Below are 57,839 nucleotides of genomic sequence, written 5' to 3'. Positions count from 1 at the left end.
GCCGGGCGGCTATACTATTTCTTAAAAAAAAAACCGAGTCCAGCCATGCGGCTATACTATTTCTTAAAAAACAATTAGGAAAAGCCGAGTATAGCCGGGCGGATATACTCTTTCTTTTAAAATATAAGAAACCCCGAGTATGACCGAGCGGCTATACTATTTTTTTAAAAAAAATTAAAAACCAAGTATAGCCGCGCGGCTATATTATTTCATTTTTTAAAAATCTAAAAACTGAGTCTCGCCGAACGGCTATACTATTTTTTTAAAAATAAAATAAGGAAAAACCACGTACCGCCGCGCGGCTATACTATTTCTTTTTAAAAAAAATAGAGAACACCAAGTATAACCGCACGGCTATACTGTTTCTTTTTTTAAAAAGGATTGTTCGCAGCAATGGTCCCTCAACTATATCCCAAGTTACACTTTGGTCACTCAACTCAAATATTAGTTGCAGAGGTCACTCAATTAGATGTTTTGTTGCACCGTTAGTCCTACTGTCAAGTCTGTTACTTTTTCTATTTAAAATGATGACGTGACAAGCATCTCTTAGATTATTGATGGGCAAATGTGACTTTTCAGTTAAGATTATTTGTAGCAATAATCTCTCAACTATACTCGGAGTTACATTTTGGTCACTCAATTAGGTGTTGTGTTGCACCATTAGTCCATACCGTTAAAGAGACTTGATGGTAGGACTAACGGTGCAACAAAACACCTAATTGAGTTACCTTTGCAACTAATATTTGAGTTGAGTGACCAAAGTGTAACTTGGGATATAGTTGAGGGACCATTGCTGTGAATAACCCTTTTTAAAAAATGGAGTATAGCCTCGCGGCCCTAGGAACACCAAGTATAGCCGCACGGCCCTAGAAAAAAACTGAGTATAGCCGGTCGGCTATACTATTTTTAAGGAATTAGGAGAAAACCGAGTATAGCTATACTATTTCTTTTTAAAGAAATTTAAAAGACCGAGTATAGCCGGTCTTTTTAAATAAAATAGGAAAAAAAACCGATTATGGCTATACCATTTCTTTTAAATTAAAAAAAGAACCGTGCGGCAATCTATTTCTTTAAAAACCGGTCACCACTCAAAACTCGTTTAACAAAACAGGTCATGGCGGTCAATTAGTCAACTCACTAAAATACCTTTATAACTTGCTAACTCGCTAAAATACCTATGTAACCCGTTTAATAAAACGGGTCATGACAGGTCAACTCACCAACTCGTTAAAATACGTATTAAACCAGCCAACCCGTTAAAATACATGTGTTACCCGCTAACCAGTTTCTTTGTTTATTCTTCATTTTTCTAATTTTTCTAAATTTTTTTAATGTTTTTTACTTACTACCACTTAGCGTGTCAATCCGATACACGACTCGAAACCCGCATAGGAAATTAGCAGGTCAACTCGGCATGACACATTTATTAAACAGGTCGGATTTGAGTTGAGCATTCTTGACACATATGATCATGACACGACACAAACCCGTCACACATTGTCAAAGTGTTATAGGGCTTCGAACCTGAGACTATTAGTTTACAAATCAAGAGCCTTTGGGCTAGACCTGTTGGCGCCATGCCTAAACTTTGAACTTCCTTTTTTTTTTTTTTTTCCTTTGGCAAAGACTTATTTTGGGTCAATATAGTTTGTCTGTTTTACCATTTTGGTCCATGTAGTTTTAATTTTGTCAATTTTTGTATGTATAGTTTTCAATTATGTCAAATTACTCATAATTCAGTTAAGTTTTCACTACATGGGCCTTACAAACTATATTTGGTTCGATCGCACTAAGGCCCCGTTTGATTCACGGAACGGATTTGATGGGAAATCATTTCCCATGTCATTTCCCAAAGGATGGGAAATGATGATTCATTTCCCATGTTTGGTAATGCCGGGAAAGTAACCTGGAAATATTACTTTATTTCCTTTCCCATGTTTGTTTTGAGTATGAATGAAAAACTAATTTTGTTTAGTTTCCCAATTTTATCCCTATTAAAAATAATGTTATGAAGTAAGAAATAAAAAAGGAATACCAATAGTTGTTGGATAATATTGTAATTATGAATTATTAGTAAGGACAAATTAGTCAGAAAAAAGGTGCATTTAATGATAGCCTTACTTTCCCATGAGAAGGGAAAGTAAAACCCAAGGAGAGAGATGACTTCACTTTCCCCCCTACTTTCCCATGTGCCAGTGAACGATTTCCCATGCCTGATTTACCAAACATGGGAAAGCAATTGATTTCTCATCCCCAAATTTCTTTTCCTATGGACCAAACGGGGCTTAAGGGTACGTAAGCAATCCAACATCCAACTAGATGCAACCACAACCAAATTTAAAACACATGTTACAATCAACCAAATTCAACCCAAATAAAATTATTGGATTGTTCTCAGCAAATTCGCCCCAAACACTACAAACTTTTTTTACCCAAATCACCTCAAATCTCCATCAACAAAATCACAAACAAATCCAATGAACTACGAGTTGGCTTGAATCCCTTTAAAGGATATGCAGGCAACTTTGAACTCATTTCAAGCCCAGTCACAAAATCAACCAAACACACTTTTACCCCATTATGTTTCTTTGTAATTTTAATCCAAAGGTTTTTCTCACGTAACGAGGGATTATAATTAAGAGATGTTTCTTTGATGAGTTGAACTTAAAAATTACAAAACCCCATTCTTTGAATATTAGTGAAATTGTATTGCAAATTTTCATATCATTTACATTTTCTCAACAAAGGGATATGTCCTGATGTGAGAAGGTTCTCATCTAATAAGTAGCAATTTCCTCAGCTACATTACCATAAACAATTTTGGGCTTTTTTTGCCAGAATTTTAGGCATTTCAATGACCTTGTTTTTGCTTAAGAATATTGACTTTAAGGTCCCCATTAATATCAATTTCTGGTTACTTGGTATGAGATGACTTGCTAGAAAAGGACAATTCTCCGCCTGGTCTTAGGAAAGATGAAGATGAAGATGAACACCACCCCTTCTCCCTCAAGAAAAACGCATCATTTCTCTTTTCTGTGGAGATTACATATTTGTAATACAAGCAATATTGAAGGAGGAGGAAATCAAACCTATGACGTAATTCTCTTAACCACTTGTGCTACAACACCATTGCAACACAATAATAAAAATTTCTTTGCAGAAGACAGGTGAAAAAGATTAAGATACATACTGGTATATGCCTTCCCAAACTCATTGCCTAAAATTTTAAATTATTTTTTGCAAATTTTAAAATTTTAAATTAACAATGTTTAACTTTACATCCAAAGTCATAGGTTTGATTCTCCCTTATTCAAAATCGCTTGTATATGAAAAAAAAAAAAAAAAGAGAGAGAGAGAGAGAATAGGAACAATTTTTTTTTTTTAAACTCTTTTCTAGTTTGAAGAATTCGTCCCGCCGTAAAAATTCAATTCTTACTCTCCTTATTCCCAACGATTACTCAAAAGAACAAAAGATTTCAAAACTCTTTTTAAGTCATGAAGAAGATCCGAGCTTTTAGAAATCATTTAACAAATATGGCCCAGAAACCCATTAGATTACAACAGCGGAACAGCAAACTCGTGCCTATCTCAATATCTACAAACTAAAGATTAGGAATCTGTAGTTTATCCACAAACCCATTAGCTTACATTACCACTCCTGCCTGATGAAAAAAAAAAAATAATAATAATAAGAGAGGGAAAAGGATGATTATTTGGAGTGCTAAGTATTCATATCCCCCAAATTCTTACACACAAAATATATATATAAAAAATCTCCCAAATGTAACTAGACCATTATGTTGTTTCTCAAGATGTGATTCTTTCTACCATATATAACCAGATGCAATGCCAGCATCACAATCTGCAAGCAACTACGCGCCATCACACATGATTCATACACACGTGTTGATTCTCAACACGCAACAGAAAGATTCAAGTCCATTGTCTTTATCAATTTCTAAGTACGACATTATGCCTAATACCATTGAAAAGCTATACACTATAGTTGGCAAGTACTGTGGTAATTCTGCACCAGCAAAGGTCAACAATTTGTGCTCAATCTAACCCCATTCACATACTAGATTGTGAGCAGCAAGTTTGAAAAATTAAGGTTTCAAGGAACCAAGTATGTATCTGAAACAAACAGGAGGAATGTACATATTATACCTTTGGTCTCAAGCGAAAGTGGCTTCTCTACACAAATCGGATCGATACTACTCTGGGAAAATTTCAGCAAACACTGGTAATATCCTTCTTGTAGTGGGACCATAAAGAACATCAGTGATGTAGGAACTTATATCTTCCCTTGATGGAGGTGTTCCAGTTGAAGAATACGGCAACACAACCTCAATGCCATCATCTTGAGGTGACCAGTCCAGGAAGCTGATGGTAGTAGTGGGAGTCTTCATGGTGGCTTTGGGTGCAGTCGACGAAGCTGCTTGTGTTGTGGCTGATGCTGCTTCTGTAACAGAAATGGCCATGACCGGATGGACAAAATGAGACTTTGGGCTGGGTGTGCATAATCCTGTGCCAGTGTATGACTTGCACATCAGTGCCTGCACAAATCAAAACGGAAGAAAATATGGCATTTTCAGTACGTTGACTATGTTACTTAATAGTAAACAACTAAAACACACTGTGTGACTGTTAACCTCAGATTTGTTCTTGACAGGGAAACGAGTTGGGCGTGGCTTTTCTTTTCCTGGTGCAATCTGAAAAGAAAAAATGAAACAAACAGAAATTTGTCAAGACAAAACTGCAGCAAATCATAATTTGGTCAAGTACTTGTCATCAGGAAACAATTTGCTTTCAATGAATAAATTACATATTCATTTCAACCAACACTACTGCACAACTCATCTCGAAACATGATTGAGATATGACAAACATACAGGCAGAAGATCCAATCCATTAAAACACACACTTGTGCACAAAACCACCAAAGGCACCAAAATACAAACCTAACACTAACTCAATCTACAAAAACCCAACTTGTTGAGCACCAGTCAACAAGTTTTATAGGAAAATTGAAATAAAGTAGAAATTACTTCAGCAGCAACACATTTCATTTTTTCGGCCAAAGATGCCAGCTTCCTTTCAATATAAAAAAGCCCATTCAATTTGTCCCAATCTTAAAAGGTGGTCTACAGAAAGCAAGATAACTTTACAAAATGATTATAGTTGTGTTGCAACATCCATATAAGCCCAAGGAAACCAGTTGAACACTAGAATAGGCTATCACTGAATTGATTAGGCAGGCAGCAACAAGAAGGCAAAATTTATATTACTGTCTCATTTAGTTACAACATTTTGCTTAAAAGGGAAAGAAAAAGAGTCAACGGAATTTTAGTTTTAAAATGCACCTCCAAATAATCTAGGTTCAACGAAACCACCTAAGTTTGACAAGTACAAGTCTCTTACTTGAACCTTTATCGTTATTCAAACCAATCTCAACTTTAACCATCCAATTTGGAAGGTAAAATAAGTTCTTTCTCGTACATTCCTTTCAATGTCAAAACAAACTATTAATGGATGGACTATCATTTTGACTAACTATAGAATTATCTGAAATCTCAATGAATAGTAAATGTTGCAAGTATTATTTGCTTGTATGTTTATGATCTTCGAAGAAGCGAGCAAGTAGCAACAATTTCATCTTTTGTGCTACTGTATAATCGAGAAAAATATCCTGTTCTCTAAAAATTGGAGTTTTCTGGCAGTTGATAAGTAAAATCAGCAAGAACACTAGCAAAATCAATACACAAAACAAAGATGTGTGACATAGATACACTGCTGGCATACAAGACTTTTCAAATCTCAGACTCAACTGAAATTCAAGTGCAAGAGTAGTAAACTGACATACATAAAGTTTGGATCTTGCAGATCAGAAAACGCTCACACCAAGTGTACCTAATCTTTTAGATTCCAAAAACAGATTTCTTTTTCTCCAAACAGAAGGATCTTAAAACAAAGGAAAGAAGAAAATTGAGTAACAATTTCACACCAATCTTTTAAAGAAACAATGGCATTCACAATTATTATGATTCCAAAACAATACCAGCCATTAAATTAACACATAAATATTAAGAAAATACGAAGACCAGAGACAGAGAGAGAGAAAGAGAGATCTTAAACATTACTACAGCTAAGTTTCAAGTGTGCAACTATATCTTACTTGAACCTTTGTCTTCATTCACCAATCTAAAAGTTCCATCCAATTTGGAACTATCCACTTCTTCAAATATTAATGAATGAGCATACAACCTAAGTTCTTTCTCGTATGTCATTTCAAAGTCAAAACAAGCTCTTAACGGAACATCATTTTGAGTAACCATAGGCTTATCTGAAATCCCAAGGAATTTTTAATGTTGCTAGTGTTGTTTACTTGTATGTTCTGCTCTTGTGTGCAGCAACAATATTTTCTGCTTTGCACTACTCTATAATCGAACAAACATCCTGTTTTGTAAATTTTAGACTTTCCCTAGAAGTTTGTAAGAACAAGCAAAAAAAGGCAGCTAAAGAATTTAAGAACACTAGCAAAACCAACAGACAAAAATAAAAGGTGTGACAGAAACACTGTTGACATAAAAAGATTCTTGAATTTTAGGCTAAAAAGAATTCCATGTGCAAGAATACTAAACTGGCATACATAAAGTTTGCATCTTGCAGATCAGAAACGGCTCGCACCAAGTCTTACTAGTCTTTTAGATTCCAAAAACAGATTGTTTTCTCCCAACAGAAAGATCTTAAAACAAAAACAATAAACGAGCAATAGTTTCACATTTTAAAGAAACAATGAAATTAAAAATGATTATACTGCCAATAAAATACTTCAGCCATTATAAATTTAATATAAAGAAAAACTTAAGAACAGGAACAGAGAGAGAGAGAGAGAGAGAGAGAGAGAGAGAGAGAGACCTGGCCTTTGGAGGCGTAGCGGCAGCTTCCAGAATCCTCCCAGGACCTGCAAAGGTCGGTCTTGTACAGAATCTTCCCCGAAGAATCAGAAGAAGATGAAGATGACAACAGATCAGAAGCAGACCTTGAGCTCCTTCCTCCTCCGGTGACCAAAACACCGTCCATGACCAGAACCTCCTCCCTCTGCACCCCTCTCACCGGCGTTCTATAAACTATCGAAGGCGGCGACCTCTCCATCAGATTCTCCACAGGCGAGAGCGGCGAGAGGTGGCGACGACGCTGCTTCAAGGCGTCCATCGGCGACTGACACTGAGATTGAGCGCACAAGTACCTGAACAATGGCGAGTTGAGGTCCACATTCTCCAAGTTTCCTTTGCGCAGTTTCGCCATTTTCGAGTTGCTGTGAAAACCTTCCATCAATTTGCTATGCTCTGCTCTGCGCACAAACAATCAGATTACATTTCCGAGAAAAACAACGCTTCCGAGAAAATGCAGATGATAAAAATCGTTAATCGTTTCAGAATCGTACCAAATGCAATCACAGAATTAGGTTTTGGATGAAAATCGCGGAGGAAGAAGCGTCAATCTAAGGTCTGAGATGAGAAATGGCAATGGCGAAGAAGAGACTTAACACTAGTGCTCCAATTCCGAGGGTTTGCGCTGGAAATGCATCACCGCCATTCTCAATTTCTCATCTTCTCGATCTCAGAGAAGCTCACGTGCTCTGCAAGTAACTGTTGTACTAAAATTCTGATCGATTTCTTAATATATAAGCGTGACTCTATCTTCCCCGCCTCTTAATTTTAGTAAGCTTGTTGCTAATATTTTTTTCTTCTTTTGTTTTTTATTTTAAAAAAAACAATAATAATTTCTTCTTTTAGGGTCAACTTAGTCCTGTGTCAAACTTTTTCGAAAAGGAACAATCTGGTTTCTAGTAGTTGCACTCTTTTTTTTCCCTAATGAGGCAAACAAGGTTTAGATTTACAATCCCTTTTCCTTTATTTTTATTAACATGGATTTCAATAAAATTAAACGGTGAAGGAAAAAAAAAAATACAATAGAAGGCTAGAGTCATATCTAAAAGTTTCAGAATTTAGAAAGAAAAAAAAGAGTCAATAATGGTTGTTTCTCTCACCGTTGTGCTAGAGAGTAAGCTCTGATTAAGAACATGAAATGTGATAACCAAACTTCCAACAAAAAATAGACTTGCAACCTTGCTTAATTCAATACTCTGATGTCGTGTCAGAATTCGATGTACATGACTTGTTTGATACTAAGATTTACATGTAATGACTAGTATATTTATGTATAATTTCCACATATATATATTTTTTGTCTCTTCAAATATTTACGTATAGAAAAATCGGTAGCATTGTAATCTTAGTATTTTTGTATTTTGCTGGGTATTCTTCAAATATTTACGGCGAGATATTTAAGTCTTCAATGGAGAGAGAGAGGCTATTGAGCTGCTAGGGGGGTTATTTTTTTGGGTGGGAACTGAGGTTTAATTATCTCATTTATCCCCATGAACTATTTTTGTATTTTGCTGGGTGTGGTGAGATGAATTAAGAAGTTATGGTGGCATAAGCTGTAGCTCAAAAGCTTCTTTCAGCTTTTGTTGAATGATGATTGATGTTTTTTTTAAAATTTTATTGTTGTCTGTTGTTGTTGGTTAATTTCCTTTTTTTTCTTAATAACTTTTTAAACATGTATTATGAGATAGACAAATGACATGACATATTATATCAATGTCTCATATATGTTTGTGTTAATAAGTTGATAAAGAAGGTGATGTCCGTAACGTTATGATTGACGACAACTATCGATTACACATTTCATCATTATGATTAACAATAACTACCGATTACATACTTCATCAAATAAATAAAAGAAGTACCGTCCTCGTATTACTAAAATTGGAAAAGGGTACAACTATATAACTGGTCAGATGTAATTCCCAATATCATGCGTGAGAATTTATTGAGTGCTTAAACAGGTTCTCCTTTTTATTTATTATCAATGCCTTATATCCTTGATCCTTCCTTTTTATTCTTCGTTGTAAATTGTGATTGAGGCAAGTGTTTTTTTTATTTTTAAAAGAAACGATGAGTATGGGGCTATGTCGTCGGATTAGACGAGTGTCTCTACATAGACTGTAACTCTTTTTTTTTTTTAAAGCTCCAAATAGAAGGAAAGACAGGAAATAAATAATATAATATAATCCTCCAGCGAAAAGTAATATAAAAAAGGAAAGACAATCGGAATTAGATTTTGAGAGAGGCTTATTATTGGGAAGGGTGAAGAATGTCAAATCAGTCGGCCTCAATTTACTCGTTTAGAACAGATGGAGAGGCATTATCGGGATTCTGGGCAGTTTCGTATAGAGCAAGAGGACAATTGTCAGGGACAAAAGGGTAATTTAAACTGCTGGTTGAGTTGTTGTAGAGTTCCACCAGCCTACAAATTCTAACTCAACAGCAGCTTTAGCAGTAGAAGTAAAAGTTAGAAAACACAAAAAAACAAAAAGAGAAAATATTTTCCTGTTTGATTTTGGGTTTTGATCATCAAAGTTAACATAATTCTCTCTTGTCTTGAAGAACACTGATTGCATGGTGCAATTGGTTTTGGTAAACTCACTTTCTTTTTTTTGTTTTTGCATGCTTTAATTCTTCGGTTTCAAACACAAGATTGAAAGCAAAATGAATATTGGGACTGTTTTTTTTTTGGTAGGTTTTAATGATGTGTGTGTGTGTATATATATATATATATACATTTAAAGCAGTAACTTGGGTTTTTTTAGTTCTTTATTTTGTGGGTGGTTTTGTTTCTCAGTTGAGATAGAAGAAGAAGAAGGAGAAGGATGAAGACATGGAAGAGGCAGAGGAAGGAAGAGAAGATGGTGTCAAACGAGGAGAGAGAGGCAGAGGATTGGTGCTTCATCTGTAAAGATGGTGGAGACCTCATGTTATGTGACTACAAGTGAGTTTTTACTTTCTTTCTTTTTTTTACTCTGTTTACAGTTTTACAGTTACTGAATCATCTGCAAAAAACTATGTCTTGCTTGTTTGCATGTTGCAATCTATACATTCGCTTTCAAGATTGAGAGAGGTTCTAAAGCCACCGGCCGGCCTAAGAAGCCTCTTCTAATGCCCCGCCAAGCTTCGGCTGTCGCCGGGCCCAGGCCAATAGCTCTGGCCCATCCGTTTGAAAGGCTTAACCACGGGCTTTCTTTGCTCGGCCTGGTCCACCGGCTGACTGGCATAGTCCAACTAGGCAGGCCTCAAGGAAACTAGCAAATTTGACATGTTTTTTTCATTCATTTTGAGTATTATGAACCTATCGGGATTAACAAAAATAGGGTTGTGGTTCTATGTTTTGCGGTGGCCCGTGAATCATGAACGGCCCAGGCCCGCATGCGGCCGGCCCAACACTTTGACACAAACTCCTCAAATTGGTGTCCCTCCAATGCAGGTTTGATGCATAATGCACTAGTGCATATTTAACCAGGAAAAGGAGCAAAAAATTATTTGAGTTTATGTTTCATAGAGGTGGCTTGTTATCAAAGCTAGAAAGATTATATAGCTAGCCTAGAGGCGAAGTAATTATATGCAAAGGAGTGCATTATGGTACATTGTAGGGGCCCTAAGGGGGTGGCCCAACAAGAATTGGGGTTTTAGACAAACCTATAATTGTACCATTTTAATATTAAATATATACAGTGTGAACTAACTTTCAAGCCAAGGATTCAGATTATGTCATATGGATGTAAAGTGTGTTGTGCTTTCTTTGGAATTGTTCTGTTTCCAAAGCTCAAATTAGTATGGCTAGAGACATGCAAAATAGTGTGCGGAAAATAAGGATATGTGGAAATGTTTTCTTGCCATATAGGTGATATTGAGTCTGCATATGTGGTTTGATTGACAGTCTGGCAACATAACATGCTAGATATTTGGCAAACGAACATTACATAGAGATAAAGATACTCTCTTGCTAGAACATGTTAATGTTGTCAGATTGTGAATTGGAAAACCACATATTTAGACCTAATCATCCTCATTCATTATTTGACATCATGTCTGATAACTGAGAAAGAAGAGAGCATTACTCTCTGTGTGTGGCTGTAATTTCGGATACCAGAAGAGAGCATTGCATCTTATGTTGATCCTCAACCTGTACTTTCTGGTCTCTTCTAGCATTTACACATGTGCCATGAATTATTCCTGTGCCTAGACTTAGGACATTTTTTATACTTCTATATTTTAACACAATTACTCATTTTAGGGACTGTGTAAAAGTTTATCATCCTGGATGTGTTGGCAAAAAGAAATCCTTCATTGATACTGGAAAGCACTGGACTTGTAGTAAGAAACTTCACTTTTATCAATGACGATTCATTTGTGCTTTTATTGAAATCATTGTACATAGCATATTACAGAATTGATAATGTGTATGCATGGTATATATGAGCTTTATATGCTTCACAATTTTCTGAATCATGCTTACCTTCCCCAGAATTGTATTTATTCTTTTACCTCTTGTTGTCCTTCTATCGGTAAGTTATATATGATTGGGGATCTTTTCATTTGGATATCTCACCATGATTGCCAGTCATATATCCACTAATCACTTCAAAGTCCAAATATTTCTCAATAATCTGAATTGGCTTTGGACTCCGTACCAAACTTAAGGTCAATAAGGACTAAAAAACACTCTTGGCCAGAGTTCCTAACACTTGGAAAGGTATACAGTTAGAGGTGTTAAATAAATTCCGTTTATTATGTTTGCAGATTTTCTTTCACATGATTAAGTACTGCGGTAAATAGATTTTATCTTCATATTTGCACTACATGAATTATTTATGTCTAGCAGTTTAAAAGATGATGCAATTTTATGTTTCAGGGAGGCATTCTTGTTCATTGTGCCTTGATACCCCAAGGCTTTGCTGCTATTGTTGTCCAAATTCAGTATGTCAACATTGCATAAGCGGTTCCGAGTTTACAGTGGTTAGAGGGAAGCAAGGCTTTTGCAAGTCCTGTTTGAAGCTTGTGTTACTTGCAGAAGAAAACTCAGAATACGGTTTAGATGGGGTATGTTAAGCAATCTTACTGCGTTAAACTAGTTTTGAGAAATCTCTTTTACTGGTTTTACTGTCATTTACTATTGAGATGGATGCTTTCTTGATCATTACTTTCTCTTCTTGCTTTTAATTATTTTCTTTCTAGGAATTTCTTGTGTGTATGTAGGCCTAGAATGTTACAGCTTGGTTTAGGTTATATTTGGACTTATGTAGACAAAATATGTATGATTTTTGCCAACTGATTAATGCCAAACTGAAAGGAGAATAAACAGAGTAGGAGTTGATTATATCTTAGCTGTTATTATCTGAAGTTTATAAGGATGACAATCTATGAATGGTAATGAATAAAATAAGAAAAAAAGGAAAGAGTAACCAGTGTGAAGTTAATCACCTTTTGGTGTGTAGCTATTAAAAATCCTTTAAGCCTTCTGGAAAATCGTTACTCTAATCAGAATGAGAGTAATACTGCATGTACTACATGTGGAATGAAGTCAGATAATACATGTGATGTGCACGCCTAAACATTCACGCGAAACGGCACACCAAGAACCTGTATCATTTTCTTGTTCAATTTGAAAGGGCTATACATTTGCTCTCATTTGAAGTGTTTGGGGAGCAGGAGAGTGAGAGAGGGGGTATTGGGTTGTCGGCAACCAATATAGTGTCACCTCTTTTTAGGCAAGGGTATTAATTTTCACTTGACCTGGAACTTTTATTTCACTTCATGAGAAATTTTCTTACGATATTAAAATCTATATGGTTGTTCTGTCTTTAATGTAAATAGTTAATCCATATGGTTCGTTTGCACTCGATATACGTTCTGAATAAAACTGATGACAAGCCTATAGCGCATCTCTTTACTTGGATTTGTTCATCATTGTTGAGGTAGCATCTAGTTAATTATTTATGTTTCTCTTACAGTTGTATGGTTGTTGAATTTCAGGAAAAAATAGACTTTAAGGATCGGGATACTTTTGAATGCCTATTCAAAGAATATTGGGAAATCATAAAAGGAAAGGAAGGTTTGAGTTTGGATGATGTCTATACTGCAGATGTTGATTCAATAAAAATTGGTGAGACTGAAGAAGATATTGACCTGACAACATCTAATAGTGTCGCTGATAGTACAGAACTTCAGAGGTCGATGGTAAAAAGGAAGGCGCCAAAGGAACAAGAATATCTCGGATGGGGATCGAAACCTCTCATTGAGTTCCTCAGATCCATTGGTAAAGATACAACTAAACAGTTATCACAGTATGATTTGGACTCTATCATCTTTGCTTACATCAGAGATAGAAACCTATTTCACCCTGAAAAGAAGAGAAAGGTTCTATGTGATGATAAGCTGTATTCAATTTTCAGAAAGAAGTCACTAGATAGGATGAAAATATATGGTCTTTTGGGGGCACATATTAGTGACAACTTGGTATTATGGGATGAGAATACAAGTGAGGATGAAGATGAAAGTAAATTGGAAGACAAGAAGAAAGATACAGTGATAGTAGGGAAGAAGGGAACAGTAAGCTCAGATATAACATCTCTTGAAAATGAAGTGAGTCCTAGCGTCCGACAAAGTTGTTTTGCATCTTTAGTGACCGATAATATCAAGCTTGTCTACTTAAGAAGGAGCTTACTGGAGGAGTTGCTGAAGCAGCCTGAAAATTCTGAAAGCAAGATTCAAGGAAGTTTTGTGAGAGTGAAAAATGACCCCAGAGACTACCTTCAGAGAAATTCTCACCAACTTTTACAAGTTGAAGGTAAATTGTTTGTAGTCAATATTATGTGATAGCTTGCATTGTGTTAATAATCTCAGATTGGAAAACTGTTAGCCTTCTAGTCTGATTTGTTTGAATTCTTGATAAATATAACTTGTTGACGTATCTATGAATGGAATTGACCCTATACTGGGAATATAACATGAAAGATTGATATTCAAAAGTAGTCATGATGCTATCTTGACAGAAAAGCTCTTGTTTCCTCCACAGGTTTTTAAGGTTTCCTGAGATTTCTTTCAATTATATAAGTTTTTTACTTTTATATCCTTGCAGGCATAAGGAAAATCTCAAATATTAATGAAACGAACGGTGAAATTCTCCTGCAAGTTTCCAATATTCCAAGAGATATTCCCATTTTTATGCTGTCAGATGTTGACTTCACTGAGGTAACTGACCTGCTTATGAAATCTTTCCATATTTATGACGCGGAGAAAATCTTAAGAGGTATATGAATTTTAAAGCTGACATTATTAATATACGGGTACGCGATAATGTCAATAGAAGGATACATAATTGGAGAGCTCCCCATTCCTATGAGTTGAACTCACAACCTATAAAATATGATGTGCTATTCTGACATTATTAAGCTATAAATAACTTGTCATTTGCAATTCTGAAAATATACAAATCTGTTTGTTTCTTTTATAATAAGAAGAATTTTAATCAGGAATTTCCCTCTATAAGAGTATTATGGAATTCCACTGTGCTTCTTGCAGGATGAATGTGAGGATTTGCGACAAAATGTGACAAATGGCATGCTGAGGAAACCTACAGTTGTAAGTATAAGATTCCCCTCTGAGATCATATCGATCTTTCTTACGAATAATAATAGTGAATAACTTATTCTTTTTCTATTTAATTCTCTTTCATCTGGTTTCTGGAAAAAGATTTGTGTGGCTCACCATGGAGATCTGTTTTGATATGGCCAAATTTTAGAAACTCAAACTCTTGTGTTGAACGATGGGTTTGTCAGCCTTATACTTTGTGTTGAATCAGCCTCTCTAGACTAACAATGCATACAAACATTCATGCGTATACGTGTAAACAGGGAGTCCCAAATTTCTTAAATACAACACGGGTTGAGAAAACCTCACATCTACTCAATTTTCTTGATCCATTTATTGACATGGTTGATCTTTTGGGGTATAGAATGGTCCTTTAGAGCCCACAATTTGATACTTAAAACCTAAAATCGAAGTGATCAACCAATCCGAGGCTGGAAACCTAAAGTCTAAGCTCTAAATGGTGATTCTACACCCTAAAACAATCCACCATGTCAATGAATGGGATCAAAGTTGAAGAAAATTGAGTTGAAATGAGGTTGTCTCAACATGTCATGTCTTTAAGAATTATGGGACATCCTCTATAGCAAATAATTGTATGTGTATATATAATATATAATTTTTCCAAACCTTAACCAAGGTGTGTTGTTGGACAGGTTGAGCTTGAACAGAAGGCAAGAGATCTCCATGAGGACATAACTAAGCATGTAGGTATTTCTAATTTATGGTATTAACTTCTAAAATCTGTTGCCAATTTCCCCCATGTGGCCATTCCTCTCACCCTCTAAAAATTTTCATGCACATAGAACTTCTCTGAATATACTAGTACAATTACAAAGAGGAATGTTGCTTGCTCTTCATTTTTCTGATCCTTTCTGCATCTTGTGGAAATATTGTTGTCAGCGGATTGAGCGAGAGTTGGTCAGGTTACAGAAGTGCATTGATCGGGCAAATGAGAAAGGATGGAGAAGAGAATATCCTTTCATAGTTTCTATGTCTCTTCAGTGGTAAAAATAAAATTTGCATAACTTTGAGTGATTTCATCTGAGTTTTTTTTATTGAAGGCTATTCAACTAGATGGAAGTCCTTCCGCTCGCGATCTTTTATCTTGAGGAAAATTATACACACACACACTCTCTCTCTCTCTCTCTGTGGGTGTCTCTGTGCAAGCATACACACTGTTTACCTTCATTTTTGTTTTGCTATTTTTGTCCCAAAAAATGATAGTGGACCTTAACCTGCTTTGTGTTCAACGTTATGCGAATATTTGGACCAAAGAGAGCTGCTAAAGCAGCCGTCTGAACAGGCTCGACTATTAAAACAGGTGCCAAAGGTCATTGCAGAGGTTTTAGAGGATGAATCTGGTTCCGTAGACTCCATAGAAGTCGATAAGCAAGGAAATCTGGAATAGTAGAAATCTAAGATTCATTTGACATATGGTGTATTTTGGTTCCTTGTAAAATCAAGTGTTGTATGAACAAAGGACAAAGCCTTTCTAGTCTGTATGCAGTCTTGACTTCGCTGTGGCCAACAAAATGGCCATCCGTACTGATGGTTCCGTTATCTTGCCTCTATTGTTAGCTCGTGTAGCCCCATTTCTCGCATTTCAGTCACCTTTCAATGGCTACCTTAATTATGTGCGCTATCATTTCATCGCTTTGAGTTCAGCACACGCTACACTACGGTTGGATTTTCAAGCCATTGGAAAAAAGAGAGAACAGTTTTACTGTTGGGGGAAATCGACTTCCATTTCATCACTGGAACGAGTTATAATTAAATAACAAATTTTGTAAAGTTCAATTGCAATACTAAAGTTGTAAACTACAGAAAATATGAATAATTGAATCAGAAACATGCTAAAAGTTTCTTTCTGCTACTGGTGATTGTGTCAATGTGCGTCTGAGTATCCCCTCCTTTATCTACTGGAAGAAAAATAGCTGTATTTTAAACCCCTACAGATTTGAAACAACTCAGAACCCAAAAACAGATTTGACACAACTCAGGACCCAAAAAGACAGATTTGAAACAACGTGCAAACTGATGTAAATGTTTCCACCATTTATGGCCATTAAACAGCATAATCCACAAATCAGAGTCAAAAATCCCCATGACTGGCATTACAGTAAAGTGCACAAACTATATACGAGTGTCGTTGAGCAGAAAAATTATACACAACTCCCATCACCAAAAATATCCCAATTATACAATAAAAATCTACAAATTTAAGGCACCAATTTATAACTCAGATGCCATCAATAGCATTTTTCAGGTCACCACCAAATAGTGACATGAGGGGTCCTCCATGGACCCTCCCTTCTGGAATTTTAAAGTCCAAGCTCTTTATTCCGTCACTACTACCAACACAAATGCCATACTCGTTTCTCCGTTCATCAGGCTTCTCAGAACCGAAGAAATTTGAAAAGGATGAGGAGGACTTCATCGATAGTGGAACCAATACCTGCGAGGGTATGAGATGTCTTTTCCCTGGCTTTTCCAGTGATTCAACGCTGTCAGATATGACACTGATTCCTGAAGAAGAATGATTGTTGTCAAAGCTGCTTCCTGCTGTTGAAGACGCAGATACAAGCCCATGGAAAAGTCCTGGTCCAATGAGACCTCCCTTATTTGTCTCCCGGTCCTGCACCATGCTGCTATGAGCAGCACATAAACCACTCTTGCCCCTGGCGAATTTTTCACATTTACCCTCTTCCCATGTACACCGCTTTCCCCCACCATGGGCCTTGCAGAAGTCTGTGCTCCCTTGGGCACTTTTTCCACAGTTGTCAAACTTACACCTCTTACCTCCACCATGCCTAACACAACAATCAGTACGGCCACGGGCACTTTTTGTGCAGCCTGGCACAGAACACCTCTTTCCACCACCATGAGCAACACAGAAATTAGTGCCTCCATGCACACTCTTAGGGCAAATCCCACCACCATCGAAAAGGCAGCGCTTCCCCCCACCATGTCCCTTGCATAATGGGGTACTTCCTTCAGCACCCTTGGTGCACCCTTGAAATATGCAACGCTTTCCACCACCATGTGCCTTGCAATACATAGTGCTCCCTTGCGCCCCCTTTGCACACTCCTGGTACTGGCAACGGCGACCACCGCCATGCGAGATGCATAAACCAGCCTGTCCTTCGGCACTACGAGTGCAGCCATCAACCTTACATCTTTTCCCTCCACCATGTCTAATGCAAAGCCCTGACCTTCCTCTAGCAGCCTTGGTACATCCACCTGGATAACCACATCGTTTGCCACCACCATGAGCTATGCAGTAATCTGTTTTCCCCTCAGCACTTTTGGTGCACCCCAAGTGTTGGCACCTCTTTCCTCCACCATGTGCCTTGCAGTATGCTGTTCGGCTCTCAGCACCCTTGTTGCACCCAGGTTTCTGACATCTCTGTCCGCCCCCATGGCCAATACAAAGACCTGATGCCCCTCGTGCTCCCTTTCTACAGCCAAAAAATTTGCATTTCTTAGGATTGCTAGTTCGGTGGTCTGAAGTTGTCCCTGTGGTTGCCTGCTCAGAGATTGTTCCTGTTGAGTAATCTGCTGTAGCAGAAGGTTCATTTCTCAGCTGGGGTTTGGGCCCGAGCTCTAAAAGTTCTTGAGTCAGCAGAGAAACCTTGGCACTTTCTCTTCTCGGAGCAAAAAGAAGTGATGGCATATAACCACCTGATTTCTTGGCTGAAGTAGAACCCTCATCAACAATTGGAATTGAGAGTTGATTATCTTCAGAAGATACTTGGTTCTGGATATAGGATACATTAATATCAGTCTCTCCTGAAATTGAATAATCAAGCATAGCTGAAGCTTCAAGATGTCCTCCAGAGAGACCAAGTTGGAGGATTGAATCACCCTCAGATGCAAATCCCTGAGATAATGCAGTGCGTAATCCTCTATTCTTCGTAGATCCGAAATTATAATAATCATCGCAGTAGGCACTTGGTGTTGGGCCCAATCCAAGTACCAATTTGCAGCTGTCCTCGGGAGCACTGGAAGAGTTAACGTTGAAAGTGCTTCGAGTACACCTATACCTGGTAGTGTTGCTTCCACCTGAGCCAGGGCTATTCAAGCATAGAGCAGTATCGCCAAAGCCAAAGTGGTCATTTTTCGTGAATTCCCCATCATGGGAAAATAGTACACTCTTCTTGTTCAAATCCATTTTCTGGGAACTGTGTTTTAAGCTACCCGAATAACAGACTACTCTTTATCACATACAATTAGTAAGTCGACATATCAGAACTGAATGAACAAGTAGACGAAATCCTAATACGCAACCTCCACCGCTAACAAAGCCTGATGTGTCTGACCTGTCCATCACACCCCAATATCTTTCAACAAAATCACTCACTTCCTAAAGTATCTGATTACGTTTCGCGGATAGAACCCCTTTATAAGAATAGTTAATATCAATGTGCAGAGATCTTTGGAGCTTGTTGTGCTCCCTGCTGAAATATCATTTAGCTTCATTAACCCTGACAATAAGAGGAAAACAGAAAACACAAATTTATAGAACGTACAAATGAAATTGATAGAAAGGATACCTGCTGAAAAGATTGAAAACAATATCGGGAAAATTAATTGCAGGAAATGAAAGAAACAAAGGAAACTATTATAGATAATGGCCAAAAAATTCAAGAGGTACAAACGAAGTTTTCAGAAAATTCAACATGACATGTTTCTGATAATACGTGACAGAATGATTAGTACAAGCAAGAGAGTCTGAATCCAACACCAGAACATAGTCTTTATTTTATTATTGTATTTTTAGAACAACTGCGCAGAGTCTGACCAAGTAGCATCTAGTGATCCTAGTACCAGCCAAACGTTTGAAAATTTTGGAGAAACTCTAGATTGGATCATGCATCTATAGAAAGAATTTGAACAATGATAAAGTTTTCCATAAACCAAGTACAACAAATGTGGAAATATCCAATACAAAATGCCAAAATGAACATTAATTAAAAATTAAGAAACTAAATCCCCGATATAAACTCACAACTCATAACCATGAATCCATGATCCAAAGGTGCAGCAGCAACAGGAGACCGCACAACTCAATAACATAAATTTCACATTTATAATCCAATATTTATAAAGCACAGATGATTTAACTGTTGTTAAATTTTTCGCCATGTTGCAGCTGAATTTTATAAGAACAAAGCACTTCCAAGTCCTGACTACTGTATCTGGTTCAGTTTGATTTGCCTAAGCAAAGACCGCAACCTTCAAAAAAGAAAAAGTGAAAAACAACTTAATATCAAGTCTTAAACCAACATACAAAAGTTTAAACTAAACAAATAGCACATCAAGGTTTTTCTACAATTCCTTGGTAACCACAGGATTATATATACAAAATCTAGGGCATATTCTCATTACCAACACATTGTCACTCCAGAGAAAGAATCCCTATATTCAGTGGTTGAGCAACTTCAATCATTATATATTTTCATTTTGATATAATTTTATTCAATTCACTTGTACTTCAATTCCCCCTTTGGAAGAACTAAAATTAACTTCAATTGAATTCTAACAACTTTTAACCAGCGTCAGTGTTAGATACAATACTATCCAGAATTCAAGTTTTGTACTTTCATTCAAAATTTCTATCTAATCTCTCAATGTTGATATTTTAATATTTGCAGACCCTTGATATTTCTGTCAACATCAACATTTAATACTTCATTAGCATATTTCATGTCGATCACTAAGAACTGATAATCTACAACTGTCTTATACAAAGCGGGTAGCACAAAGTTAGGTCCACCTACTTGTAATTATCAATATGGCTCACTTGTTACTGGACTTTGGAATGCAATCTAATTAGCTAGTGCCTTCGTGGATCAACTTGATTCTCGAGAGGTCAAAAGGTATTAGAGGAAATCAAGATCCGCAGATGTTTGAATTGTGAAAGACAAATCTAAGCCGGACGAAAACGTCAAAATCTTCAACATCTGTGATTTTTCCATTGAGCCTAACGTTTTCAACTAAATTTCGTCGTTTAGGTTTTTACCAAAAATTAAATGTTCAATTCTGGAAAATTGTCATAATTCTACATAGACGTATGGTCTCAGCTTGCAACAAGACTTTTAGTCCTTACGCTTATGAAAGCTTCCATTCATCAATCATAAACTTCATCAATATCCACGATGCAACTTCAAAATCAAATTTTTTAGCCTCATCTAAATTTATTACTCTCATCAATCAATCATTAACAGACAAAAAACATAAAGTTACATATATGCAAAAACCATATTGAAGCAGACACTAAAGTTTAAGATCTACAACAAAACTACCATAACAAGTCCCATAAAGATTCGTTAAAACAAAGCAAATTAGTAAGGACCCAACCAGATCAGAGATATACCCAGATTACAATATCCAAATTGGTAACCGAAAAAACTAATTTAGTATAAAATAAAAGAAACAGAGATTACCCAGTAAGTCAAATACAGCAATCAACTCATTAATCTTCAAAACTTAAAAATAAATAATATACATGGTAACCGGGAAAAAAAAAAAAAAAAAAAAAAAACCCTGCAAAACCAATTCCAGTAAAAACAAATAAAGGGTAAATTACAAACCACATGAAAATATAAAATAAAAACCCATAAATATGACATAAAAACAAACACAGGCCCAAGCAGAGAGAGTGCAAAAAAGAACAAGAAAATGAAGAAACAAATTAGCAGATGCAATACCCAGATGAAAATTCAGAGGAAATTTCGACAGAGATGGCGCATCTGAGTAGCAGCTGCAGGAGACATATCTCTAAGGCTGAAAAATTCTTCAGAACACAGAAGGCACAGCACAAGAGAAGAACGAGACCCAATAAAGAAAGAGCAGAAAAGGAAAGAAGAAGAAGGAAAAAATGAGAGAAGCAGAGTGGCAAAGTATTTAGTAATGTCCTCCTCCCATTATTTTTTTGATTTGGGCGGCTCTCTCCAGTCTCTGCCCTCCTCATTTTATTAGTGAAATACCAGAAATAGCCTTGACGTCACAATTGTCATCACCCCATTTGCGCACAAGGGGCCTCCTGATTTGGACAATGCATACTTTTCCTTGAAAACGACGGCCTCTGCAAAGTCAACATTGCCCTCACCAGCTACCAAGTGGTATGTTACTGCTGACATGGGCGTGTGGCTATCTTCTCAGCCAAACACAAAATAGATGGATGTGGCTTAGAGTTGTGTACTATATATTTGGTGGTTGTCAAAAGTACATTTATGAATCTTTACTTTAGTATCATACTTCTCTTTTTTTTCCCGAATGATACTTCTCTTTTTAATATCGGTGGAGGTCTCAAATTCGACCTCCTCCTCTTTCTCAAAAGGTGATTAATTTTTAGAATAAAAAAATTCTCTTCAAAGGAACATGATTAATAACATGCATTTACCGCATACCAACTTTGCCTGTTATAATTTATAATAACATGGTTAATAACATAAAATCGTTTTAGGCTTAATAGGATGTATTAATTTTTAGGTGAAAGAATTAAGGGAAAGAACCTTTGTTGAGTATTGGCATTCCTTATGATTCACATTGGATAAGATTCATAAAACCAGACCTAGTATTTTTTGTGTCATTTTCTGCTTGAATTTTTTTCTGTTAAGATCTGCTTGATTTTTACTTTACAGATGTCCTATTAATTATTTGCCATGTGGATGGTGTAATGAAAAATTTTGACAGCAAAATTTAATGAGGTTACAAATATGAAATAAAAATCGAACAAATTTTAGAGAAAATTCAAGCGGAGAATCTGAATAGGTGTGTGAGTAGGAGAAGGTTAATGAAGAGTGAAATTTTGCTCAAAAAGTAAGAGGAGTAGGTACCGTACAAAGCGTGAAAATTCAACACTAACTGGTCAAATGTGTGCAAGTTTAATTTTGCCTACCATACTTGAAAGGGTAATTGTGTCTTTTTAATTGATAAATTTTTTAATAAAAATTATTCATTTTTGTCTTTTTCTGGTATGATTATTTATTTAATTTTCTATATTTCTTTTGTCTTTTGAGTGAGCGACGAGTGGCAAAGCTGGTGGGTGGGTGCCCTTATCAAAATAATCAAGAGTTCATATTCTTGCGCACGCTGCTGCTGATCTGGCTAATGACGCAGCCTCACGTCGGCTTCGTGGATCCTCCTAGATTAATTTCGTTTGTGGAGGAGAGACATCAAACATGTGACATCATCATCCAAAATCTTCTTTTATTGCTACGGAAAAAAAAAAAAACATTTTCCCCCTCAATTTAAAAACATTTGTTTATCTTCACTTGTTCTATTTAAGTAATGTGGCTCTTATGTTTTTTTTTCTCGAATTATTCCAAATGAATTTTCAATAATACATAGTTTTCCATCTCCACTCAATAGTAATAGCGTATTCGTTGGTAAAAGTTTTCTATTGTTAGTGGCCCATGCACCGCATATCTATATAAAATTTGACTGTTTATGCATTAGACGAAATTTGACTTTTGATGTCTTGTGGGCACCATACCCATGCATCAACGATCATGAATCGTCCACGGGCGCATGGGGCACTTATTGTAGAATTTATTTTGTTCGTACTATATATACATAAATAAACTATTGTTGTAGCTTGAAATATTTTTCTTTTTGCACTTTTATTTTCACTTGAGAAGTAATATATTTATTTTTTATGAGTAAAATAATGTATTTAGTTGAATAGAAGAATAATTTATTAAGTAGGTTTAAAAGTGATATGTATAAACAATGTTATCTACTTGATTTGATGATCTACAATACAAATTGTAGTACAATGCCTCAATGTTTTCAAAAGGTTACAAATATAAAATCTCTTTTAGGATAACTACTAAATATATGTTTATTTCCAAACTTATGTTATTTTAATTTTAGCTTCTCACAAATAGGCCCATTTTAATATGATATTTTATATAAAAACTCTTAGAGAGCATATTTGGAGGAAAAAATCACAGAATTTTTTCACTTATAAGTCTAACACAGAATTTTTCTAAAATATTGGGCTTGAATATTATATAAATAACGTTCTTTTGATTTTACAAAAAAAAAAAAAAAAACAATGATGTTTTCTTTATTTCTCTTTTTATTTATTTATCTATAATTTTCAACATAAACTTGTATGAGCTGCGGCTGAAGCCGTGAGCTTTTGGGTGGAGCAGCAGTTGAGCAGAAGGCAGAAGGCAGAAGGGTTCAGTTGTGTCGGGTCTCCATCCGTCCATGCTGTAATTGAATTTTGACAAATTGTCTCTAAATCTCATCAGAATTTAGCTTTTCCAGTTCGCTGCGTACACCTCCTCCTCAACTGTAATTGGTCGAATCTACCAATAGTCCAACTGTCGGTTCCCCATTGGACAGCACTTCAATAATTGCTAAATTCCATCGATTCCAATTTCCAAACTAACGTTGTATAAACAATAATAATAATAATAAATAAAACATTAAACGTGGTGCTCCCAGCTTGGTTTGACAAATGTGCCGCGTTTTTAGAGTGTGTGTGACATGTGCATCAGTAATATGAATCTACGTGTTATAATATGAGTCAGTCACACAACAAATCTTTATGATTTTTAAGTGTCATAAATGAATCAGTAATATCACATCACATGATATGATCATTCAAGTTTTTTAATATAGAAAATAATTTAAATTACTCGAATTTACAGGAGGGAAATTCGGAGGAAACGGTTTAACTATCATGACCAACTGAACTAAACTCTAATTATTAAAGTTTTAAAAGAAAGTAAACAATAGTAGGAAAAAAAACATAAAATAACACTTAATACCAAGTTTTATGAGATGTTAATTTTGACATTGCTCTTATTGCCTTCAAATTCAAGTAAGATTTGGCTACTCATATGGAGTAATTTCATCTTTCAATTCTTATTATTTTATGTCCACATAACAATTTGACATATGGGGTGAATACCTTTCAAGCATGTACCTTTGTTTACTCAGTCCCATGCTGATCTCACCTTACGTGAGGAGAAGACTTTTATGAAATTGGGATATCACTATTTTGCTATCCCTAACCAATTACGTTATAACAAGCATGATATCACTTCCATATGATAGAGTATTATTGACCGAAAATAGCAAAATAATTTTATCCCGGCTGCAACTAAATTTATCTCCCATGTGAGGAAGGTGCCCAAGTTTCTCTCAACTTTGTCCTGGCCAAGAAAAAGGCCTACCAACGCAATACAAAAGACCTACTCACCCACCGCCAATGGACCATTTTGATGATAGACATATTTATGGACAGCAGCGGAGGAGTACGACAAAATATGGGAGACTTTGGAGGGAAAACCAAAGCATTATTGATGACAACGCAAATGCACGCTTATCATTGGACACTTTTCTCTTTGTGGGCCATGTGTTACGTACACTTACCCACAAGGCCTATTTCGGAGCCCACTATGCTTTCGAATCTTTTTATTATATGTCATTATTAAGTAATCACAAAACAATAAACAAATCCCTTTGCATGCTTTTGTTTTTATTTTTTTTACTTTCCTAACTAAGCTAATTAATTCGTTTTGTTTAATCAACTAGAGGCGTATCTTCTACATGAAGTACTTCTACTCATAATCGTTTTTATTATAAACGATTTTATTAAAAGAAGATTGAAAAGCACTTGTTAAATGCTTTTTTAAAAACCCTTTTTTTTATATCAATAAATACTTTTGAGATGTGATGCCAAACATAGTCAGAAACGCTTTCAGTTGTCAAAAGTGAGGGCTTCTAGCCATTCCAAACACTAAGCTCACTATATATATTTTTTTTTTATGTGAAATGATTTACACAAATCTAATTAGTATATAATGTATTTGTCTTTAAACCAAATTCATCCCTTGTATTTCTTTATAAAATAATACTATTAAAAATCCAAGATAAAAGCTTTTTGATTTCTCAAGAATTCATAGAAGACCAATTAAGAAGTGAAAAAAACTCAAACGAATATATATTTTCTTATTACTCAAACATATTCCTTGTGTTGAATCAAGTATTTTTATTTGTTTATTTGACAATAACCCTGATATATGTTCATTACTTGTTTTTGTATGTTGTATTTTATTTTGCAACGGTGTGAGTAATATTTTTGAAGTTCAAATTCTCTTCTTTCAGATAATTAAAAACAATTATCAAGTAAATTTGTGGACGAGTATTCCAGATATGTGGTCAAGCGGCGGATGACGCATCCTAGTAGAAAAAAAATGAGAAGGAAAAACAAAGAAAAAAATGAGAAGGAAAAACAGAAAAGAAAACGGTAGATGAGCCCTTCGTTGTGCAGAAGGGGTGTGCTACAAATTGAAAGTCTAATAAATTTGTCTTTAGAAAAAATGAAACGAAGACATGATGGGAGTTGGTTGCGCATATGGAGAGGAGACCAAAGTCTTCTGTTGGAATAACACCATTTTTTTAATGATTTGGTATGGATGTGCAACGTCTTAGGGCTCTAAAGTATTTATAGGTGGGAGATTGAAAATTAATTTTGAGGAAACGTAATACAACTGTTTTTTTTTTTCAAGTTAAAAGACATACAAAACCTACTTGAATAATTTTTTTCCGTTGGAAAAGATGTTTTATTAAAAATAAAAAAACACCATAAGAGTGTACAATAGATAGCATTGAATCATCCAATACTATCCAAAACCTAATCATGAGAGAGATGAACAAAGACGTAATCTTTAAAAGAGATTTGCGGCCTAGCAAGAACCAACCCAGCATAGTGACAACACAAAAAGAATGAAACCCCAAACAAGAAACCAAACTGAAAGAAGACAAGGAACCAAATTAAAGAAAAATTGTAACATAATTGAGTCTTGGAATGACATTGGCATAAAATGAAAGTATAAAGAGTTATAAAACCAAAATGAATATTCGGAGAGCAAATTTAATTAAAGTTCAAAGTTCATGAGCATTGCTAAATTCTTCCCAAATAGAACGAAGGTAAAAGAAAAAGTCTATTCTACCCAACAGCAGAGTATCCATCTTCTTCATCTTCCCCACTATAATATATTATTATTAATCTCAAAACTTTCATATATATATATTTTTACTTTTTATGCTATTGTTGGTTGCATTTTTCTCATATTATACACGTAAGTGTTTGTTAAAGGAGGATTTACAGACAAATATTCATTAGGTGTCTAGGAGTTTCAAACTTCTGTTCACATGGTTCCTGGGCATCACATTACATTTGTTGGTGGAAGGTCTTGGCTATTTATATTGTTTCTGATTAACATTGCTGCTCCAACCATCGGTTGACACACGTCGTTTGTTAACTAGTCATGTGTCAACTCGTGTTGTGAGAAGATCGTTATCTAAATGAACGATCAGTATTTATTGGATCACTAATTCTTATTAGCAGCAAGAGTGATATGCCATGATTCTTGCTTTTCGTCATGAGCATTTGAGGCGAGGAAGGATAACCTTGTCAGGCTTATAATCTCTTTTCTCTATTTCAGGGTTTTGCAAGGCGTGTAGGCCCACAAAAAGATCCACTTAAAATAATAATTGCTTCAACAGACTAATAATTAACTAAATCAAAATACCCACAAAAAATTTACATTACAAACCACTTCACTCGGGATGAACTCAAACGAAACATTTAATCCATATTTACAATGCTCCATCCAATGTACTTCCTGGTGCCAAGACTTGTCCTGCAACAGTCTTCCAATCCTGTGTAAACACCAAAAGAAATGAGAACATGAAGGCAGCTTTTAGTTTGTTTGAAATGAAAGTAAACGATGATTGTGGGATCGAGGAGAGAGTTGATAAGCACTAGTCTTACAAATTTTGGATCCACTGTTCCTGTTTATACAGGAGCCCTTGATTGTAGCTTTACCTGATTTGCTCATACTGCCAATTTTGGATCCACTGTTCCTGCTGCATTGCCTTCTCCTGTAAGAATTTGGTCTGGATCCTGGAAAATAAATTCACTCACTGGTTAAATTGAAAAGCATAATGGGGGTAAAACTAGGCAAGTATGATAATTACCTCCATTCCCCATTTGATGTAATCTGGGGACTCACAGGCCTTATATTCCTCAACCAAACTCTGAAGTATCTCTCTTGATTCGTCAAATTCCGAAAGGTCATTCTCCTGTCCACGTTTTATGTCATACTTGTGTGAGACACAAAAATTACAAACATCCCATAATGTTGGAACACTCGAAAAGGTTTCTCATCCAACACCAGTGATGCTAACTGATTAAAAAGAAAAGGATGAAAAAGGGGGAAGAAAAAGAAATGCTTCTGCGCTTGCTAATTAGTTAACTACATGGAATATGCATATGACATATATATACGGAAGCATATCAATTTGCACTCATTAAGTAAAAAACTTCTTGCTCAGCATTTTAATTGTTAAACGCTTGTTTTTTATTTTAAAAAACAAAACCAAAAATCCAAGACTGCGTAGTGGTAGCATCAAGAAATTGAGAAAACACGTCTGAAGTAATACTAACAGTTGTAGGAATGGTAACTTACTGCAAACATTGGGAACTTCCGATAGTTGTCAAGAAAGGCTTGCTTCTTTCTTAGCATCAAATACTGGCTCAAACACTTACTGAAAAGGTGGCGAATACTAGTATGGCTTGCCAGCATAAGACCACTGACCTAAAAAGACGCAACATACACAGAATCTTTATTATAAAATGGGGCGTTATTTTAAATAAAAACATCAATCCAAAATTTTGCTCAAATTAACTTTGAAGTGCAAGTATAACAACGAAAGAGAGTTTCTACACTTGATTATTACAAAAATCTGACAAAAAAGAGAATCTCAGATAAGAATTAGATCCCTACCCTATGGGCCGTTTGTACATATGGAGACTTTCTAGACAAAGCAACCTACACAGAAAAGCAGAAAGTAAAAGATCAAATATCTAGATAGTGTAGAAGAAAAATTAGATTCATCTCAAATTTAATTTCTTTCACTGTGTTAAAACACCTGAATGCTTGCAGGGCCCCATTCAATAAAGTTAACAAGCTTTCTTTCACGTATCCTCTGCAAACTTTCATGAACCTGATTACATAGAAAAAGGCACAATAAACCACCGTAAAAACAAAAGAAAATAGCTGAAGAGGAACTGAGGTGCTTAACATTCTACAACAACCAAGAAATTCTGGGTCACATTTCCACAAAAATTCAAGGCATTACTAATATAATAAGAGAATCTGGCCAACACTTAGCAGCTATAAATGATAATTGACAAAATTTCATTTCAAGTTACTAATGGTAAAATATGATCATGAAATGAATAATGAAAATTTTCATCAATATAGATTTTGCTGGTTTGCAAAAACTGTAGGATTACAATGCAAGTTACAATACTATTATTGTTACAACCTGAGTAGGGTCAACTTCTCCTTGAATGATGTTTAATATTGATATGTACTTGGCTTGACTAGCTTCTTTTGTTCGAGCATATGAGGAAACCATTATATTTTTTGTCTGCAAAATGAGAACACTGTCAGGGAATCATTTAATTCTGCTTTGTGGAATATAAAAAGAGGTTATCAATGCTTCTTACCTGCAGAAGTCTTCTCATAACATCAAGTACAGTGGTTTTGCGAATTACATTAGCCTGCCAAGAGGAGATATACATGCATCAAAAAGCTAAAATTATAGTTTATAAGCATAAAACGAGCATTTAATGTTTGCAACAATAAGAGGGGCCAAATCAATTCCCCTCTATTTGGACACTTGCTCAAGCATGTGCCTTCACACACAGAAGTACATGGATGTATCCATAAACACACAAATAGACACATATAAGGGTATAAACTGACATGCATGAGTGAATCATACCTGGCGCTCAACTGTGAGAGGTGTATACCCCGTCATTAGAAAATGGCATCTTGGTGTTGGAATTAAAGATGCAAGAAGACCAACCAAGTCATTGTTCATGTATCCTGGATATCTCAGAGTGGTTGTGCTGGCAGACATTACAGTAGAAACCAAAGAATTTGTTTGAGCAAAGGTTGGATTTGTTAAATGAAGGCGCTCAACAGCAATTCTATTCAATGCAGTGTTATCAAGGACCACAACACAATCAGCATTAAGCGTTAGACGTTTAAGCGTCAAAAGTGAGTTATAGGGCTGGACCACCACATCACTTGTTTCCATCTGGTTAGGAAATACACTGTATGTCTGAACCAGTTTTTTGCTGTATCGATCATTCAAAGTCTCCAATAGATAGGAACCCATGCCTGCATCATATGTTATGAATACACTCAAAATTTATTCAAGTAATAAAGTCCTTAAAGTACTTAAGAAGCCATAAAGAAGGACACTTGTGTTATACTACAAAGCACATCACAGCCATTGAAGCACACCACCACATCATATGTAGTACTAGTAGCTAATTCCCTATATGAATGGTCACACTTCCAATGTTACATTTTACTTATTTGACCCAGCATTGTAGTCAATAGGAAGTACTTTGACCAATCCAACCAAAAAAAGAAAGTATTTGGACCAAATGCGTTATTTAAATCATGATTGGAAAAAATAAAAAGATAAAAACTAAACAGAAGAAAAGAAACCTGAGCCTGTTCCTCCAGCAATTGAATGGCACAGAACAAATCCTTCAAGACTATCACTCCCATCAGCTTCTCTATCAATCATGTCCATTATAGCCTCTTCAACACCCTTTCCCTGAAGAGAATTTACAACAACCTCATTCAACTTACATGGAAGCTAAAGCATAAAGCCTTAATATCATAAAATTACTATGGAACTGGAAAGTATTTACATAGATTTGTCTCTAAACATCTGACTACATACAAACCTGATCATATCCACTGGCCCAATTATTTCCTGCGCCACCTCCATGATCTGAAACAAAGATGTTTTCATGATTGTAGAGATTTCGATATTCACTGTTTTGAATACCATTAATTACTCTTGGCTCCAGGTCAATCAGCAAAGCTCGTGGTATATAGTGCTGATCATCAGCTTGATAGAAAAACACATCTTTCCGATCTCCACCCTGCAGTATTTCAATCAAAAGATAATTACACATCTAAATCAAGAGCGGGACTGAAGAATACCTATTTTCAATATGTATTTCCTGATCAGCACTTGATAAGATTGCTATGTTGCCTGCTGCCTGATGACCCTTACAGCCACAATTCAGATAAAAAATGCACTGCTCCTGATTGCTTTTCTTGTTGGCACGTTTGATTACTTTAGCCAGTTGTGCCAAACAACAGAAGACCACCAATTCTTAGTCTACCTTTGTACTTAGATGGAAATCAACACAACTTAGTCCGGACATTCACCTCAAAGATCTCAGTAAGGAGAACAATTCGAAGAAAGGAGCTTTATCTATCAGTCAGCCATCACCAGAAAATTCTCAATTGAACTCAAACTTTTTAATTGTAATTGTTTATTATACTAACTGAGAACAAATATACATTTCTCAACTGAGCCTCAAATGACGACTCATATAAGTTTAGACAATAATAAATTCGATTACCTATTCCTCATCACTAATTCATCAATTTATAACCCCCCAAAAAAAAAAAAATTCACACTTCAACTAAGCCTAGCAAGGCAACTTCAAATTCCATTCCTTTTCCCAAGAAATTTTTTCTCACAAACCAAACATAGAGAGTAGCTGTGTAAGATTATATATAGTAAGAAGTTAATGAAGAATCACCTGAGTGGCAAAGTCCTCGAGAATTCCTTCTTTGCTGATTCCATGCTCGAGGCAGAGTTGTTTCCAGAACTCCATGCCGATCTGATTCCCGCATTGTCCGACCTGCAATGTGATGATCTCTCTCGGCATTTTCCCTCACTTTCTCACTCTCAGAAGAAAAACTAGGGTTTGTTTGGACCGATGGAAAACGAAAAACAATAGAAAATGGCGGCAGACTATGAAGAAGGCTAATGTGCACTTTTCAGTCCGACTTTCCGCCCAAATTGAAGAAGCAGCAATGAAATAGTATCGCCGGGCGGCTATACTCCTATTAAATATAATATACTTAAACCGTACAGCCGGACGGCTATACTGTTATTAACAAATAGTACAGCCGGGCGGCTATACCCTTTTGACACGTTGCGAGCGGGCGCTAGATGCAGGCGGCCGTCTTTTTTATAAATAGTATAGCCGCGCGGCTATACTATGGTTTTTAATTAAAAATTGTATAGCCGATCGGCTATACTTTTTTGACACGTGGCGAAATGACGCTAGCGCCAGGTGGAGCCTTTTTTATAAATAGTATAGCCGGACGGCTATACTATGATTTTTTTAATAATAAAAATAGTGGAGCCGATTGGCTGTACTACGGTTTTTATAATTAAAAAATAGTATAGCCGCACGGCTGGACTTGTTTTGACACGTGACGAAATGGGCGCCGGGTGGGTTCTTTTTTAATAAGTAGTACAGCCGTCCGGCTATAAAAAGTAGTATAGCCGCGGGGCTATACGCCGGCTTTTATTATTACAAAAGGTATAGCCGACCGGCTTTACTCAGGATATTTTAAAATGAAGAAAGAGTTTAGCCGCCCGGCTGTACCATATCGAGCTCAACAACATTCAAATTCCCAAAGGAACCAACATTGAGATTCCAATCCCAATACTGCAGCAACTGCCTGATATCTGGGGGCCTAATGCCCTCGACTTCAATCCGGAGAGATTTGAGCACGGAGTTCTTAGGCCTTGCAAGTTTCCTCAGGCTTATATGCCATTTGGAGTTGGTGCTCGCAATATCAGTTGGCCAACACTTAGCCATGACAGAATTGAAGGTGATTCTGTCTCTTATTCTATCCAAGTTTTGCTTCTCACTCTCCCCTGCATACCAGCACTGCCCGGCTCTGAGATTGTTTATCGAACCTGAACATGGAGTAATTCCCCATGTGAGGAGAGTGTGACACTAGTTGTGTTTTTTCTAGATTTTATAATAGGGCTTTTATGCATTTGCTTTTCACTGTGCGTGAACATTGAAATTGAAAAAGGAAGGAATTATAATTCTCAACTTATTTACATTACTTTGGTGTATGTTCAATTATTATTATTATTATTATTATTATTGTCTGTATATTAAGTATAAATACTCACTTGGCATGGATGAGGTGGCACTAAGTGGTGATCCCTTGTGAGGGGGCGTGTTGAAGATGAACGTGAAAATATAAGTTACGAACGAAAAATTGAAGGCAACTTTAATTTCTAGATTAAGTTTTTGATTTTGAACAAATTGGCTATAACAAAGAGTTGAGAAAATTTTGACAATTCTCTTAACTTATTCAAAGCTCAAATGCTCCATTCCAATCTGCCTCCGGGAAACAAAACCAGAGAAAGAATCACAGCGGAGAAGTTGAAGACTTATATCAAATCCCCACGCTGAATGAGTGTTTCAAGCTTCCAACATGAAGGACATGCTGTCCCAAGGCAACTTTCCTATTTCCAAGCTCATCAACCACACTCAAATGCTTGCAAACATCCACCTTAAACCTAACCAATTCTTCTCTCTGAGCACTCAGGAACACCTTCTCAAAACCCAACAGGTGCTTCTGAGGTGAGTTGTGCACTGATGGAGGACTCGAAAACAACAAAACGGTATGGCCTCCACTCATGCTTCCCGTGTTCTTCACCCCCAAATGGATGTCGAAAGCTAGATTTTCACATCTTTCTTGGACAACATCAAGTGATTTGCAACTTGATGAGTGACATACATGACCCTCCTCTAAGGGAATCGATACGAGCTTAGGCGCTCGAACTAGTTTGTGATTGAACGCAGAGTAGCCTAGTCCATCTCCAAACGAATAAACGGTTTCTCCAGTGTAGAATCTGTAAGTTCGGCCAGGGTAACCATTCGAAGCATCCGGTCTCATGTTCATGTTTGTCATTGGTACCTTGTCTACATAAGCTTGTGGATACCATGTCATAGGTAGTCTTCCACCTGCAAGAAATTAATACCAATCATCTATCATAGGAAAAATGCTTAACATAGTAAAACCTGAAAAGAAATAAGAAACATGAAAAGAGAGTAGACTATAGACAGCTTACTTGGATTATAAAGACCAAAAATCACATCAGCTATGGCAGCTCCACCAGCTTCTCCAGGGTAACCAACCCATAGGATGCTTGTAATTTTACTATCATTTTTCGCGAATGAAATGTCGAACCCTCCTCCAGACATTATGACAAGGATTACAGGGCCTTTGGATGCCTTTGCAACTTCTGTTACTAGAAGTGTTTGCTGTCCTGGAAGATGAAGGTCAATCCTGTCGAGACTCTCTCTCTCTATTGATTGATCTGCACCCACTACAAGCACAGTTGCATCGGCTGAGGCTGCTGCCTTCTTAGCATCATCTACCTGGGCAGTACCACAAGCCACATTGGCGCAGCCAGCGACATAAGTCGTTGCAACTGAGGCACTTAGTCCTTGCAAAGGAGTCGTATACTTGCATGGAATGCCTGCAAAAAAATCCACTAAAATTGTGTAACAGAAACAACTGTATGCAGTTGTTTGATACAAAGAAAGGCTGAATTAATTTTGTGCACCTTCATAATTGCCGATCATTGTCTTTGTGACAGCGGCATTGGGACCAATGACTGCCAAGGATTTGATGGCCGTGGGAGACAGAGGCAGTGATCCTGGACTGTTCTTGAGCAATACTATCCCTTGCCTCGCGGTCTCACGGGCTAGCTCCTGGTTCTCTGGGGTACACACATCCTTTGGACCAAGCTTTCCGTAGGGTAGCTTGCTTGGATCACCGTCAAAGAAGCCTAGACGCATTAATGTGGCAAAATTGTTTGAGATGGCCTTGTCAATGGCCTCCTCATTCACAAGTCCTCCTTTCACTGCACCTTCTGTATATTTTCCAAGGAAAGATCCACAGTTGAGATCCAACCCTGCCAAATTCAAACAAGTACAGAAAACTGATTAGTCATGCTTAAAATAGTTTCTTTGTGACATTGGATATACCAAAATATAACAATTGGTGTGACATTGGTGATCTTTGTATGATTTAGAGCACCTTCTCCATTTCTTCTTTATCTTTTCATTCTTATGTTCTTTCGTTTGTTTTTTGTTTTTTTATTTTTGATTTTATTTTTCAATTTCTAATGGAAAATAATGAGTCTTTGCCCCTTAAGCAAAATCTGTGATCACACACATAATGACCAATTTGTAGGATGTCAAATTCACCTGCCAATAAAGCCTTAGCTGCAGCTTCCTCTGGTGTCTTGGTGTAGTGTTGAGTATTGTAGTATACATCTAATGAATCACAATCAGTAACTATGTATCTGCAACAATCCAATATTCCCATCATCATCCTGAATAATCAATCATATCTAATAAGAAAGACTTAATTAGAAGGGAATAGAAATACCCATTTAACTTCCATTCGCCGCGGATGACTCCGGCAAGAAGGTCTGGATCTGCACAGGTTGGTATCCCATTAACCTGGTTGTAAGAACACATGACACTAGCAACATTCCCATCTATAACACAGCTTTTGAATGGCGGTTGAAATGTGTCATCCAAATCTTGCTTTGTTACCTAATCACAAGCAACACAAGATAAATGAAAATGGTGTGCAAATTAAACCAACTACTCAGTCGAATTCACACATTAGGAAAATCCAATTTCTTTACCACTGCATTAAAGTGGTATCTGTCAACCCCTTTCCAATTGTCCAAATCATAAGCTGTATAATGTTTGCAACATGCAGCAACCTTGAGCTTATTTTTGTCACCACCATCTGTCTGCTGAAGGCCTCTAACATAACTCGACCCGTATTTGCTCGACAGCAACGGGTCTTCTCCCGGAGTCTCCTGGCCTCTCCCCCATCTGGGGTCCCTAAATATGTTAATGTTTGGAGACCAATATGTCAATCCTGCCAATCCCACATTGTACATTGCTCTGGCCTCGGTTGAGACCACCTGCCCACACACACATTAAGCTGTTGATCATTCTAAGCACGAAACTAACATCTCTGTCATGGACCACGTGCAACCATACAATACAAGCTATGGTGTTACAAGACAGAGAGAGATGGAAGAAAAGTAGAAGATGACAGATTCAAAAAGAGAAAAGAACAAAAGAAAAAAGGGATTTAACTATGCTCCATTATTTCCTAGACTTTTCCCAAATTTGGATCTATCTCAATAGTCTAGTGTTATGAAAGCTAATTAGCATTAGTGAGTGAGCTTCATTAAATTAAATTATTTTGATCATCGTCTGCTCCACGCGTGTAATGTACAAAACAGAAGATTTTTATTTTTTGTGTGGAAAGATATGATAAGTTATATGCAGTGATTAATGTCACAGGTAATCGATCAGTGTCATCTCTCTTGTACTTTCTTTTCTTCATCTGCAAGCTGGAATGCCCTAAAAGTCTATGTACTTGGGGAATCTGTGACTTAAAAAATCAACTTTTTTGAACAACTATTTACTATTGGTATTAGGTATGGCCAAACCACCACCTAAACACAAGTCAATCATATCTACCAACAAAATCTCCCATTTATACGATCGTAATTATTAAAACTAACCTCTAACAACTGTTACAACTTGCTTCTACTTCAAAATATCTAAAGGGCAATGGGCAAGCGGCTGACAGATGCTTTTCTGTTCAAAAGCTGTAAAAGTGCTTTTCTTTTTTTCTGGATTTGGATTATAGGAGCTTAGAAAAATAAAATAAAAATAAGTCGACAACTTTAGAGAATATACATTTCTGTCATAATTTATTAGTGCCATTGAAGTCTGTGATGTTTACTGGAAATGCATCTCAACCACAAGAACAAGAAACAAACTAATAAATACAAATCAATGTTAATGATTATTGGTGACGGGTAGAATGACAGGGACACCAAATGGTGAAGATTCAACAAGACAAAGAAATCCATGATTGATCCAACTTTGAAAATGAACGGCTCCCAAACCAGTAAAATCAACCAAACCAGTCACACAAAAAATTATTTCCCCCGGTAAAAACTATTGTTTCAACCTCATCAAATTGACCTAAAATAATGAAATATAATATGGAAAAACAATCCAACAACCCAACGTGAACAGAGAGAGAGAGAGAGAGAAGACTTTGTTCTGTTCTGTTCTGCTCTTATTTTGATTTGTTATAAACTGTGAAGCATACTCATCAAAGATTGAAAACAAAGATGACGATAATAGGGAAGAAGATTAAGGACAGTTATAGTGAGAGCGTTAGTTTACGTACCCTTCCAATGGCTTCAAACAGAGAGGCATTGAAAGAAGCGGCAGTCAAAATGACCTGAGGGAAGCTGGTAGCTCCCGGAACCACATTCGAAAACTTGGTCCCGGGGCCAACGTTGGAGACTCCATGTAAAGCTTCAGACCACCACTCGTACTTTGGTATCCCAAGCCTGCTCACACTCCCTGCACTGTTCACCAAGAACCCAATTTTCTCTTGCAATGTCAGCCTCTTCACCAAGTCCGCTACCCTCAAATCAATCGCTAATGACGTGTCGCAGAACCCGAAGCTTGACACGCTCGCATTGCTAGCAGCATTGCAGGCGAAAACCGGTGAGGATTGGGCGAAAACCCGGTTCGCATTTGGTGACAAGATTAAGTGTTGGAACATAAAGGAGCAGAGGAAAACAGAGAAAACAGAGAGCTTGGGCGCTCTGTTTTGAGCAGAGGAGGCCATTGTTTGTGGCCTTGAAAGGGTTAGTTAGAATAGATGTTAAGCAACGTTGGGAGGAAGGGAAGCAAAAGAGTTGTTTTTGCTGCCTCCCTCAATGCCTCCTATGCCTCATTGGGTTGTAGTAGGCTGTTATATATACATATATATATACAAATATATATATGTATAATATATAATGAAATTATAATATATAATATAGTAAATAAAAAATGGGTAATGAATTAAAAGGGAAAAAGAAATATGCTAGGACTAAAAACACGTTGTTTTTTAGTAGCCCGTGATGGGCAATTGGGAAGAACTTAAATGCAATGGGGTTGACGTTGGCAAGCACTATTTTAGAGACAGAGAGAGAGAGAGAGAATCTATCTTTGTTAAATTATTTGGTGGTAGGCTGGAAACCATATACTATAGAGCTTATATGAGTCCGTGAAGGTTTCTCCTTTTCTATGCATAAATGTAGTAGGTGCTGCCTCTTCTGCATTTGGGGTCGTATAAGTACTGGTTTAGGATTGGGGGTTCTGCTTCTGCATTGTAAGTATGTTTAGGAGGTATGCATGTGAATCTGTTAAGTTTAAAGTTGTGCATGAGAGAGAGAGAGAGAGAGAGCCTGTTGATTTGTGCTGGTGGTTTAGTTTGGGATTGCCAATTGGGTCGGTTTTGGCATACTCAGTAACTCACGTGAGAGAGACAGAGAGAGAGAGAGTCGGCTTTATCCTCCTATAAGCCAAAGCCAATGCCAAAGCCTAACTAGGAAGGTAAGTCATGCACTTGGCATAACCCTCCCTACAATGACAGACTTATTGTGCAGTGTGTGTGTGTGTGTGCGATTTCTTCTTCTATTCTCGTCCCAATGTATTTCTCTCTACTCTCTCATAGCTTGAGAGAACCTAAACGGTTTCCTGATGTGTAAGATTATTTTCATTAAAGAAGCTCTTTTAACTTCTTTTCTTCAGAAATTCATCGATTGACAAATTTCGAATTATCATTTTCATGCATTAGAGAATTAAGTGAAAATGTTGGGTTTTCCATTTAGAGTACAAAATAGGAATCTACCTTTGTTCATTGTAATCTTTAGAAGTGTTGGCTCTCCAACCTTATTAAATTGAGTTGGGCAACATGCGCGGCGGCGTAGCCACAGCAACGCCGGCTATGGCCCTAGTCTCCACATTTTATTTTCAATTACTGCAATTAGATTAGTTCTGACTTTCTCAGTTGAAGATGAAAAACTTATGTGGAAGTAATTTTGAAATTTTGACCCTTCCATACTAAGAATCCTAACTACCCCACTACGTGTTAGGTGCAAAATGTTTAACATGATAAAATTAGGATGCCATCTTCTGTCAACAACATTCTTTAATTTCTTTTCCATGTCAGCATTTAAACATAAATCTATTTTCATTTTAGCGCATTGTTAAAAGAATCTACTGTGGGTGTAGGGTCCGCACCCATGAACCATGTCCAGATCCAGACCTCCATTTTTCAACACATTACATATCAATCAAACAATGGTATAAGCTAAAAACAATGCGGTGCAATATTTATAGTCGGTCTATATTTGGTAAAAGAATATTAGTTTTAATCATTGAGCGGCAATTATAATATCAATATTTTGCAAGAGACTTGTAGTTAAATTTATTAACAATATTTATTCTTACACTCGAGATTTCATCGTACTCATTATCACTTGTATACGCTACAAACAATTTGCTTGTCAGGGACTCTACCTACTTAGGACCAACATTTCCCAAAATTATTTTTGCAAAATATTTTCATAAAATGAAAACGAAAAAACAAATTATATTTTCAAGAGATTATACATACATATCATGCACCTCTAGGTCAATGGGTCTAGTTAGATTTAGTAGACCTCTAGGTGAGGGATATTTTTCAAAGTGGGACTTACACATTTCCGAAATTTTTATCGAGCCGCCTTCACCAACATATCGTAATTACACATATCGTAATTTTTATGATGAAGTGTGAGTAAATTGCAATTAAAATGTTATTGTATAATTCCCAAATGCTTTTTCTTGAGCCAGCCGTGCATTGCAATTTGCATGTATAGACAGAGAGCCTCGTGACTTTGAAGTTTGTCTTGTGGCATGAGGCTAGTTATTATTGGATACTGGATTCTAAAAGGATAATATAAACAAGTGTACTATATCTATATATATATACCACTAACATAAATAAGAGTACTGAAAGGTACTGCAATGCAACTTCTTTAGTTGATATTCCAAACGTGCAGAAGGGACATTTAAATTTGTCCATAACATCTGTGCATTATCTGCGTATCGCATATTTAATTCATAAAACCGAAATAGCGTACATAGAACGAACGTGCCCGTCTAAATGCTTATATGAAAGGAAGATAAATATATAGTGGTATATAGGTGAAATTATATATTATCATGCATGTCAGTGTCCATTAGACGTGCCTCATTTTTCATCGATGTCCTGTGTAGCCATGATTAGATATTGTCTTACGTCTACATGTGGTGGACAAATCTCATGGGCTCTTTTTTTCTTATATCCAATTTTATCGGTTCCCTTGCACTCTGAAATATATACAGGCATGATGATAATATATAGTACGTTAATGGAAACAAACTATGCAGAATTATGGGTATCAAATTGTTTACTAATATCTCGCTACGTGGATTTAGACCCTCCACGTAGCTATAACAACTGAGACAAACCCTCGTCGACCGATTACTTTATTTGTTAGCTATAACATCACCGATGACCCGCCTTACGTTGTTACGAAGGCATCCTCGGATCGGCCCACTCGCTTGGTGCATACGGAGGTGGTCTTGCCACGGATCTATGAAGGCTCATCTTCGACCACCCTAAGGTGCACTTCAGCTTGGAAATTTAATCGTGAAGAAGTGATTATAGAATACTATGATAGTACTGTCATATGGTACATTTTGTACGAGTGTTATAATATAAGTGGATATTTATTGATATTATTCCCTAAAAAGGGGAAGTAAACTCTGGCGTCTACCCATACATGTGTATAAGATGTACTACATGATCATATTACCGTAATATTCTATCATTTCTCACTACGAAGATTTAAAGGTGCCCACGTGTCGGACCACCGTTGGGCCACTTCTAAGATAAGACCTGCGGATTTAAAGAACCATTAATTATTTATATTTAGATTCTTAAGGCGATTAATTTTGTGTTCAACATTTTTTGGTTGTAGAGGTCCCACAATCGCTTAACTTATATGCAAATGGAGAGTGATTTACATGTTTTTTTAAATTAAGACAAAAGGTAGATAGGATAATTATATGATTTGTACGATCTTAAGAAGATAACTTGATACAATTTGGACTGCAAAAATTGACGGACTGACTTAACCTATGTCCATGTGGTTGGCTTAACCTTGTCCCTTTCTTTGGGCAAATATTAAATCAACAAGCTCGAGCAGGTTTGAACTTATCATGACAGATGGATGGAGCAATTTGTGGAGCCACAACATTTAATGCTCAATCTATATACGGGTCACTATTCATTATATCTTTCGTGAAGCAAAGGGTAGCTGATACGCACATTGGACAAAAAAGAACATTCCTCCTCAAATATCAGTATTTGGTTCAGTAATTTTTCCTTGAATGTTTATATTATAAACTTATTTTTAGGGCTTGTTTGGGAGTGATTCTGGATATGCCGGAATCACTTCTGTGGAGAAGCAACCCCCATGTGCTTCTCCATATAATCACTTTAAGTGATATAAAATCACTTAAAGTGTTTGTTTTTTTTTATAGAGAAGTGATTCTCCATATGAGTGTTTTTTGGCTTATTCAGAATTACTCCCAAAAGAGCCCTTAATATGCATGGTTGTTAGATTCGTCGGTCACAGATCTTCTTTGTAAACTTTTTATCTTTTTGAAAGGAAAAAAAACTCATTATATTTATCATATGTTTTGTGAAACTAATATGGTAGCTAATACATTGGCCAACAAAAAAAAATAGACATTCCTCCTCAAATACAAAACTACTTTTAATATGTATGGTTGTAGGATCCGCCTCGGATCTTCTTATTGGAAATATTCCTAAAAAGCCAAACATTTAATGTAATCTTTTAAGGATATTTATTGAATCAAATGACAAGTTTATTGTTTAATAATAATTGTCTTATTAATAGTTATACATGCTTAAACAATACGTTCAAGGAATATAAGATAGGGATAAAGCAATCTAAAGAAGTTAGATTCATGAGACATTTCCTTTTTAACCCTCATATCTTAAATAGTTCATAATCATATAATTATTAATTGTTAATGGATAATTAGAAAAGACAAGTACATACTACGTCTCCTCAATTGAAAGGATTATTAGTCTCAAGTCAATCAAGTGGAGACACTGAGACACATGTGTAGGTGTTGAATTGTGGGGTTTTTTTTGCTGCAAAAGGCTTGTGTCTTTTTGTTTAGTCCATGACTCTCCTTGCCTTTGAGAGCGAGTGGATTTTCCCCACTCATGTCGGTGTTTGGCTGCTCTTTTTCTTTGGTTGTATATTTAGAGTTTCTGTAGCAAATGTACAACAATGTTTTGGGTAGATCTATTTTCTTTGGGTATACTCCAGTTTGTCTCAGTGACGACTAGGTGGTTGAATTGTTTACTCTCAGTTTCTTGAGTTGCAATAATTACATTAATTCTTTGCGAGTGTGGTGTTTGTTTGTTGTCTAGTTTTTACTTATGTTTTATACTTGTGAGAGTTTAAAGATTGTAGTTGTATTTGTAGTTTTGGGCGCTGCGGTTCATGTCTGATTTGTTCAGGCTAACGAATTTTATGTCGAAATTTCTTTGGCCTTATGTGGCTATTAGTAGAGATATATTTGGTGTGCTTGTTGTTGATGAATTCCTCCTTATATGAATTAACTCTAAGTAAGTACTATGTTTCCATATTTATATTAACCCGTCGTAGTTATCTGCACTTATTCTAGCTCTTGTGGTTGACGATCTTTGTACTTGATTTATGAATACAAACAAAAGCAAAAGATAAATCCTCACGTTTCATGAGAGAGAAAACTTCCTCCACCACCTCTATCTCTCTTTCAACTTCCTTCTTTTTGTTTTGGACAAATCTTTTAACTTCCTTCTAGTCAGAGAATAATTGTACAAGGGAATAAAACGAATGTGGTCCAAAGTGTTGTGAACTGATGATAACTTATTATTTGGTGATGAGAATTGAGATCTCAGCGAGTGCTGCATGATAAATTAAAGAGTAGATTTGAAGCCAATGAACGTGCATTCTACGTTCGGTGACAAAAATGGCGGCAAAAGGCATCACATGATGTAGTTTTCCTTTGCTTTCTATTCACTCCATGACAGAAATTGGAAGAATATATCATTGCATTTGGATATTGAGTCAAGCTGTTTAAGTTCAGTGGTTGGCAGGTCAGCTTCCATAATTTCTCACTCCTTGGACTATCCAGTCCTTACTACATTCGAGTCTTTTAGTTCTTGAATTTAGTTGGGGCTCTTAGAGATTGGTAATGTTGTTGGCCCGTGATTCATTTGTGGGCTGTCCACTATATTTATTTATTAAGAAAAAATAAATAATTATTTTCCGTTGGATTTTGTTTATGAGAAAACAATATTTTGAATTATTATAATGTAGAACGGGAGAATCGAACTTAGGTGCAAAAGGGCATGCACACTGCCATAGTCAACTGACCTAATCTAGGTGTGTAATTCCGTGGGACTTAAGTGTCCATAATGTAGATTCATATCTCTTATAATTTAAGAGTATTAATAGTAAATTTTAAACGCAGGATAAGTATAGTTGATAAAAAAAGAAAACTGGAACTTAGAGTTGGGTATCTCCACCAACTGCAATGACTTATCGGCCAAGGCCATCCTTGCCGGCAACTCCCTGACGCCTGCACGACCCTCATTTTCTATACTGGCTCCTTTCCTTTTCACACTAACTCTCTGCACGTATAATATTTGTTATAAGTATTGTTTGTGAAGGATTAGGTAGACAAAAGAGATTAAGGGCTATCGAGAGTCATGAACAGTTAATAATTAATTTAATTAGAGAGTTAGTTAGAGCCATGAAATATAATTAATATGAATGATTTGGATAAAGGATGGAGCTCTGGGTTGCTGGCTGTCATGAGCAGAGTACGTACTGCGTAGGAGGGAAGGGGGACCAATGCAAGTTGCAACTTTCAAGCAGTGTGTTATGGTCGTTGGCTTGTTGCACAAAATAAGCATGTCCGGGACCCCGCTATGTTCGATAAGACATGATTACTGACTCGCTTGGCACCCAACAAAGCCAACCACTTGCTCTCTACCAAAGCTAGCCAACTTTATATATAAGTGATAGTCTAAACTATAAGGGAGAGGGGGTTTCTTACCACACATTACCAACGTGTCATGGGAAGTTCAAACTTGAGACCAATGTGTGCAAGTCAAGGCTCTTATCTAGTTGTGACCAACTAAATAGGCGAGCATGGTGCTTTAAGAAAATACTGAAATGACAACCATTTTATTAAGTGGTTAATGGTTTTGGATTCAATTAAAATACAATGTGGAGTGTTCCTCACATAAACTCATTTGAAAAATTCCTCAATTAATGTTGTTGAAGAATACACGAGTCCCACATAGGAAACTTAACAAAATAGAAATTCGCATAGAATAAATGGTTTCACTCCTAATAAAATCAAGGCCTTTTGTATAAAACCCCACACCGGCTAAACATGTGGTTAAGTTGGGAACAATATCAATATTACTAGTGGCGGGCCAAGAATCCGTCCCTCTGAAATCTTAACATATGCTATATATATATATAGCCCGCAGCCACAACTATAGTTGCTGAATGAATCCAGTGTTATGCATAATCATGCATGCGTAGGGCTGTGATTGTGAATGTGATATTCACGTCCAATATTATAGGTTGTGGATCCCATTTAGTGGGAAATTTGGGTACCATTACCATTCCATCAGTTGTAGTTTTGTGTGAGTTCCGTGCTGATTATGATATGCATGTAATTCACACACGGCCCACTTTGAGATTATAGTGGCTGTAGGCGAAAACCGAAAAGGGGTCCTACATAATCCATATAACCTAATTCCTTGCAAGAAAAATTGTTAGCTTTTAATGGATAACATATATAACTAAAGATGAAAAAAGAAATATATGACTTTTGATATTCGACCATAAAGAAATTATATGACTTATCACCGACAAATTGAATGTAAAACCAACGTGCTAGAGATATTTAATTTTTTAGATAATTTTAGCCGCACGGCTGTACTATTTATTAAAAAAAAAAATAGTTTTGGCAAGTTACAACTGAAAAGTTCATATAATGTTTTACAATAATTTATTTTAATATTTTAATGCAATAATATGTGAAAATTATGTGCATAATACTTTAATTTTGTTTGTATTATTGAAAACTTTGTAAACACCACATGTATTAAACATGAAAAATACATACATACGTGTAAAATACATGTCTTGTATGTTTGCTTTTTAAAAAAACTTGTATTTTACCGAGCCTTTAAGATATGTATGGAAAACGGAAGTATTATTGAAAAATGTATACGTGTGTGTATAATACGAGTATTAAACAAGAAAATACTAAATTATTTATATATATAATAACTCTGGAAAAAGTAAAAAATCAAAAGGGGACAATAGATACTCGGGTAATGGTCTAATAGTAACCCCAAAACACAAAAGCCCTAGAATCAAACCCTAGAAACAACAAGCAGCCGTCGTCGCCGCTGCAGCTAGAGGAAGAAGAAGAAGGTTCAGGGGAACTATCGAAGTGGATCTGTAGAGCATGGGATTGGGGAAGGAAGCCACCAACATACATCATGCTCAAGCGATCCATGAGCAGGTATTGGTCCAAATGGACCATTAAACTACAAAGCCCACATCTCCATAACATGATCTCAGATATGAGGATGGGTTGTATGGGAGAAACAACAGAAACAAACAAGTAGACAACCAAGAAAATTCTAGGGAAAGAGGAGGATTTTAGGGTTTGAGTTTTCCTAGGAGGGGGAGAGAAATGGACTGATGAGGGGTGAGTGTCTGAGAGGAAAAAAGGGTGAGAGAGGTGAAATGGCTGAAGAGTACAGTTGGGGAGGAGATGTGGAGGAGATCTGGGCCTACATTTGGAAAATCAAGAGAGGAAGGGCAAACCAAAACAAACAGAAAAAAAAAAAGAAAAAAAAAAAGGAAGAAAAGCCACACTAGAGGGTGGCAGAGATGCCGTCCCGAAGGGCGGCGACACAGCCACCAACTGCTCAGAAGAGGGCGGTGGGGAAGGAGAGAAGTTCTAGAGAGAAGGGGAGCCTCTCTCTAAAGCTCTCTTATCTACATGTATGTTTGTCAATTGGCGTGCGAATATTTGCTCAAAACAATTAGACTCTTCATTTCCTGAAAAGATACCACTAAAGAGAACAGGGGTGGAAGCCTTTTGGACTAAGACAGATAATGTATTCATCCAATTTTCCTTGAGTACCTTGTTGTTGAAAAAGTAAGTCGATCGATCGATATGACACAAAATGAGCATGTAATATAAACATACACTCTTGCTTGAGCAACACAAAATTGTTAGCATTATGAATATGACTGGCAAAATTAAGTTTTCTTTTGAGCGCTCTAAGCTCAATTCGTATATGAATTCACGTTTTTCATATTTATTACACTAAATATAAATCCAGTTAACAAGAGGATACGTGCTCCCGTCAACAAGTAGGCAAATCATGAGGTGGTAGAAGAATTTTGTTTTGAGGACTAATCCCATTTTTCACTAGGAACACCACAGTCATTCCCCATGTTTGGTGGCGCTCTATGTGACAATGCATCAACCACACACCTGCATCAACCATACAAATAATTAGATATGAATTTTTGAAATTTTAATGAAGATCATAAACAAGGTTAAATTATGAAGATTTATTATAATAAAAAATGGATTGTTGACCTGGATTATCAACTCTGAATCTGATTGCAACCCAACCATTCTTAGGAACCCCAACTGTAGTCTCCTCTGGGGGATCAACAAGATTATAACTCAAAGGGTCTTTCTTGGGATTGAAGTTTCCAAAGCCCCAGCCAACAACATAAAAGCTATATCCATGCAAATGCACAGGATGGTTATCACTTGCTAGGACATTAGTTCCTTGCAAAACCAACTCAACACTTGCATTGTACTCCAAAACCACCACCTTCGTGCCGTATGAAGGCGTCAACAGGTTCTCAGGAAGATCTTCACCGGTATAATTAAATTCCTTTGGGGGTTTTTTGGGAAAATCGTTCTCGAAAACTCCCGGGATCTTATAGTAGTAAGCTTGAAGTATGTCGATGGATGGGGCGACAAAGCTTATGTTGTTCACACTGGCAGCAAATCTTTTACCAAAAGGACCAGTGCATGGTTTGTTACTACAATTAAGGAGGTTGACTGAAATGGTGAAGAAGAGGTGGGTGTTTACATGTAATGGGACGTTGGTTGGGTGATCTTTTGTTGCAAGGCTCCTGATTCTCTTGGTGAAGTCAGTTGATGCTTGTGTTCTATCATAAGGGGGCAGATGTGGAAATTTATAATGAGGGAATTTGGGAGGTTCATGGGATGAAGCTTGGTATTTGAGAATGGCCGTTGTCATGGTTTTGTCAAAACCAGCTCCAATGGCACTTGAATATGCTCTTGCAGCCATGAAATAGAAGCTTGGGGGTTGGTTTGCTTGTAATAAAACATCCATGGATTGGCCAGGAGCTATCATAATGTAAGAGGTCTCAATTTGTTTTGTGTAGGATCCGTCTCTTCCTACCAATATCATTTTGTGGTTTGCTATGCCAAAGAAAAGCTCTTCATCCATTACTGCGCTAATTATCCGAAGCAGATAGGTTTTTCCATGCTTCACTGTCATTTCGAAAGTCCCTGCATGCATATACATGTCACATTATAATGTTATCAATTAATACTTAACCCATGCAAACGTGTGTGTTAGGTTAGTTAGCTAAGGCAATGTGTTCGTCCACTTGTATCTGAGTTCGATCTCCTTTTCCGTACATTAAAATAGTTTAGAATATTGTAATTAAGTTGTTCAAATTAAATTGTTATTTCTTTATTAAGACTATCTATGTGTATATGGATTTCCTGATGAGTTTGGATATATATACCTGATTTGGAGCATGGATAGAGATGGCCTGGTTTCCCATTTATGGTATATGCATCTGACAATATAGGCTCTCCTCCTGTTATATTTGCATTTCTTGGTATCTCCATTACATTTTTCTTCCACCATTCACCTATACAACAAGAAGAATATTAGGGTTACTGAAGAAAGCCTTGATGCTCTGAAAATATATGTGGCGAAAGCCATATACATATGCTTTGCAAACGCTATCAAAAGCCTTGGTGTTTCGTAGTGTCGACGGACACATTGCTTTTGCTAACGCTACCTCATACTACTTTTAAAAACGTTTTCGGAGTACTATCTATGTCAATCTGTGTTGTATTATGGATTCCCCGAAAATTTTTATTAAAAAAATTCCTTTTAAAGTAAGCCTATCTAGCATCAAAAGAAATGAGGTTGATTTCGATAGAAAAAGAATTTGGCAAATAAGCTAAAGTTTTTTTCGGAAAAGTCATAAAAATACTATAAATATAATGTATTTCAAATTACTACATACAATACAACGCAATATTACATACTATGAATTCAATATCACTTGGTATATACAATGAATGATTTGAAGTTGATGGATTTCTTCTTCTATATATTCATATTTCTTTCCAAGAAAATACAAAGATGATATATAATTGTTTACTCTTATGCAAACAATTTAAAGATATTATCAAAATCTCCAGATTTGAGTTTGACATCCCCCTTTCCAAATGGAGCCAAATTAATAGGAAGAATATTATTGTCACAACTTTGAGGGTTTAATAATTGTAATTATTTTCGTACGTACCTAGTATGATTGGAACCTCTGCATAGGGTTTGGAGAAGGGATAGTGAGAACCAGGCTTTGGATAGACCAAAATGGCACCATGAACTGTTGCTCTTGCCCATCCACTGTGTGCATGCCACCACATTGTTCCTTCTTCTGTTGTAAACTCAATTTTGTAAGTGTACTTGTTTCCTGGCCTAATCGGGCACTGTGTAATATACTCAGGTCCATCTGACCATGGATTTCTTGGTTGCTTAACTCCATGCCTGCAAATTAAACGTACATTTAATTCTAGGCTTATTATCACAAAAGGTCCCTGAGGTTTACGAAACTATCAGATTTCATCCTTAATGTTTTTTTGTGTCATTAGTGGTCCTCAAGGTTAGTATGTATGATCACAAATGGTCCTTGCTGTTAGATTCCGTCAAAAACTCCGTTAGTTTGCTGATGTGGCATATATATATATATATATATATATATCACAAAACATCCCTGAGGTTTACACACCTATCACAAATGGTCCCTGCAAATTTTTTTATTTTTTTAAATTTAAAATTCATAAAATTTTGGTTTTATTTTTTAAATTATTTTAAAATATATATTGTATTTTAAATACACATGATACTATATTATTTTAGATGTGGGCTCCACATAGATGCCACATCAACAAACTAATGGAGTTTTTAAAAAATAATTTAAAAATAAAAAAAACCAGGGGTTTAGGGATTATAAATGGTCCTTAAGGTTAAAATCCTTATATAAATGGTTTTTTCATTTTTAAATTTTATGAATTTTAAATTATTTTAAAAAAACTTCATTAGTTTGTTGGTGTGGCATATATGTGGAGCCCACATCTTCAAAAATATAGTGTCATATGTATTTAAAATACAATATATATTTTTAAATAATATAAAAAAGAAAATCAAAATTTTATGAATTTTAAATTAAAAAATTAAAAAATTTCGCAAGGACCATTTGTGATAGATGTGTAAACCTTAGGGATGTTTTGTGATATGTATATATGCCACGTCAGCAAACTAACGGAGTTTTTGACGGAACCTAACGGCAGGGACCATTTGTGATTATACATACTAACCTTGAGGACCACGAGTGACACAAAAAAACATTAAGGATGCAATCTGATAGTTTCGTAAACCTTAGGGACCTTTTGTGATAATAAGCCTTAATTCTAATCAAATTGATCATCATAACATGTATATTTATTTATTTTTGAATGCAAGCGATAGTCTAAAACTATAAAGAGGAGGGGATTGCTCACGCACACAGACACACTACAAAGTGTTATGGGGTTCAAAAACGTAGTCTACAAGTCAATGCCAATTTGCATTGGGCTAGACCCCGTTGACAAAACAGGTATATTTATAAAATTGCTCAAGTAAGCCACGTACCAATGAAAAGTGATATTGTAGTTTGCCTTGTTATAGACCTTAATGATCATTTTATCTCCTCTATGAGCTTTCAAACTTGGCCCTGGAAATTGCCCATTCACAGTTAAGATGTCTTTAGTGCTACATAGTCGAGTATAAGAAGATGACTTCACCTGCAAAAGTGCGTGCAATTTACAAACATGATTGTAGAGAGAGAGAGAGAGAGAGAGAGAGAGAGAGAGAGAGAGAGAGTACACACCACAAAGTTATGGCGATGGGTTTTCCCATTTCCGGCATCAAAAATAAGAAAAAGTTGAAAAACAGAGAAAGCAAAATGCACTATGCCATTAGCCATAGTAGGGGACCAGACCAGAACTTTCAAAGGCCACTATGGTGCTCCAAACCTCAGATTGTAACCAGACTTTGTATTTCTACTCCCCTTCTTCTTCTTCGTGCTCTTTTTTTTCTTTTCTATCTGGACTGTACCAATTAAGAACAATATCCTTCTACATGCCTCATTTCCTCCCATTATGGATTTTATTCTTCAAAATTTACATCTTTCTTAAATAAGCTGATCTGGTTAAGTAAGTTGACGCAGCGAGTACATAAAGAGGATTTCAGTAATAAACCTATTTTAACATGACATAATATACAAAAGCCGTTATAGAACCTATTTGGTATGAAAAATCCAAAACTAGCCACTTGTAATTTTTTAATTGGTTCTTATTAAATTTTAACATATTAAGAACCAATTAGAAAATGACAAGTGGCTAGTTTTGAGTTTTTCTCTCCAAATAGGCTCTATATATATGAGTTTTTGTATAATATCTCATGCTAAAATGAGTTTTTGAACAAATATCTAATATATAAATATGAGCTTTCTGAATGGATTTCACTCAAAATAAAATGTTGTGTGTTTTCTTCTGGAATAAAATTATTTTTGTGGAATTTTAATTTTTGTTGGTCAAATTGTTCAAAAAATTTAATTATGAAGTTATTTAAAAAGATTGAATGAAGAAAAGTTATCCATAAAAATAAAAATAAAAAGACTTAAACTATTCTTAAACAATTTAATAAAGTTACAGATTTAAAATTTGAGTCCGGAGGGTTGGGAGAAAAAACGATTTGAGTCCGGGCAAAATCCAAATAGTTACTTTTTGGAGAGAGAAAATTTGAGTTTAGCCCCTCATGAGTTTGAGAAGACCCAAGGGAGATCAAGAAATTTTATGGTTTATTTGTAGACAAAAAGAACCTAGCGTCAAATATTGATCTATTTGTGTGGTAGGCAATTTAGTATTTTTTTTTATGTGGGAAAGTAAGTATTTGTTGTATTTTTAATAAAGATTTGTGTTTAGTGAGTACGTAAGTGAATTTCCCAAAAAGATTTCAATAAAAAAAAAAAGGTCTTTCTGTCGCCGTCCATCTCTATGCTACTCCGTCTCTTTCATCTCTCCGGCTACGTGTCTCTCAACCCTGCGACTCCGTCTCTCTTTCAGTCAAAGACTCGAACCCATAACCGCAGAGGCGCACACCATCAGTCCGGCGTCACACCGTCCTCAGGCTCTCATCTCTGCGACTCTCTCTCTCTCTCTCTCTCTCTCTCTCTCTCTCTCTTCTGGCTCGCTACTTTGGGTAATTTTTCGTTTTCCTTCTTTTCCTCGTCAATTTTTTTTGTTGGTGATTCACTCTTCTTTCTCAAACTTTGCGTATTCAAATGGCATAGGATCATCTTGCTTAAGCTCTGTTTTTCCTTCTCCTTTTTATTCTCTCTGAAAAGATGCTATATTCTTTTGCATAAACCGGAAAAAGTTGAAGTATGGACAAATTATATAAATTAATTGCATGCTTGTACCGTAAATTGCTTAATCTTTTTCGTCTCTGCATATTCTTGATCATATTGAATATGAATCTTAGCCATACATATTCTTTGCTAATTTCTGTATAAGCTGAAATTGAATTGAATGATCAAATTTCTTAGCTGACACAAGTTCTTTTTCAGGCTTTCATTGTGGAGATCTGGTGCCACAAAGTGCACTGTTCAAAGGGTTTTGTAGAGAATTTACTCAGATAGAGAAAGGCATGGCTGATTCCAAACCTACAACTAGCATGAGATGCCATCATTGTGCTGGTCCTCTTTCTAAGGAGATGGAAACTAGCGGGTGGACCGTTCCACCTCTTATTAGGGATAGCTTTTCTATGGTATTGTTATCTTCTTATCTTATTTTACCAGCCGCATACATATATTGGGAAATTTAGTTGGTAAGTGAAATTTGGACTGATGATCTTGTGTGGTGATTGTGTCATGGTACAGATTGGCTCTGCGGTTGGTGGCACAGCAAGTGCTTTTTATGGATTCAACCATGGTAATCTATTTTTCGTTTTCTTTATTCAGTTTTATTAAGATTATCTACTTTCATCCATTGGCGTTCTTGGTGTATGGTTATTACCGCTTGTTCTAAACTGTTATTTATTTCCTTTGGCATGATGACATTCTTAAATGCTTTGAGTTGTGGAATAGAGTTAGCTTTTTGGGCTCTTCTTAGGCCTCAGTGTCTAAGAATTTGTAGGCATCTGTCGTTTGTTCATTTTCTAAAATTTTTAGGGTGTTTATTTATTTTTTCCATAACATATGTGAAACATCTTCTCTTATCCCCCCAAGTGGAGTTTTGTAAATATATATATTTTCTCTTCTTACCTTGATGTTTGGCAGTGTTTTCTTTAATTATTCTGTAAGCACAAGATGGAGTCCGGGTCCTCCTTTCGTTACTTTTCTACTTTTCCTCTATTTTCAATAAAAATTTCTGCTATTTTTAATTTATTTCCGAATTGTTTGATTGCATAATATCTCGTCATCTTATGGCCATTGTTTGTATTGTAATATGCTTTCAGCTCTTCCAAAAACATTGAACAAAAAGGTGTAATTTCCCTGTATAAATTTTAGTTAATGTGAAGGTGTGCGATTGGTGCAACTGAACCCAAAAACTTTGATTCATACTTCATCAATGCATATTAGGGCCTAGATAATAATTGTGAAGTAATGCAAATGTCCATAATTCGCTTGGAATTATCCACTAAGTCACCAACACCAGTTCTGGGGTGTGATAGTTAAGGCAATAGAGCTTAGGTGGTAGTCTACTTTGGAAAAAGTTTTCTTTGTTTGGTTGGGGTGTCTGTTTGACCCTGTTATTTGACAAGCCAGTTTGTTTTGAAGCCTCAAAATGTATGTAATTTCTGAGTGGTGACCCCAACTCCTCAAGAACTAGTGTAATATGCAAAAAAGATTTCTTATTGTAATGGTGTTATGTTATTTTGAATATGTACTTTAAATACATAAGGGAGCTGGATATCACTTTATGCTTGATTGTGACATTGATATGATGTTTGTCTTGGTGGTGCTTTGATTGTGGAGGGATAAAAGGTCCATGATTGACATAAGGGTAGAACGGTTTGAGAACTGTTATTTATGTAGGTTGCATAGTTTTAGTGTGCCCAAAAGACAAACGGAACTTCGCCAGTTTTGTTTTACATAATTTCCTAAACTTATGCTAGGAATACATTAGAATTTAAGGGATTAATCCTGGAATCAGGCTTCAATGGCAAGTTGCAAAACCCACCTCCAAATGTGAATTTTGGCACATAAACAAGGAGTGCACTATTGGTATTGTGTTGAGAGTGCATATTTGTGTCACCTCTTGGTAGTTAAGATCTTCACCCCTCCGGAGGTGACATTTCTTCCCTTAGAGGTGGTACTATAGTAGATTTAAGGATAGGAGAACCAAAATACCCATAGTGGTGTCTAACATTTGGACTTGAAATCAAATGCAATACTTGGTTGAAGCTAGTGTGCCTCAGGAAGTGGGTTAGTTGTGCTTGAAGGTATTTACACAAGTAGATACCTAGTAATAGTGCAAGTTACAACTTATGTTTGCGGCTTCCCGGTTTCATATGACTGGTGGGCTTTTCACAAACTCAGGATGTGGGGTCTGACTGGACACTTAGTCCCTTTTGTCCTAGTGTGGAATGTATATTCGCAAATTTTCAAATTGCCTATCCCTGTATATGAGATGTGGTAAAGAAAGAATATGTTTGCAAAGACAGAGTGATACAGGGCAGCGGCTATAAGCTGCTGTCCAGCGGGTAGAATAGGACAAAATAATAGTTGAGACGGAACCCAGCGATAAACTGTGCAGTGAATAGGTGGATAAAGCAACAGAATAGAAGTTGGAACGAATATAATTGAGTTCTAGGGCAAAGAGACTGAAAAGAAGCTCTATAATCTGTAATTTTTGAATAAAGTTGATAAAGATCCTTATTACAACTCTTAACTAGGCTTATATAGCCATCAAACCCTAGCATAAATGGGAAAAGGAAAACTAAACCAAAGTCAGGAAAGTGAACCAAATCCTATTTGGAATAGGAAACTGAAAGGAAGTAACTAGAACCCTAGTCCAATAGACTACCGGGCCCAAGTACTCTTGGAGAGCCTTGTAGATGCTAAGGCAGTTCTTTTGTAGTGTATTGAAAAGATGGTGATCAATCCTAATGGATGCACATTCTCTAATGTCGGTTAGAAAAGGATCACATGAACTTGACTGAGTACTTGTTTTGAGGTTCGTGTTTAGGAAGGTGAAATGTGATACTATTTTACATTGACACCATGCCAGTATCTTCTAGACTCATTTAATTCGGAAAAGAAAGAATGCTGGAGGGATCAACTCCTAATATAAGATTATGACATAATTCTGGAATTTCCTAGGAAGATATTGATTTCTGAAATTTTCAAGGAGAAAATTCATTACCTGTACAAATTTTGAGGACCAAATTCTTGAAGGGGTGGTGGAATGTACTATCTTGTGCAAACTTTATTCCATAAAAATGTGGGATGTCTTTTCATGCTTATTTTATGCATGATTAGGGCACCTGAACCCATACATATTACTATTAGGGCCTAAAAAATAATTGTGAGACAGTGAAATGTGCATCTTATGGAATCCTCCACTTAGTCACCAATCCTGGTTTTCAGGCATGACAAAACGAATTTCATGATATGATATTCATTAAACATGGAAAAGCAGAGCTGAAGATGTTCTCTCATAAAATATTTCCCTCCTTAGCTATGAAAAATTAATTTGCTTCAAGTATCTTAATCCCTTTGTACATTGCCATGGCTTGTACATGTCATAAGATGTTATTGGCAATCAACAATATACATACATGTCTGTGTTTATGCTTTTGTTTTTTGTCGAATGACTGTGTTTATGCATACATGCATGCATTCTTGTGAACTTCTGTTTCTACCTTTCATGAGCCCAATGCAATTTTTGTTTTGATGTATTGGCAGAAAGGTTTATTAAAATATTAATATCTAATTCTATCTTCGTTATTTTTTTTCTCGGTGCAGTGATGCCTGTTGTTCGGAGATGGGTAAAAGGGCCTATGTGGTTACATTTTTTCATTGGTGTAAGTTCTTCAATTCTTTTTCTATTTTCAAAATACCTTGCTTCTTATCCCTAAGGATGAAAATGTCAGTATCAGTGTATTTTGATGGAGAAAATAAACTTTGAATTTGAACAAAACTCAGGATTGTAAAATGGTGGGTACTAATTTCCTTGTTTGGGTTCATAACATGGAAAGAAGCTTGACCTTTGGGATTTATAAATCCCAAGTTTAAGTTCCACCTAAAAGTGTTATTTCTAAAATCCCAAGACTTATTCTGGTTTATATAAATACCATATTGTAGTTATGAGATGGGATATTAATGTGAAAATGAAAATTTTACATTGTTTTAGTTGCGTTTCGTGCCAAATTTGCGGGCTGACTTAATATTATATGTGGAGTTAGGCTGTTGAACTCTTGACCAAAAAAAACAAAAGAGCACTCTTGAACGAGGAGGCCATCCCAAATGATGTGATGTAGCCCTGTACTGGTAATTCTGTACATGGTAGGCCAGAGTTCTTTTCTGGTTATCTAGAAGGGTTCTGTTGAACTTTTTGGTTGGTGGATTTCTTGTCCCTGCTGGACATTGTACACTGTTGGCTTTTGCAATAAATATTTGTTCCTTATAAAGAAAAAATTTGGGCTCTTAAATGTTTCAGGATTATATGTTTTTATTTATAGACATATTTCAAGATTATATTTCATTCGATTTGTTCTATTGATATCTTGGACATCTCTTTATATTCTGATATACTTGTTTTTTTTTTTTAAATGAAAACTTTTTTAATATTAAATTTGAGAAGTGTTTTCCATTTTACAAACTGTTTTTTGTTCGGTGGCAAACTCCTCCCATCGAATAGAGCTTCTCCAATTTGGAACTTTAAAAACATTTTTTTTCTTTCTCATTTTCTAAAAGGTAATGCTTGTTTTCTGAAATGGAAAATAGTTTTGGTGTGTAACCAAATGGCCCACATATTACATGCTCGTTGTGTGACTGGTCTAGATATTTGATGAAACAAATAGCCTATGCATGACTCATGATGAAAATTTATTCTGGTTGATAGGAAAAAATTAAATTACACCATGCCTTGCCTATATTTGAACAGTTGGTTCTTCATGGGTTGCATTGGGCAATTTATTTTGGTTACTCATCTGCATGTGTTTGTGTCTGTGCATGTGTACACGTTTCAATCTATGTTCCTAAAACTTTAGAGGTTTTGGGTTGTTCCTGAACTTGCTTTGCTGCGTTATTTGTATGTGCTAAATTTTTCTATGCTTACTTTTAAAAAGATAGTGAATGACATAAGTCTTCCTTTTGCAACTGTAGGCTCCGCCTGTGATTGTATTCTCTTCAGCTTGTGCAGGTTTGGCAGGTCAGTTATTGTTTTGTTATATTATGTAAGATCATCAATGTGGGCTATTTGATTAGCTTTTACCAACTTTTGCTAATGTCTAGTGATAGTAATTTTGTTGGAGAAATAAACTAATTAAAGTTAACTTAGTCTGGCTGTAAATTATAACAGATGAAAAATCCGAATTTTATATAATAAATTAAGTTAATTAGCATATAATTTAAGAAATAATAATAAGATGAAAAGAAAGAGTAAATGTGAATGATTGAACTGAAAATCTTGGGATAAAAAAGACTGAGAATGATTAGATAAAATAGATTAAATGAACTGAGTATGACATTGTAGTGATAGCAATAGACAAATGTTACTAGCTTTCATTGAACATGATAACCAAGCGAACAAGCTCAATCAAGTCTAAGTCATCTAAGTTACTTAAACAGCCTAAAGTATGAGTTGTAGCTGAAATCACACCAACATGTGCAGATACCATTGATTGACAGACTCTGACATGTTTTGCTCAATGAAATATGCCAAATCAAAATCCATGAACTTACGAAACACACTAAAATTTCTGGAGCTTTATAACGGTCATCACAGCGTAGTTTCGAAATTAGTGCTTGTCGTTGGTGTGAACTTTGAGATGGTGCTTTCAGCTTTTAGATCCGTTTGTCATCATTTTTGTATTCACTGTCTGGCACTACGGTGAGGGCAACACTCAATGCGTGTAAAACTTGGATCTTGTTTTACAATTCTGCAAACCTCTAATAGAGCTGTTATTTAATGCCTTTTGGAAAATCTACAGGTGGGGCTGTTCCAGCCTTGGCCCAACTTGCTTCTTCCTCTTATCGTGCAGTGGTCTCATCGTCCTCGTTGCCTCCAACATCTGAAGACGAGAAGATTCACAAGTCCAGAACTTCCTCTACTCTGTAATGTACAACAGCTTTATGCAAGCAAGTGCACGTGAGGGAACCATCAAGGCCACCTGTGTAGTTGTCCACTTCATCGAGGTGGTTCGTGAAGTCCCGACAGCTTCAGGCAGACACAAGTTTTGGTCATACAAAGTTATTATGCAAATACTTGTTGGGTAAATCTTTATGCTATGGTAATACTTTGCTTTTGACTTATTTTTCCGACCACTTTATTTTCCGTGTACATGTAAATTTACTGGATGTGTTGCAGAGGAAAGTGCGCTAAGATCCAATATCTAATCAGACAATTGTTAGGCCAAGCAAGTATTTCTCGATTGTGGTTTATAATTGCTTAACTGGGCATGTAAACTAAATGAGTTAATAAAACTCCAATCCAACTCGATTTAACTATTTAAAGGGGTTGAACTTGTTTTGGCAATACTTAAAAGAGTATGACGCTCGAGTGATTTTGGTGATAGGCTCGCGGTTCTTCTGACATATGCTGCTCACATGACTGGGTTTCAAGGTGTGAAAATTAGTGTTGTGATAAGTCTATAGTAAGTGCGTTCATAAGTTGTATCTCCCATCCCATGTGTTTTATATAATTCTCTTCTTAAGCAT

At 36.1% G+C, this 57,839-nt stretch overlaps 7 protein-coding genes across 13 annotated transcripts; 2 read left to right on the top strand and 5 right to left on the bottom strand.

The window, feature by feature from the left end:
• Positions 1–3,567: 3,567 nt before the first annotated feature.
• On the bottom strand, positions 3,568–7,690 carry LOC110767020 (uncharacterized). Of its 2 annotated transcripts, none has more exons than XM_021970441.2 (4): positions 7,448–7,690; positions 6,919–7,354; positions 4,653–4,712; positions 3,568–4,556 (listed from the first exon to the last, which is right to left on the bottom strand). In XM_021970441.2, the coding sequence occupies exons 2-4, from the start codon at positions 7,333–7,335 to the stop codon at positions 4,215–4,217; spliced, it is 819 nt and encodes a 272-aa protein (XP_021826133.1). In that variant the 5' UTR covers positions 7,336–7,354; positions 7,448–7,690; the 3' UTR covers positions 3,568–4,214. The 2 variants fall into 2 exon arrangements, with proteins under 2 accessions (XP_021826133.1, XP_021826134.1); XM_021970442.2 differs by having other exon boundaries at positions 6,919–7,349.
• Positions 7,691–9,778: 2,088 nt separating this feature from the next.
• Positions 9,779–16,407, top strand: LOC110767103 (zinc ion binding / DNA binding protein). Its single transcript, XM_021970548.2, has 9 exons — positions 9,779–9,897; positions 11,200–11,279; positions 11,818–12,005; positions 12,939–13,752; positions 14,044–14,156; positions 14,487–14,546; positions 15,209–15,259; positions 15,456–15,526; positions 15,807–16,407. Exons 1-9 carry the CDS (start codon positions 9,779–9,781, stop codon positions 15,961–15,963), a joined length of 1,653 nt encoding a protein of 550 aa, XP_021826240.2. The 3' UTR covers positions 15,964–16,407.
• Positions 16,408–16,643: 236 nt separating this feature from the next.
• On the bottom strand, positions 16,644–21,492 carry LOC110767102 (loricrin-like protein). 3 transcript variants are annotated; one of them, XM_021970545.2, is made up of 3 exons: positions 21,266–21,492; positions 19,564–19,790; positions 16,644–19,039 (listed from the first exon to the last, which is right to left on the bottom strand). In XM_021970545.2, exon 3 carries the CDS (start codon positions 18,724–18,726, stop codon positions 16,795–16,797), a length of 1,932 nt encoding a protein of 643 aa, XP_021826237.1. In that variant the 5' UTR covers positions 18,727–19,039; positions 19,564–19,790; positions 21,266–21,492; the 3' UTR covers positions 16,644–16,794. The 3 variants fall into 3 exon arrangements, with proteins under 3 accessions (XP_021826237.1, XP_021826236.1, XP_021826239.1); XM_021970544.2 differs by having other exon boundaries at positions 19,680–19,790; XM_021970547.2 differs by lacking the exon at positions 19,564–19,790.
• A 5,573-nt stretch (positions 21,493–27,065) lies between these two features.
• On the bottom strand, positions 27,066–31,506 carry LOC110767104 (tubulin gamma-1 chain). 2 transcript variants are annotated; one of them, XR_002528259.2, is made up of 12 exons: positions 31,234–31,506; positions 30,361–30,561; positions 30,116–30,227; positions 29,379–29,779; positions 29,101–29,154; positions 28,917–29,021; positions 28,518–28,592; positions 28,373–28,417; positions 28,055–28,183; positions 27,564–27,668; positions 27,358–27,489; positions 27,066–27,245 (listed from the first exon to the last, which is right to left on the bottom strand). XR_002528259.2 is itself a non-coding variant. In XM_021970549.2 (12 exons), exons 1-11 carry the CDS (start codon positions 31,360–31,362, stop codon positions 27,421–27,423), a joined length of 1,425 nt encoding a protein of 474 aa, XP_021826241.1. In that variant the 5' UTR covers positions 31,363–31,506; the 3' UTR covers positions 27,066–27,245; positions 27,412–27,420. The 2 variants fall into 2 exon arrangements, 1 of the variants encoding a protein (XP_021826241.1); XM_021970549.2 differs by having other exon boundaries at positions 27,412–27,489.
• A 1,216-nt stretch (positions 31,507–32,722) lies between these two features.
• On the bottom strand, positions 32,723–37,330 carry LOC110767071 (beta-xylosidase/alpha-L-arabinofuranosidase 2-like). The gene is made up of 7 exons (XM_021970501.2): positions 36,755–37,330; positions 35,175–35,462; positions 34,910–35,079; positions 34,726–34,823; positions 34,080–34,430; positions 33,582–33,992; positions 32,723–33,474 (listed from the first exon to the last, which is right to left on the bottom strand). Exons 1-7 carry the CDS (start codon positions 37,202–37,204, stop codon positions 32,903–32,905), a joined length of 2,340 nt encoding a protein of 779 aa, XP_021826193.2. The 5' UTR covers positions 37,205–37,330; the 3' UTR covers positions 32,723–32,902.
• An 8,595-nt stretch (positions 37,331–45,925) lies between these two features.
• On the bottom strand, positions 45,926–49,877 carry LAC14 (laccase 14). Its single transcript, XM_088247358.1, has 6 exons — positions 49,782–49,877; positions 49,544–49,695; positions 48,156–48,400; positions 47,361–47,489; positions 46,165–47,118; positions 45,926–46,056 (listed from the first exon to the last, which is right to left on the bottom strand). The coding sequence occupies exons 1-6, from the start codon at positions 49,875–49,877 to the stop codon at positions 45,926–45,928; spliced, it is 1,707 nt and encodes a 568-aa protein (XP_088103484.1).
• A 1,005-nt stretch (positions 49,878–50,882) lies between these two features.
• Positions 50,883–57,538, top strand: LOC110767069 (uncharacterized). Of its 3 annotated transcripts, XR_015833124.1 has the most exons (7): positions 50,883–51,154; positions 51,522–51,721; positions 51,834–51,885; positions 54,924–54,982; positions 55,364–55,463; positions 56,286–56,331; positions 57,113–57,207. XR_015833124.1 is itself a non-coding variant. In XM_088247544.1 (6 exons), the coding sequence occupies exons 1-6, from the start codon at positions 50,950–50,952 to the stop codon at positions 57,238–57,240; spliced, it is 690 nt and encodes a 229-aa protein (XP_088103670.1). In that variant the 5' UTR covers positions 50,890–50,949; the 3' UTR covers positions 57,241–57,538. The 3 variants fall into 3 exon arrangements, 2 of the variants coding, with proteins under 2 accessions (XP_088103670.1, XP_088103671.1); XM_088247544.1 differs by lacking the exon at positions 55,364–55,463 and having other exon boundaries at positions 50,890–51,154; positions 57,113–57,538; XM_088247545.1 differs by lacking the exons at positions 50,883–51,154; positions 55,364–55,463 and adding an exon at positions 51,313–51,336 and having other exon boundaries at positions 57,113–57,538.
• Positions 57,539–57,839: the final 301 nt, after the last annotated feature.

This window comes from Prunus avium, chromosome 1, assembly GCF_965620075.1.
Source record: "Prunus avium chromosome 1, drPruAviu1.hap1.1, whole genome shotgun sequence".
Taxonomy (NCBI): Eukaryota; Viridiplantae; Streptophyta; class Magnoliopsida; order Rosales; family Rosaceae; genus Prunus; species Prunus avium.
Note: the sequence above shows the minus strand (reverse complement) of the source record. Positions and strands in the feature narration are given on the sequence as shown.

Bases quoted from the DNA above. Each gene is read 5' to 3' on its own strand.
- LOC110767020 (XM_021970441.2), bottom strand. From the start codon at position 7,335: ATGGAAGGTTTTCACAGCAACTCGAAAATGGCGAAACTGCGCAAAGGA. The intron at 4,713-6,918 runs GTCTCTCTCTCT...TTTTCTTTTCAG, and splicing joins GCTACGCCTCCAAAGGCCAG to ATTGCACCAGGAAAAGAAAA. The intron at 4,557-4,652 runs GTTAACAGTCAC...TGATTTGTGCAG, and splicing joins CTGTCAAGAACAAATCTGAG to GCACTGATGTGCAAGTCATA.
- LOC110767103 (XM_021970548.2), top strand. From the start codon at position 9,779: ATGAAGACATGGAAGAGGCAGAGGAAGGAAGAGAAGATGGTGTCAAAC. The intron at 11,280-11,817 runs GTAAGAAACTTC...TTTATGTTTCAG, and splicing joins TGGAAAGCACTGGACTTGTA to GGAGGCATTCTTGTTCATTG. The intron at 15,527-15,806 runs ATATCCTTTCAT...TTTGTGTTCAAC, and splicing joins GAGAAAGGATGGAGAAGAGA to GTTATGCGAATATTTGGACC.
- LOC110767102 (XM_021970545.2), bottom strand. From the start codon at position 18,726: ATGGATTTGAACAAGAAGAGTGTACTATTTTCCCATGATGGGGAATTC.
- LOC110767104 (XM_021970549.2), bottom strand. From the start codon at position 31,362: ATGCCGAGAGAGATCATCACATTGCAGGTCGGACAATGCGGGAATCAG. The intron at 29,780-30,115 runs GTTTCTTTTCTT...CATATGATGCAG, and splicing joins TGCTGGAGGAACAGGCTCAG to GCATGGGTTCCTATCTATTG. The intron at 29,155-29,378 runs GTATGATTCACT...TCCTCTTGGCAG, and splicing joins CTCTCACAGTTGAGCGCCAG to GCTAATGTAATTCGCAAAAC.
- LOC110767071 (XM_021970501.2), bottom strand. From the start codon at position 37,204: ATGGCCTCCTCTGCTCAAAACAGAGCGCCCAAGCTCTCTGTTTTCTCT. The intron at 34,431-34,725 runs GTGAATTTGACA...TGAATTTGGCAG, and splicing joins AGCTAAGGCTTTATTGGCAG to GGTTGGATCTCAACTGTGGA. The intron at 33,993-34,079 runs GTGCACAAAATT...ATTTTTTTGCAG, and splicing joins AATGATCGGCAATTATGAAG to GCATTCCATGCAAGTATACG.
- LAC14 (XM_088247358.1), bottom strand. From the start codon at position 49,877: ATGGCTAATGGCATAGTGCATTTTGCTTTCTCTGTTTTTCAACTTTTT. The intron at 47,490-48,155 runs GTACGTACGAAA...CTTGTTGTATAG, and splicing joins AGAGGTTCCAATCATACTAG to GTGAATGGTGGAAGAAAAAT. The intron at 46,057-46,164 runs GTCAACAATCCA...TGGTTGATGCAG, and splicing joins ATTCAGAGTTGATAATCCAG to GTGTGTGGTTGATGCATTGT.
- LOC110767069 (XM_088247544.1), top strand. From the start codon at position 50,950: ATGCTACTCCGTCTCTTTCATCTCTCCGGCTACGTGTCTCTCAACCCT. The intron at 54,983-56,285 runs GTAAGTTCTTCA...TTGCAACTGTAG, and splicing joins GGTTACATTTTTTCATTGGT to GCTCCGCCTGTGATTGTATT. The intron at 56,332-57,112 runs GTCAGTTATTGT...GAAAATCTACAG, and splicing joins AGCTTGTGCAGGTTTGGCAG to GTGGGGCTGTTCCAGCCTTG.